The 61,562-nt window shown below is 38.0% G+C and overlaps 2 protein-coding genes across 2 annotated transcripts; one reads left to right on the top strand and one right to left on the bottom strand.

The window, feature by feature from the left end:
* Window positions 1-5,919: 5,919 nt before the first annotated feature.
* canx (calnexin) lies at window positions 5,920-37,413 on the bottom strand. Its single transcript, XM_039653733.2, has 15 exons — window positions 37,295-37,413; window positions 30,595-30,789; window positions 25,217-25,290; window positions 24,931-24,989; window positions 24,587-24,728; window positions 24,362-24,443; window positions 22,167-22,359; window positions 21,871-22,060; window positions 21,028-21,141; window positions 18,915-19,071; window positions 12,248-12,463; window positions 10,920-11,039; window positions 10,732-10,834; window positions 6,859-6,950; window positions 5,920-6,580 (listed from the first exon to the last, which is right to left on the bottom strand). Exons 2-15 carry the CDS (start codon window positions 30,784-30,786, stop codon window positions 6,521-6,523), a joined length of 1,794 nt encoding a protein of 597 aa, XP_039509667.2. The 5' UTR covers window positions 30,787-30,789; window positions 37,295-37,413; the 3' UTR covers window positions 5,920-6,520.
* Window positions 37,414-44,382: 6,969 nt separating this feature from the next.
* LOC120464343 (uncharacterized) lies at window positions 44,383-56,970 on the top strand. Its single transcript, XM_089135194.1, has 6 exons — window positions 44,383-44,479; window positions 55,443-55,763; window positions 55,853-56,164; window positions 56,362-56,394; window positions 56,532-56,612; window positions 56,776-56,970. The coding sequence occupies exons 1-6, from the start codon at window positions 44,404-44,406 to the stop codon at window positions 56,850-56,852; spliced, it is 900 nt and encodes a 299-aa protein (XP_088991320.1). The 5' UTR covers window positions 44,383-44,403; the 3' UTR covers window positions 56,853-56,970.
* Window positions 56,971-61,562: the final 4,592 nt, after the last annotated feature.

The following is a 61,562-nucleotide window of genomic DNA, read 5'->3' as shown; positions in this document are numbered from 1 at the left end:
GCAACAGTACTGTAGACTACTTCATTACAGACATTGACCCAGTGCATCTCAGGGCATTCACAGTCAGTCCTCAAACACCTCTGTCAGACCACAGTAAAATTACACTATATATAAGACAAACTCGTCCCAATGAATCACACCGACAGCCCTCCCACTTACTGAAGCTGCAACCACCCTACAAGTGGACAAAGAACAGCACAGAAAATTATCAAAATGCACTAGAAAGTAAAATGATCAACTTATTATTAGACAAATTCATAACAAACACATATTCACAAAATAAATTAGGCATAAATCTGGCACTTAGTGACATTTCCAAAATATTCCACCAATCAGCATCCAAATGCAATTTGAAAAATAAATCATCAAAAAGGAAAACAAAAAACAACAAAGAAATGTGGTTTGACAGCGAGTGCAAAAATATCCGATCAACTGTACGCAATCTTTCAAATCAAAAACACAGAGATCCTGACAATGAAGAACTCCGCCATCAGTATCACGAAACCCTTAGACTGTACAAACAAACTCTTAGAGTCAAAAAGGAACAGCACACAGAACAATTATTTCAAGTAATAGAAGAGTCAATACACACCAGTAACTTCTGGAACAACTGGAATTCGCTCTATAGACCACAACAGGAAGAATTGGCCATTCAAAATGGGGACATTTGGAGGACACACTTTGAAAATCTGTACAAAACAACTGAAACAAATCCTGCTCGAAATGAATTAAAAACCAAATTAGAAATCCTGAAAGAGAAAATTAAAGACAATCAGAACCCCCTAGATTTCCCAATCACAATAAAAGAGCTTACAGAGAGACTACATGCTTTAAAACCAAACAAGGCATGTGGCATAGATGGGATATTAAATGAAATGATCAAATACACCAACGAAAAACTCAGAACTGCAATTGTCAAATTATTCAACATTATTTTGAGAGTAGGATATTTCCCCGACACCTGGAACCAAGGCCTAATAACTCCAATATTTAAACAAGGAGACAAATATGAGCCAAACAACTACAGAGGCATATGCGTCAATAGCAACCTGGGGAAAATATTCTGTTCGATTATTAATATAAGACTGCAAACATTTCTCAAAACCCACAAAATTCTGGACAAAAGTCAAATTGGATTTCTGCCCAAACACAGAACATCTGACCACATTTACACACTTCACACGATCATTGATAAACATGTATACCAAAATAAATCCAAAATCTTCGCTTGCTTTATTGACTTTGAGAAGGCTTTCGATTCGATCTGGCACGAAGGACTCTTCCTAAAACTACTGGAAAATGGGATTGGAGGGAAAACATTTGATTTGATCAACACCATGTATAAAAACAACACATGTGCTGTAAAAATAGGGAATAAACGAACAGAATTTTTCTCCCAACAAAGAGGAGTCAGACAAGGTTGCCCATTGAGCCCCACTCTATTTAACATATATATAAACGAACTAGCCAAAGCATTAAATAATTCCACTGCCCCCGGCCCAACCCTGACCCAATCAGAAGTTAAATGTCTCCTCTTTGCAGATGATTTAGTCCTTCTGTCTAAAACACAAGAGGGACTACAGCAGCTCCTCAACGTCGTAGAGACATTCAGCCAAACGTGGGCTCTCAAAATTAACTTTGCAAAAACTAAAGTAATGATCTTTCAAAATAGATCCAGGTGTAGGGAAAATAAATACATATTCAGAGCAGGAAACCAAGTCCTCCAACACACCCATGACTACACATATCTGGGTCTGAAACTGAGTTCAACAGGGAACTTTAATCTGGCTGTGAATGAGCTGAAGGCAAAGGCAATGAGAGTCTTCTACATGATTAAAAATACAATTAGACATGAAATTCCAATTCGAACCTGGCTAAAAATCCTAAAAGCAATAATTGAACCCATTGCTCTGTATGGCAGCGAGATATGGGGACCTCTAAAAACCCAAGATTTCTCAAAATGGGAAAAAGAAGAAATTGAAACTCTGCATACCCAAATTTGCAAAAACATCCTAAAAGTGAACAGAGCGACACCAAACAACTCATGCAGAGCTGAATTAGGACAATACCCCCTGTTGATCAGCATCCAGAAAAGAGCTATAAAGTTCTACCAGCATCTAAAGCACAGCGACCCGAGCTCATACCAGGCCGAAGCCCTGCGGTGTCAGGAACAGAACCGGCCCCGAAGCGCACTCTCACAGCTGATGCTTAAACTACAGCCCGACCCGCACAGCACTGTCTGCTGGCCCAACCAAATTATACAATTACAAAAACTAAATTACATTAACTATTGGAAAGATGCTACTAAATCACAAAAGAAGATGGAACTCTATTTAAACCTCAAAAGAGATTATAAACCAGCAGAATACCTGAGCTGTGTGAAAGAGCATAAAGTGAGAAAGACCCTGACCAGATACAGGCTGAGTGACCACAGTCTGGCCGTAGAGAGAGGACGGCACCGGCAGAGATGGCAGCCGCGAGAGCTGAGACTGTGTTCACTGTGCTCTCAGAGAGAGGTGGAGACAGAAGAACACTTCCTCATTTACTGTGATCATTATCACAGCATTAGATCAGAGTATTTCTCTAGATTCCAACAACTAGATCCAAATTTTATGGCATTGCCAAATTCAGAAAAATTAATTCATATTTTGGGAGAAAACTCCAGCTCAATCACAACAGCAGCAGACTATGTAACAGCCTGCCACAAACTACGAGAGTCAGCCAGTGGACAAAACTAAAGTCTGAAAGTTGGTTAAAAAAAAAAAAAAAAAAAACTTTTTTTTTTGTTTGTTTATTTGTTTATTTATTTATTTTATTTATTTGTTTGTTTGTTTTCTGATATATATGCATGTATTTCATGCATTTGTTTACTGATTCATTTACTGATTATTTGTTCATTGCCTATGTAATGGCCAATGCTTTGGCAATACTGTATAAGTCATGCCAATAAAGCTCATTTGAATTTGAATTTGAAATTTGAGAGAGAGAGAGAGAGAGAGAGAGAGAGAGAGAGAGAGAGAGAGAGAGAGAGAGAGAGAGAGAGAGAGAGAGAGAGAGAGAGAGAGAGAGAGACAGACAGAGAGAGAGTGAGTGAGTGACCAACCCTGAACTCTTTTTTTTTTTTTTTTTGTAATTCAACTTTTTTTTATTGTTCAACAGTCAAAACATCAGAGTACATCACCACATTATTCCGTAATCACTTTAGCGATTACACACTCCGCCACTAGTCCCCATCAGTGGAATACAACCAAAACAAAAGCACATGAAAATTAAACAATTATTAAACAGTCCTATTTACACCATTTTTATATGCTGCCAAAAATGGTCCTCTTACGCTATATTTAATCTATATAAACCTCATTGTGTGACTGTGTGTGAGAGAAACTGAGTGTGTGAGTGAGAGTGAGTGAGACTGTGGCGTGCTATCAACACGCATAATCGCTTTTCAGCGTGTTTATGAACGCCGTTGACTTAACGTTATATAAATTTATGACTTACCTCAACCCCGTCCCTAAACCTACCCGTCACTGGGGTTAATGGCATTTATGACTGTTCTCCTACCATCCTAGGAAAAAAAAAGATCGCTTCCCAGATGTAGATCTACATTTTGCTTCGTTTCGCTCGGACATTTGACGGACAGAGACACGCGGAATCACTCGGACGTTGATGGCGTAGACATACACGCGGATAGCTCAAAATGTGTAGAGAGAACACGCCACTTGACTCGAAAGTGGCGTGTATGTTTACGCAAAAGTCATGATGTCATGTTGGTGAGTGAGACTGAGAGAGACTGAGACTGTGAGTGAGACTAAATTCATAAAAGGGGGAAATTCCTCTTAATATATTAATATAATATAATATTAAACTTTAGAAAGACTAGTTTACAGTGTCCTCCATGTAGTTCCTACAGTAATAATAACTATACATTATATAAAATGTATTAAATCCTACAGTAAGGACACACTTTTACGCAGTAAACGTAATTACACTAACAACATCAGTTACACTTGAGGTGTCACTGTTACAGTGTAATAATTATACATTAATCACCTGTGCTCGTACTATAGGGTTAGGCTGAGGGGTTATTCATTTACTGTTGTTACCACAGGAAGCACATGTACGGAGGCGTATTGCATTCACTTGAAGAAAAAAAAATCTACTCTGTTTTTCTGAATTAACGAGTTAATTTTTCATGAGAAAAACGTTTTTGCTCTGTTTTTCTAAATTAATGAGTTAATTTTTCATGGAATTTTTTTTTTGCTCCGTTTTTCTGAATTAACGAGTTAATTTAGAAAAAACAGAGCAAAAACTTTTTTTCTCACGAAAAATGAACTCATTAATTCAGAAAAAACAGAGCAATAACTTTTTTTCTCACGAAAAATGAACTCATTAATTCAGAAAAACAGAGAAAAACTTTTTTTCTCATGAAAAATTAACTCATTAATTCAGAAAAACAGAGCAAAAAAATTTTTTTCTCATGAAAAATTAACTCGTTAATTCAGAAAAACAGAGCAAAAAAATTTTTTTCTCATGAAAAATTAACTCGTTAATTCAGAAAAACAGAGCGAATAAAATTTTTTCTCATGAAAAATTAACTCATCAATTCAGAAAAAAAGAGAAAAAAAATTTCTCATGAAAAATTAACTCAATAATTCAGAAAAACAGAGCAAATAAAATTTTTTCTCATGAAAAATTAACTCATTAATTCAGAAAAACAGAGCAAAAAAAATTTCTCATGAAAAATTAACTCATTAATTCAGAAAAACAGAGAAAAAAAATTTCTCATGAAAAATTAACTCGTTAATTCAGAAAAACAGAAAAAAAAATTCTAATGAAAAATTAACTCGTTAATTCAGAAAAACAGAGCAAAAAAAATTTTTCTCATGAAAAATTAACTCGTTAATTCAGAAAAACAGAGCAAATAAAATTTTTTCTCATGAAAAATTAACTCATTAATTCAGAAAAACAGAAAAAAAAATTCTAATGAAAAATTAACTCATTAATTCAGAAAAACAGAGTAGTTTTTTTTTCTTCAAGTGAATGCAATACGCCTCTGTACACACGTGACGTGGACACTGACCATAAAATAAAGCGTTACCCAAGAGGACCTTAAATGAAACTGTAGCTGCAGAAGCATCGTCAGATGTAAACACACACACACACACACACACCTGTCGTTCATCAAATCAGTTTATTTTAGTTTGTGAGTAACATGATGGATTTTCCCAACCCGTCCAGAATCATCATCATCCAGACGCCAGATAATCACACACTCTGGGTTCTCCATCTTCTATCATTCACCTACACGTGAGACAAAGGTAACCCAAGAGACGAAGAAAACAAAAGAAAGAAAAGCAGCCCAGGTCACAGGTCACAGGCAGACGGGACGCGTGTCACGCCAGCGCAGCAGATATTAGCATGTGTGTGTGTGTGTGTGTGTTGTCCTTCAGTTACCTCAGAAAGTGCCACTCTTCATCAGTCTCGGGGTAGAGGTCACGTACGGCGCTGTCCATGCCACAGTCCGCCGTACTGAGTAACTTCAAGAACGCTAGGCTAGCGTCGCGCGCTAGTTCACTTCAGATCCCTCATAGTGCCTGGGTCAGGGTTTAGGGGCAGAGTCGAAGTGAACGGCTTTACGCCCGGGACATCGGTCACACTCTCTCTGAGTGACATTTACCAGCAACCAGAGCCAATCAGGAGCGAGTCTCAGCGCACGCCTCGCTACGGCCCAACAGAACCATCGCTCGCCGTCGGGCCGAAGCGTGCCGTTCGTGAGATTCACCCTCAAACTGCCATTAAACGGACACCTGGTCCTGTGTGATCGTGATTGGAAGCTGCTGCTGCTGGACAGGATATGACATCACAGTCCACTGACCTGGCTCTCTGGGCTGGACAGGTTAGAAGCAGAAAACACGTCTGTACAGCGATCCATGATTTAGTAAAAACTCCATTTGAATAGCAAAAACAATTGAAAAAAAACAAACGTATTAGACAAACACAACTCACAGTACATTCACAAAGAAATATTAGCAGATCTCGTGTCCTACAAGTAAGGCAGTACACTAGAAGCTACGGATCTAGCTGGCGGTCTCCCAGCATGCCTCACTCAGGACAGAAAACATCTGGTTTATATGGGAAATCTAGGTGTGTGTGTGTGTGTGTGTGTGATGGTCTCGTCCTCCTATGGCTTCTGGAGTAATTCTAGAACCGAGGCAAGAGTGCCTTAGTGTTTGGGTTCAGGAACACTGTCTGGAAGTGTGTGTGTGTGCGTGTGTGTGTGTGTGAGAGGGGGAATGGGAGCGTCAGATGATCAGTTCAGGAATGGTAACAAAGATTGCGTTTCCTTTTTAGTTACGGAGAAAGTTTCTATGCTATTGGACGGTCATGTGACCGTCAGCGTCCTCAAGAGCGCTTGAGGAGGCGTGTGATTGGCTGTGAGCGCCGGCTTCTCTCGCAGCGAGGGATGAAGAGGAGGATGAGGAGGGGAACTTTCACACTGGAGACGGATTCAGGAAGTCCATCAGTCCTTCCGTGCTTTCCTGTTTCTGGGAGACCTTCTCAGAACGTCGTCCTCAGATTTCTGCAACACACACACACACACACACACACGTTAGTGATGTTATTTCAGGATGTACTGAACAAAGCTACTTATATTTACTTGATCATCCAGACATGAGTGTAAAATATGATCAGATGTGTGTGTGAGATCGATCATTGGCTACACACACTCATAATGCACTAATGAGGTCGTAATGGGACTAGACTAACACATGTGAATGCAATACATCATTATTTCACATGTCAGGCTTTACAGGGTTAAACGAGCCGTTCACATGTTGAAGTGTGTGTGTGTTTTACCTCGTGAGATGTGCTGTTGTCTTTGTGCTCGCCCTCGGCCTCCTCCTCCGCTTCTCCTGGCGAGTCCTCCTCTTCTTCACTCTTCTTCTCTTCTGAGGAACACACACACACACACTCATTCAGTCCGAGAGACGAGGAAGAGTGTGATGCGGGTACTGTGAGCGCTCACACGAGCAGATGAAGAGATTAACGCTGCAGTGTGTGATGTTTAGCAGACAGACGTGACTGTGTTCAGTGTTTGTGTTATGTTAGTATGTAGATTAGTAGGGCTGTCAACACTAGTCGTTTAGTTGACTAATCGGGCGATGCCGTCTTGGTCGACTGACGTTCTTATTGGTCGACCAGTTGCGTTTTTTTTAACCAATAGAAAGAATTTTTTTAAAGAGCGCCTATCATGGATTTTTGAGAATGACCGTTCATATGGTGTGGATTATAGCTCTAATGCTACGTTCACACCTGACGCGTCTAGTTTGACGCTTGACCACTTTGTGTTAATTCGCGTGTCAAGAGCGAAACTGGCGAGCGTAAAAACAAAAGTTTGAAGCGAAATTTATGCGCGTGACGCGCGTCAGAATCGAAATCCGTTGACGGCCATTGTTTTTATGTCGACCGAGCATTCATCGAGAGAGTTACCGCTCTGTATTTACTCTGGAGAGCAGAACAGCAGATCATCGTCGCCGTATATTTGTGTCCACCGGACCCTTCGGAGCCGAACCGTTTGGCGAGTTTCACCATTTGCTCGCTCCAGGAGCTGCGCTGGATGACGGCCGCTGTCAGCGGTACTTCCGTCTGTCCCGCGCCCAGTTTGATGACCTGTTGTCCCGCATCACAGCGAGGATCACCCTCGCCCTCATCCATCTAATCTAGCTGTCATTTATTTTTGTTTTGATGATAAATAGAGCCAGCCTTCAAAAGTTATTAACCTGTCCTGTGATTTTTTTCTCTCTCTCACGTCCAGACACGACTTTATGCACATATGTTGATTGTCTTTACAACATAATACTATTTCTAGATATGGAATGAATAACATTCAATACAAAATGAACACGTCTCGTATATAGAAATAATGTTTTAAGTGATAAAACATTTGCTTTGTTGTGCATAATCCCAACATGCATTTAGTCATATTAACAAAATAATTTATTGAAGCATCCAGACACTTCACCACGTGAGCAAGCAGCTAGGCTCCTGATTGGTTAACGCGGCGCGAATTCACGCCAAAGTTCAGATTTTTCTGCCTCGGGTGGCAGACGCGAATTCGCATCAAACGCGTGAATGCACAAATGGCACTAACTGAATCATTCGCGCGTAACGCACTTAACGCGCCAGACGCTCAATTCGCGCCGCAGGAATTTTTCACGCGCGTAAAGCGTCTTTGCATTGACTTAACATTGAAATCATTCGCGCCTGACGCCCTATTCGCGTCCGGTGTGAACGTAGCATAAGGGAATGAACACATCCTGCAAAGATTTATATCTGAAAGTGCACCGTATTTAAAGTTATTGTCTTTCAAAAGTGAGAGTCGACTCTGAGTCTATGAAATGAATTGTTTTTGAAACGAGTCATTAGCTGGTTCGTAGTGACAGAGAGGTCATTGGCCGACGGAAGGGTAAACTTGAAGTCTACACACTCAAACACTTCATCATCGCATCATGTCGAGAAGATGCTGTTCTACAATGCAAAGATAGTTCAGCCACTTTGTTTCCATTGTCCAGGGACGAGCATGTGACGAATCAGTGGTTAGAGTTTATCATTTTAATTACAAATCATTCAAAAACATAAATGAGTTCAAATGTGGATTCGCAAGCGGTTGTTCCTGAAGGAGGGCTCAGTAACTCACTTACCCAGTGTATATGGATCAGCTTCCTCCTTCGAATCACAACCTGTAAGTATTATTAATAATTGTTGCTTTTATGGGTTTTGAACGGTTTTGTAACGTCGGGACGCGAGGCAGTGTGTGCGCAAGTTACGCTCAGCGCAGCTTCTAGGTCTCCAATGTCAATTTTTTTTAAATATATGTGAAATGTTTTTTGCGTCTTGTAGTACTGCAGTGCTTTATCGATATGTTTATGCGTTATGCTAACAAACAATAACTGACTGGGTCATCTGACCAATCACCGCCGATTAGCGTCACGCAAAGGAGTGGTTTGGAAAAATGAGTCGTTGTACGAATCATTTGGGAGTCGGTGAGCAAATCAGTTAAAAATAAATGCATATTATAAGACAAATAAAGTGTTTATCCTTGCATGCACGTTAAACAGTTTTTGGGAACTCCTAAAACAAAAATAGGAACATTTCAAACGCTATGATAGGGGCTCTTTAACGATTTACTCCTTGATATTTATTCCTTTATATGCATATATATATAACTGAGTTCTAAATATAATTAGCCTATGTTTTCGCACTAATAGTATTCTCACTATTACGGATGAAACTACTTTTAGATCTAAACTTAAAACCCACTTATTTAGAATGGCTTTTAATACGCAGTAGTGGTGGGACAATGTCTTTTTCTTGTTTATGTTGTTATATGTATCTATACTTGTATATTGGGCTGTTTTATCGTGTTTTATTACTTTTATGATGTGCAGCACTTTGGATTCCTGACGGTTGTGTAAAGCGCTATAGAAATAAACGTTGATTGATTGATGTTTTATCCCCAACTTTAAATGCTTTATTTTAGGCTATTTTTGTAACAGCGCCACAGTTTAGCGCACAAACACATAATACACTCGGGAACGCGCCTGTGGCCGGCTGCGCGCTCAGTAAGCGATATAGTTTACTTGTATTCATTCAGTTAGAAGGCTACTTGTTTTGGTTTTTATACATTATGTTTTTATCTCGATGCAGCGTGGACGCACTTGGGAAAAAAAAACAAAAAAAAAACAAAACGTGTCGCACCACGACCGCGTTGCTCTATTCTGAGTACACACCCCGCGCCTCTACATTTGAATCGACCTTGAGCGCACAAAAGACGTGAGCAGTTTCTTTAACGGCTTTATCATGCTGACTCAATAGATTGTGTTTTCTTGATACGTTTGTTTTTATTTGTACACGACACATTTGAAAATTGCAACAAACCGAAAATAAACCTATACACATTCCTACAATACAGACTATTATTATTCGGATTGTTTTTTAGGCTATTTGGGTTGTGTGTGTTTGTTTTAAAACGCCTAGATCAGCTGGACGAAAGTAAAGGAGAATATACAGCCTGTATAAACGAGAGCTTTTGTTATAAACATATAGCGGTTATATGTTTGTAGCGTGTGGTGTGGTCAGGTGCGCGATTGCGACCGTCAGGACAGAGCTCCTCAGTTTGCAGTTAAAAAAATCTGTTAATTTGCAAAGAATTGTATTATTATTATAGTTTTATGTATTTTAGATGTTTTTCGTTGTTGTTTTATAAATGCTCAATGACAATTGTTAAAAAAATGTTCAATCAAAACATCACGTCTTTTTCTCTCTTTTTTTTTTTTTAGTCGACTAATCGTTGCGCAGGAAAGACTGAGGATTTCTTTGGTCGACTACAGCCCTGTAGATTAGAATGAGGCGTTTCTCTCTACACACACTGTGTTTCTACGGTGGCCCTGAATGGACACACGCGTTTTGTCACTGTTGTTCTTCGTGATGAGAAGCTGCTAAAGTCAGCGAGTAAAACACTGACACATATTTTCAATAACATAATTTCACTGAATAATTAAGTAAACAACTTATTAATTTATCTTTATAAAGAATCCTCATTGTTTAACTGGCGAGATGACATCACTTCCTGTTAGCCGGCTGCAATTCACAACCTCACCACTAGATGCCACTAAACATCACACACTGCACCTTTAACAGTGAAGTGATGTGTGTGTGTGTGTGTCAGACCTGGCTCTTCCTCCTTGGCCTCCTCCTCCTCCTCTTCATCCTTCACGTCCGGCTGAGGCTCGTCGGTCTTCTTGTATTCAGCAGCGGCGGACGCCGGGCTCTTCTGCGAGACACAGGAACACAGTTACCTCACAGGTCAACACTCGGGTCACACACGCGCACACACACACACACACACACACACACACCTTCCCAGTGCAGCAGAAGACGATGATGAGCACCACAGGCAGAGCCACGGTGAGGACGTACACGATCCAGAGCCACGGTCTCTCTTCAGCAGCCGTGATCATCTGAGTCATCAGACCCGGCTGTCAACACACACACACACACACACAAACACACATGGACAATAATCAGTGTCTGGTTCAGGGTTTCTGACGCGGACACACACACCTCGCTGGTTCACCATGTGACATGCTTTATGTGCACGGATCGATTTGTACAAGCGACTAAAAGCCTAAACGAAACACTCCTGTGTGAATTCCTGGTGTCAAACGTGAGGATTATTAAAGAGAGTGTGTATTGTTGTGTGAGCCGCCTCGAAGTTTACACGCAAGGCATGCTGGGGGGCGGCTTTGGGGAGAAGGCATCTGCACCGGAGGAATTCTCATCAAATCCGGCTAATCCCAGCATACACTGTGCTCGCGGAGCCATGCCCATGTGACCCTCGCTCATGTGTGGATCAGTCATGTGACTCTACACCCCACGAAGAGCTTCACCATTCCCACAGAGGAAAACCAGGACAGAATCCTGGAATCACTCAATGGAGTTTACAGGGAATAACTCCAATAAAACAGGAATATGACTGTGCTTTTAAACAAATCATGACATGGACTAGCGTCTGCTAATACTAATACTACTATTGTACAGTGTTCAAAGTATTAATAATCATTTTTTAAAGGAAACGTCACTTTTTCTACCATATGCTGCAATTCAAACGCTAAATCTCTGCTGTGCCGAAGTGATGACATCACTCTGTAGGACGACCCGGAAGCTAGCGGCGCATGGGTTCCCTCGGTCCAAAAGCAATGCATTTTCCCCGCAAAAAATACGATCTGTGTTGTGACCCTTACACGTTTTGTCTATCAAGATAATCTTTACATATTAATCCAAAATTTATACATTTTGAAGCCTATATAAAGATTTAAAAAAAACACAATCAGACACAATAAAGTTTAATAAAACACAAGCAGGTTATAACTGTGTGTTCTGTGTCAGAGATCAAAACGTGAATCATATTTAGAGGTTTTGTTCACCACAGACCTTATTTCAGGCGATTTAGCAAAAATCCCAGACTTTAGAGCGAGGGAACCGTAGTGCTAAAATGCTAACTCACTTCCGCGTTTCGGCCTACAGAGTGACGTCATAACTTCAGCACTCTATTGGTCTGATGGAGATATTGATATTTAAACCCAAAAAGAAAAACTCTGTCTGTTATTACTCGCCCTCATGTTCAACGCCGCAAACACGCACACACATGAGAGAGAGAGAGAGAGAGAGAGAGAGAGGGGTTTACCTCGGCCGCCCCCTCGGCAGCCTTCTTCAGGCCCCAGCCGTCGTTGGCCCAGCGGTCCGCCACACTGCGGTCCGAGCTGATGAAGAAGTTGTCGAAGAAGATGTCGGAGGACATGGACCAGAGCTCCAGCCCCACGGCACTGAACGCACTCATGCGGAACGGGTGCAGGTCCTCGAAGAAGTCCGGGTTCGGGATCTTCCTGGGCTTCCACACACCCTGACACACACACACACACACACACACACACACACACACACTCAGGGTTAGAGCTGTGGTTTTATAAGGATTCATCATGCAACACTCTCTATTAATTATCAATGATTTGAACACTTTGGCCGACACGATAACTCTTCATGTTTAAAGCTGATAGCCGATATTTCGGCAGATAAACATGAATCCGATCCCATTTCTCAGAGCCTGACCACAAAAACAAGAGTCACCATTAAAACCCTGTCCCTAACACACTTTATAATGATGTTTCCTGTCCCAAACACACTTTATAACGATGTTTCCGGTCCCTAACAGACTTTATAACGATGTTTCCTGTCCCAAACACACTTTATAACGATGTTTCCTGTCCCAAACACGCTTTATAACGATGTTTCCTGTCCCAAACACGCTTTATAATGATGTTTCCTGTCCCAAACACGCTTTATAATGATGTTTCCTGTCCCAAACACACTTTATAACGATGTTTCCTGTCCCAAACACACTTTATAACGATGTTTCCTGTCCCAAACACACTTTATAACGATGTTTCCTGTCCCAAACACACTTTATAACGATGTTTCCTGTCCCAAACACACTTTATAACGATGCTTCCTGTCCCAAACACGCTTTATAATGATGTTTCCTGTCCCAAACACACTTTATAACGATGTTTCCTGTGCCAAACACACTTTATAACGATGTTTCCTGTCCCAAACACACTTTATAACGATGTTTCCTGTCCCAAACACGCTTTATAACGATGCTTCCTGTCCCAAACACGCTTTATAATGATGTTTCCTGTCCCAAACACACTTTATAACGATGTTTCCTGTAGGGGTGGTTAATCTGTCTGATTTCCCGATTCGATTCGATTACGATTATTGAAGTCTCAATTCGATTACAGTCGATTTTCGATTATTAACGATTCTCGATTACCGATTATTGATTTTCCATTTCACAACAGTAAACGAAAATACACTAGATCAACATGTGATTATATTAGCAGCAGCAACATTTTGGTATTAATTGCACTTTTTATTTGTTTGATATTCATTGAAAATATAATGATGGTTAGTGAGGACATGCAAACATGCTTGTTGTCTACTACTTAGGCAACTCATTATCTTTACATTTATTAACTTTAATTTTTTTTCCAAAAGCAATTTTGTTGCATTATAATGCAAATGCACCTGGTTCTATTAATTGACAGCATTAAAATGTATTTTGTGATTTCCTTCAATTGAAAATATTTGAAGCAAGTTTGGGGGACTTGAAGGGCACCCGATTCAGAGAATCACCTAGAAATTCAAAAGAACAGCATTTATCTGAAATGGAAAGCTTTTGTAACATTAAACAATACCGTTCAAATGTTTGGAGTCGGTAAGAATTTTTATTTAATTTTTTGGACAAAAGAAAAAAGAAATCTATACTTTTATTCATCAAGGATAAGTTAAGTTGATCAAAAGTTAAAGTACAAGACATTTATAATGTTACAAATCGATTATCTGAATCTTTTGTGTGTGACTATAAATAATTTGCTTTAAAAGTACAAATTAATGACCCATAAAGAATTAATGCACAATATATTTTATTAACATAACATTACAAAGAACGACCAGGAAAATAAATGTTTGCTTGAACTAGGAGCATACTTGTAGTAAATAAATAATATAACGACTGGTGCAGCCGAGTGTTTTTCCTCCTCTGGCTGGAAAGGTGTCATATGGCTTATCATATTTGTCGTGTTTCCGTCATTGGTTTTATTCCACAAAGCGTACAACTAGTGCGGCTCTTGTCCAGCTCCTTTCCCCCTTCAACTTCAGAAGCCAAAATATTTCCAGACGTCAGCTTTTAACCTAACAAGGAAAGTGTTGGATCTCGCGTGCCATCTCATCTCTGTTATGTGCATTGTGCACGCCAGTGACGCCACAGACGGTCCCGCCACTGCACTTCCGCGCTTCAGAGTTCCGTCTTTCGCGTTCCGTCAATATTACGTTATTATAAATACATATAATTTTTTTTTTTTGAAATCGATTTTTTGACATTTGTGAATCGATTCAGGATCGTCCACGTCCGCATCGCGATGCATCGCGAATCGATTTTTTTCCCCACCCCTAGTTTCCTGTCCCAAACACGCTTTATAACGATGTTTCCTGTGCCAAACACACTTTATAACGATGTTTCCTGTCCCAAACACGCTTTATAACGATGTTTCCTGTCCCAAACACGCTTTATAACGATGTTTCCTGTCCCAAACACGCTTTATAATGATGTTTCCTGTCCCAAACACGCTTTATAACGATGTTTCCTGTGCCAAACACACTTTATAACGATGTTTCCTGTCCCAAACACGCTTTATAACAATGTTTCCTGTCCCAAACACGCTTTAAAACGATGTTTCCTGTCCCAAAAGCACTTTATAATGATGTTTCCTGTCCCAAACACACTTTATAATGATGTTTCCTGTCCCAAAAGCACTTTATAATGATGTTTCCTGTCCCAAACACACTTTATAATGATGTTTCCTGTCCCAAACACACTTTATAATGATGTTTCCTGTGCCAAACACACTTTATAACGATGTTTCCTGTCCCAAACACACTTTATAACGATGCTTCCTGTCCCAAACACGCTTTATAATGATGTTTCCTGTCCCAAACACACTTTATAACGATGTTTCCTGTGCCAAACACACTTTATAACGATGTTTCCTGTCCCAAACACACTTTATAACGATGTTTCCTGTCCCAAACACGCTTTATAACGATGCTTCCTGTCCCAAACACGCTTTATAATGATGTTTCCTGTCCCAAACACACTTTATAACGATGTTTCCTGTAGGGGTGGTTAATCTGTCTGATTTCCCGATTCGATTCGATTACGATTATTGAAGTCTCAATTCGATTACAGTCGATTTTCGATTATTAACGATTCTCGATTACCGATTATTGATTTTCCATTTCACAACAGTAAACGAAAATACACTAGATCAACATGTGATTATATTAGCAGCAGCAACATTTTGGTATTAATTGCACTTTTTATTTGTTTGATATTCATTGAAAATATAATGATGGTTAGTGAGGACATGCAAACATGCTTGTTGTCTACTACTTAGGCAACTCATTATCTTTACATTTATTAACTTTAATTTTTTTTCCAAAAGCAATTTTGTTGCATTATAATGCAAATGCACCTGGTTCTATTAATTGACAGCATTAAAATGTATTTTGTGATTTCCTTCAATTGAAAATATTTGAAGCAAGTTTGGGGGACTTGAAGGGCACCCGATTCAGAGAATCACCTAGAAATTCAAAAGAACAGCATTTATCTGAAATGGAAAGCTTTTGTAACATTAAACAATACCGTTCAAATGTTTGGAGTCGGTAAGAATTTTTATTTAATTTTTTGGACAAAAGAAAAAAGAAATCTATACTTTTATTCATCAAGGATAAGTTAAGTTGATCAAAAGTTAAAGTACAAGACATTTATAATGTTACAAATCGATTATCTGAATCTTTTGTGTGTGACTATAAATAATTTGCTTTAAAAGTACAAATTAATGACCCATAAAGAATTAATGCACAATATATTTTATTAACATAACATTACAAAGAACGACCAGGAAAATAAATGTTTGCTTGAACTAGGAGCATACTTGTAGTAAATAAATAATATAACGACTGGTGCAGCCGAGTGTTTTTCCTCCTCTGGCTGGAAAGGTGTCATATGGCTTATCATATTTGTCGTGTTTCCGTCATTGGTTTTATTCCACAAAGCGTACAACTAGTGCGGCTCTTGTCCAGCTCCTTTCCCCCTTCAACTTCAGAAGCCAAAATATTTCCAGACGTCAGCTTTTAACCTAACAAGGAAAGTGTTGGATCTCGCGTGCCATCTCATCTCTGTTATGTGCATTGTGCACGCCAGTGACGCCACAGACGGTCCCGCCACTGCACTTCCGCGCTTCAGAGTTCCGTCTTTCGCGTTCCGTCAATATTACGTTATTATAAATACATATAATTTTTTTTTTTTGAAATCGATTTTTTGACATTTGTGAATCGATTCAGGATCGTCCACGTCCGCATCGCGATGCATCGCGAATCGATTTTTTTCCCCACCCCTAGTTTCCTGTCCCAAACACGCTTTATAACGATGTTTCCTGTGCCAAACACACTTTATAACGATGTTTCCTGTCCCAAACACGCTTTATAACGATGTTTCCTGTCCCAAACACGCTTTATAACGATGTTTCCTGTCCCAAACACGCTTTATAATGATGTTTCCTGTCCCAAACACGCTTTATAACGATGTTTCCTGTGCCAAACACACTTTATAACGATGTTTCCTGTCCCAAACACGCTTTATAACAATGTTTCCTGTCCCAAACACGCTTTAAAACGATGTTTCCTGTCCCAAAAGCACTTTATAATGATGTTTCCTGTCCCAAACACACTTTATAATGATGTTTCCTGTCCCAAACACACTTTATAATGATGTTTCCTGTCCCAAACACACTTTATAACTATGTTTCCTGTGCCAAACACACTTTATAATGATGTTTCCCGTCCCAAACACACTTTATAATGATGTTTCCCGTCCCAAACACACTTTATAATGATGTTTCCTGTCCCAAAAGCACTTTATAATGATGTTTCCTGTCCCAAACACACTTTATAATGATGTTTCCTGTCCCAAACACACTTTATAATGATGTTTCCTGTCCCAAACACACTTTATAATGATGTTTCCGGTCCCAAACACGCTTTATAACTATGTTTCCTGTGCCAAACACACTTTATAACGATGTTTCCTGTCCCAAACACGCTTTATAACGATGTTTCCTGTCCCAAACACACTTTATAATGATGTTTCCTGTCCCAAACACACTTTATAATGATGTTTCCTGTCCCAAACACACTTAATTACGATGTTTCCTGTCCCAAACACACTTAATAACGATGTTTCCTGTCCCAAACACACTTTATAACGATGTTTCCTGATGTAGCCGATATGTGTTCGTACAGTTCCAGGACTACTTTTATGGTTTAAGAACTACAAACATAAATCACACTACTTCACATCTTTAGTTTTTGAACTGAAATAACTGATAAGGAATCACAACTTACAACAAATTTAATATATATTAAATAAAAAGTTTATCATGACTATTGTTCACTACATAGTACTTTATATTATTATGATGGTGTACTTCTGGAAGCGGTGTGATGAGTGTGTATCAGTGTGAAAATATTGCATAAGTGTTTTTGTTTGTTTTTTTTGCAATAAAATGTAATTTTATAAATATTGTTTGTAGCCCTCAAACCGTATTCACTTTATAGCCCATAATCCTGTAGTTGTGGACAAATGTGGGCACAGATGACTTAGGTGTGATCCTAATTTTTATTTATTATAAACGTTACATCACTGTCTTCGATAAAGTTTTGTTTATCCATTTATGGTGTTTTTTTATTTTGGGATAATTTTGAATTTATTTACTTCAAAAAGTACCATATTTTCTATGTAAATTATGCTTATTTTTGTGTTTTATGCTTTTAACTACATTGAAATATCTTTCCAATAAGTCCTTAGAGCTAAAAGCTAAAGATGAAGTGACTTTGCCGTCACCTGGTGTCTTATTTTGGCTTATTTTAGAAAGCTCTAAATCACAGTTTTTCCCATTCATTTCTATGGGTGCCCATTTTTGACCCAAATACAAGATTACGTTTTTTTTTTCAAATTGTGTGTGTTCAGGAGGCAAACTTAGGAAAAGTAGCCAAGTCTTATACCGCTCAGAGTATTTTTTTCTTCAAAAAATCTAAACTATTTTGCTCACATTTGTCCAGAATACGGTTTAAGGGTTCAATACATTGTTTATCGGCTTCAATATATCAGCCACATTTTCTTATTGGGCCAATAACGCAAACATTAAAAATGAACATATATCGGCCGATATCGATATGGTGGAGATATATCGGGCATCCCTGACATTAATGTTCATCATTCAGTAGAGTTTCACAATATCGCAACACAAAAATTGCAGGTAAAAACCAAAACACAAAATTTGTTTGTGAGTAATTAAAAAAAAATAAAAAATACCAGTACTACATTAAACTACTGTATATAATGTATGATAACGCAGTGGGGCGATATGTGTGTGTGCTGATAATGCCAGATGTCTGATGTTCCCAGTAAAAGTGTCCGACATTATTATAAATATATCTAGTCAGAGACAGAGATCATCACATTCATCTACAATAATTCAGTGTTTTCATCTTCAGAATCATGAATATTGTTATTCTGGTGCCTCTGTTCGTCGGGTTTCAGCACCGACACTATTCATTCACACACACACTGCGATATCACATTCAGCATTTTCTGTTAATCTTTAATCATATGTCTGATGTTTGAGAAACATCGGCGCGTCGAGGCGTGTGCGATGCTGTATGATGACAGTCACCTGATAGTTGGGGTTGTCGATCATGGGCGGCTTCCACTTGCCCTTGTAGTTGGGGTTGTCGATCATGGGCCGCTCCCACGGGCCGCACCCGGGCGCCGTCTCACACACGGGGTTGGGGATCTGCGGCGCTTCCCACTCGCCGTCCATGTCCTCGTCCCTGAGGAACCACACGAGCTCGGGTCACATCTCCTGCTCAAGGCTATCATTATAAGATGCGCTTCTACAGATACTAGACACGCGACTTTCAAACGAGAGACTGGCCTATAGTTCTTTGAGCCTATATTAGGGGTTTCATACATGAGTCGCGATTCTCTCTTCTACCGAATTATATCAATTCACAAATTAAAAAAAAAAAATATTTTTTCTAAAGCGTTACACTTCTCGTCACAGGTTTCTTAGTTATTCATAGACGCCGTCTCACATATGATTCATTACTACACACACGGTTATGTCAAAGTTATGTGGAGTATTCACTGTAAACAGAGTGTGTGTGTGTGTGTGTGTGTCCTACTAATGAAGACAAATGGAGGAAATCAGTATATTAGATCTGTGCATTCATTCTTAAAGGGACAGCAGCCTCAAACTGTGGCCTTCACTTTCACCAAACACTCACTGCTTTTGACTCAATCACTTTCATATCTGTAATATGACTCAATGTATATTTAATTCATACAGGGAAGACTATAGTGTCTAATTCTACATTTGATTATTCAGTTTTGGTACGATTTCTTACCACATGTTAAATAAACCTACTCTACTGTACCTGAAAAACTGAGTTTAGTACATGTGTATATATATATATATAAGAAGAGTTCAGATGCAAAAGCCTCCAAGTGCCATTTGAAATTTTCTTCTAGAATGGTCATTTTTATCAAGCTTGTATATTTAAGTTCATTAATTTCACTTAAATGGCAATTCATAGGTAATCTTCATTGCCATTCAAGTCAAATTACTCAACTTAAATATATAAGCTGATAAAAATGATCATTCTAGAAGAAAATTTCAAGTGGCACTTGGAGGCTTTTGCATCTGAACTCTTCTTATATATATATATATATATATATATTATTTCTATTGTATTTGTCCTATTTTTTGTTCCTATTGTTGTATTGATTGCACATTATGATTGTAGTCAGCTTAAAGGACATCAGTTATATAATATTGGGTTGACTAAAATGGGAAGAAAAACTAAATAAATGTCAAGGTTCACACAGGATTGTTGTTCTTCTAGAGCTATTAAACGCTCTACCACAGTCACATAAGAAAAGCAACACAAAATACTAAACTACAAACAAATCTATGCACACCATATATAAATATATATATATATATTAGGGCTGTCAAACGATTAATCGCATCCAAAATAAAAGTTTGTGTTTACATAATATATGTGGGTGCACTGTGTATAATTATTTTATCTATATAAATGCACACACATCCTTGTATATATGTTTAAGAAATATTTTCAAGTATATACTGTACATAGATTTATATATAATTCATATGACATGTAAATATAAATATTTTATATACAAATAATATTTTTTTCTTAAATATACATGCATGTATGTGTATTTATATATATATAAAATAATTATACACAGTGCACCCACACATATTATGTAAACACAGACTTTTATTTTGGATGCGATTAATCGTTTGACAGCCCTAATATATATATATATATATCTGTATGTATGTGGATAAGTTGGACACATGTATATACATCTTCATATAAAGTTCTGGCCGATAATATTCACATTTTGCAACAAAATCAAAATGTTATAATAATTTGTCAAATAGTATTGCTTTACGAGAGTGCACTGGTACTACATATCCAACTTTTCAATAAAATGTATTAAATATTTTATTTTAATATATTCACAACACTAAAAAAGGCACTTTTTAATAATAATAATAATAATAATAATAATAAAAATAGCAATATTTAATTGTTTACATCAGTTTTCTCCAGAGCTGGGAAACGTAATATCTTGACAGAACAAACAAGTATTAAGTTTTGTCAGATTTTTAGCAATTGTGCATAAGACCAACGATCTTCATTAATATTACAGCGGTGTGTGTGTGTGTGTGTGTGGTGATGCTGCATTACCAGTCCTCCGGCTTCAGGGCCTCGGGGTCACTGATGTACTCCGGCTCCTCATCCAACCAGCCGTCGGGCTTCACCGCGTCCTCATCCGCGATCTTAGCAGGAGCCTCTTCATCCCTGACAAACACACACACACACACACACACACACATTGAGGAGGTGGATCCACAGCACAACACACTCACACTAGTGGAGCAACGGGTCACAGAATCACGGCTCGGATCATCTACGTTTTTTGAGCCACAGATTGAATCATATAAATATGTATCTTGTGTAACTTCGCTTTTCATTTATTACTAAAAGCTCACTTGAAGTGACACCACATCAATAACTGCTATCCTAACTAATAGTTCAAACATTATTAAAACAAGCGAACAGTCAGAAATAAGAACAAACACACAAATTACAAGCAGAGATGACACTAAAAGTCTAATATTAGTATTCAGGAACAGAGATTAATAATCAAGCCTGAATGTAAAATAACACTATTTTGTGGTATTTCACTGTAGAAATGAAATGTTTTGTTGTATTATGAACATTAATGACACACATCAATAGGAATATTAGGCTGACGTCACTCTCAAAGGAGAACTCCGGCGAACAATGAACCTTTGGTCTAATAAAACATCTGTACATAGTAGACCGTTCTCTGAGATTTGTTTTCATGATTATCAAATGTAAAGAGTTTTATTTCTAAAAACTGTTTAGCTTATAACGCCAGCATATGGGGCATAGAGTAATGAAAATAGAAATCAAAGTGGAAGTGGCATGTCTCTATATAAATAGTCTCTGGTACAGTCCATAGACACGGATCACCTGCACACACACACACACACACACACTCACCAGTCCTCAGGTTTGGCCGCGTCGGGGTCCTGGATCTTGGGTCTCTCGTCCCAGTCCTCCGGCTTCTGGTCGTCGGGGTCCTCGATCTCGGCGGGGGGGTTTACGGCGGGAGTGACATCACTCAGCAGACTCCCGCTGTTCACCACCGTCTGGTCGATCAGGATCTCGAAACTGTTGTCCGGGTTCAGCACTGCAGGAGAGAACACACACTTCAGACGGTTTGCTTCAGCACGAGCCGGTCTGGTTCAGTTACACACATGTACAGTAGCGGGTTCAGGTGTGTGTGTGTGTGTTACCCAGTGTGTAGAGGTGCGTCTTCTTGTCGGTGTAGTACGCGCGCAGGTCAGCGTCGGGCTTCTTGGCGTGCTTCTCCTCAAACTCGCCGGTTTTGGGGTTCTTGTGTCTGAAGATGAAGTGCAGCTTGTAATCCTCTCCACACTTATCAGGCCCGAACATGATGGTGTACGGCGTCTTGTCCACGAACTGCGCCTGCACACACACACACACAGCCTATGATCAGTATGGGGTCACCACTACACACCAGATCAGCTGCTCATGTGACCGCCGATGGTAAATCACTCTCATAAAACTGATTTTTTGACTATAATCTGCCACGGGTCGTCTTTAATATGAGGTCCGAGACCCCGCGCTGCACACGAGCATGACAGCTTTTAGACAGACGTTTTTGTCCTCTATGGATCTGTGTAACGGGCGCACAAGGGTCACGCCGCATCGCTAGTCCTGCTCTTCTGTCCTCACAGCATTTAAGACAGGGTATCTGCACATTTTTAACAGCAAATTTAATGACTTTTAAGACCTTTTTAAGTCCTCTAAAAGGCAAATTTAAGACAAAAAAAAAGGAAAATGTTCAGCACGACACGACAGTGTTAATTTTGGCAGCCATTTTTGTTTTAGTCTTCAGATGAAAAAGCTTATTGGTCTTAGTCACATTTTGGTAATACTGTCTTTCATAGTTTTAGTCTAGTTTTAGTTGACGAAAAGTCATTGCATTTTTTGTCAACTTTTAGTCAAACTTCAGTTACCGACATTAATTTTGGTAGCTATTTTATATGTAGTCTTTAGACAAAAAAAATGACATTATAATTTTTCGCTTTAGGCCAATTCAATTAAGCTCATGGAGACATTTGAATCAAGATAACAAGCTGACTCTTTAGCAGTAGCATTTGTGCAATTCTACATATCCCTGTTCCTCAGTTCAGTGGTTATCCAATTTTTTATAATACCGTAACCCCTCTCGCACTCAGACTGCCGTCACAACTTCTCCATTTAGGGACAATATCTGCCCCTTTTAATCGATTTTTTTCCAGTTAATTTTTTTCACCTGTATAAACACTTTAATAAAATAAATAACGCTTTAAATAAAACAATGTTCAATAAATATCCAATGATGTTAAAAACCAAGTGATACTTTTAAATGTTAAATTAAAATCGCCAGTAGGTGGCGGTAAGTCACTGTCTTTATGAGCGAGTCATTCGTTCATCAGTAACAAACATGGGAACAAAGCAAGTGTCTGTATTTATGAACGGGTCATTGAATTCGAATCACCGCTGTGTGCTGCAGTGGCTTTCGTTGCAAAACAGCAATAATATGATCAACATTAAAAACACTGCTGGATATCAGCCTGTATTGATCGCAGATTTAGTCGCACAAACAGCTCGTGACAGAATAAAGACCAACTGAGTGACACTTTAATTAATTTAAGTAGATAATCTCAAATGAAGATCACTGAACTCCAGATACTTGTCTGTTTTCAGATCACCAGCGCTTCTTCAGCAGTGGAGAGCATGGTTGCCAGATACTATTGACAAAACCGGGTAGAAAACATGTTCTTTTAACAGAAAAGCTGTGACTGGGGATTTAATTGTTTCAATCTGGCAACCAAGCATGAACGCTCGTAAACGCAGTCTGTAAATAAAACAAAGAAACGGATGACGAGTCGGACAAGAAATTTAAGGTCCGTCCGTGAAATTTAAGACTTCCTTATCGGAAATTTCAGATTTTAAGACATTTTCAGGCCTTAAAAAGCGAAAATTTTATTTAAGACGTTTTAAGACTTTTTAAGGACCCGCGGGGACCCTGTTAAGAGCTACGCCGAAACCGCCGTGAGGACCGGAGTCGAGATCTGTGTGAACGCAAACGCGTCCCGCGACCGGTGCCAGGATGGGGAGCTAGTCACACCGGGATGGATGCCGCCGCGCGACTGTCGCTCTTAGAAGAAGGTTTACGTTGGCCATCGCCAGGGACATCAGAGAGGCGGAGCTCTGTCATCCGCTAGCCCGCGGGGTGGAGCCGGATGCATGCGCTAGCGAACATGTTTCAATCCTGACGTCACGTGTCTTTACGGGGGGTGTGTGTGTGTGTGAGAACATCCCGTAAAGAGCCGTTGCAATATGAATATTGCGATGTATAGATTTGGGATATTTGGATATATAGTGCAGCCCTAATCATCACACACACACATGACCTCACCAGGTCCAGGTCCGGCGTCTGGGACAGCAGCTTCACATACGCCCCGCCACAGTCGATGCCCGTCTGGAAGTTCACCTCGTACCTGAGCACACACACACACACACACTGCATTAACTGTCTTCATAAGCACATGCCATGCTCAGGAGATATCCATGTACTGTAACGTTGAACACAAAAGCAGGACTCTGATTGGTGGATTTCTCCACCCGCGGCGCCAGTACTCACTGCAGGATCAGGGGCTTGGTGTCGAAGGTGAAAGGTCGCAGGAGGAGACCGGAGATGGCGTGATGCTTGGCTTTGGACTTCAACACCAGGCCTTTGTCTCCGGGCAGTTTAGTGTTCTGCATCTCCTCAACCTCCCATTTCCCTACACACACACACACACACACACACACACACACACACACACAGCAAAAGTGTGTTTGTTAAGGGCAGCTAACCATCTACACACGTTCAGTCTGACACACTGTTCTGGGATGTGCTTTTGTTACTCACAGGTTGAGTGTTTAGTTATTGTATTAGTTTCATCATCGAGACACATTAATGTGTTCAATTAAACCTGATCTTACCATCATACTTGGCTATCTCCTCGTCGATGCCGTCCTTCTTGGCCTGAGACAGAACCCACCTAGACGGACCACAGAATTAATACTCATATAAATGCTGTTCTTCTGAACTCTCTATTCTTTAAAGAATCCTGAATGAAATGCATCACGGTTCCAGTTTTCAACATTAATAATCACATGTTTCTTGATCACACTGGGATAATATGCAACAATATTATTGTTTGAACAGCTGTAATATATATTAATAACAAATATACTCTTTATGTTGTGAGGATGACGGACATCTTACCCCTGAAGTGTTCCTTTATCAAACGATTCCGCAAAGTAGTGTTCTCCCATCGGCTCCGGGGCTTTATACGTCACCTTCGGGACACACGAGGGAGATGTTAACAGTTACTCTCGGTCATATATATATATTGAAGAGTTCAGATGCAAAAGCCTCTAAATGCCATTTTAAATTTTCTTCTAGAATGATCATTTTTATCAAGCTAGTATATTTAAGTTCAGTAATTTCACTTAAATGGCAATGAAGATTACCTATTAATTGTTATTTAAGTGAAATTACTGAACTTAAATATACAAGTTTGATAAAAATCATCATTAAAGAAGAAAATTTCAAATGGCATTTAGAGGCTTTTGCATCTGAACTCTTCATATATATATATCGTATCACATATAGCATATACATACATACTACCGGTCAACAAAAGTTTTAGATCAGTAAGATTTTTGATGTTTTTAAATTTAGTCTCTTCTGCTCACCAAGGCTGCTTTATTTGATGAAAAAAGACACAGTAATATTGTGAAATATTATTACAATTTAAAATGACTTTTCTATTTTAATATATTTTAAAATGTAATTTGAAAGCTGAATTTTCAACATCATTAGTGTTGCTGATTACACATCACATGATCCTTCAGAAATCACTCTAATATGCTGATTTTATGCGCAAAAAACAGAAATTATTTTCAATGTTGAAAACAGTCGTGTACAATTTTTTCCCCCCAAAATTCTATGATGAATAGAACGTTCAAAAGAACAGCATTTATTTAAAATATAATCTTTTCTAACATTATAAATGTCTTTACTGTAACTTTTGATCAATTTAACTCATCCTTGATGAATAAAAGTATTTTCTAATTTCTTTCCCCCCAAAAATAAAAAATAAAATCTTACTGACCCCAAACTTTTGAATGGTAGTGATTAATGTTACAAAAGCTCAATTCTGTTCTTTTGAACTTTCTATTCATCAAAGAATCCTGAAACAAAAATGTAAAAAACAGTTTTCAACATGGATAATAATCATAAATGTTTCTTGAGCATCATATTATAATCATTTCTGTAGGATCATGTGACACTGAAGACTGGAGTAATGATGCTGTAAATTCAGCTTTGATCACAGGAATAAATTACACTTCACTATATATTCACATAGAAAACCGCTGTTTTAAATTGTAATAATATTTCACAATATTACTGTTTTTTGTGTATTTTTTAACAAATATTTACAGCCTTGGTGAGCTGAAGAGACTTCTTTTAAAAACATAAAAAATCTTACCGGTCTAAAACTTATATAAAACCTATATATATATATATATATATATATATGTGTGTGTGTGTGTTTATATTATAAAACCAGTGTTTCCTCTAGGATTTTTCCAAGCTGTGGGGGCAGGCCCATTTCCCCGGTGGGGGGGCCTTGTCTCCCCAAAGTATTATAATCGATCATGCGCATCCCGTGTGCAGAATGATAAACTTGAAGCAACACCAAGTCACAGCAAGCAATGCTTCACATTGAAAAGAACATAGCAAAGGGATTATATCCACGGCCGCATTAACCATAGGGCTAGGCGGGGCTTAAGCCCCGGGGCCCAAGCAAGGAGGGGGCCCGTGATTGGCTGTGGAGCAGATACTGCAAGCCATCTGATTACCAAAGCCTTACCACGCAACGTCCCCCACAAATTATCCCTGTTATTTAGTTGCACTTTGCCTTATATTCCATGCATTATCATGGAATCATTATCATTAATAGAGACGTTCGCAAAGACCCGCCTTTTTTAGGTACTATGTGACGGACGGGCCACGAGCCAGGCGGCTCTCGCGAGTCACGCACATCATGTTCTCATGCACTCACGCAGTGAAAAATACTTCGCGGGGCAAAGACTAACGTTACACCGAGTGATTACGAGAGAGAGTTCAGAGCAGCTTACTGTTGATATGAAACAAAGTCTCAACTTTCAAATATTGTCATTTAAGTAATTTAAACATTACCGTTTTCAAGTTCATGTCCACCGACTGACAGCTTTGTTGTCGGACAAAGTTGCGTATTCGGCGTTATGATTGGCCAGGCCACCTGTCAATCAAACCCCCTAGGCATGCAGGGCCAACGGCTCTGAGCAGGGCATGGTAAATTGAAACGTCAGGTTTTAATTTGATATGACAAATATATTTATTCTATATTTAACTTGTGAACACCGACCTGCTGCTGCACGTAGGCCTATAGATGATTGCTGCCTGCGCCTTATTAGAATAGGTTATATATCAACCAATAAATCGCCTTTACTCTTCTCTTCATTCTAGTCTATTCTTAAAACACAGCGTCATCATCGACCCCACAAACTTTCGGTAAGTTTGAATATTAACTTGATGGATGTATAATTTTGCTTTTTGTGTTTAATTAAACTCTATATTCGCCTAAAGGACTGGCGATAATATATCCGGTAGAAATATTTAAATTTTGCTGCGCCATCATGATGTAAGTTTATCATTTAAACGCGTTTTTAAACGTTGTGGTTTGGATACAAAATATTTCAAACTGCTCAGGCACAGTGAGCAGCGGGAGAATTTATTTTGTAAATGCTGGTTTTGAGACCAAGGTGAACCATAGACTGTGGTGAACTTGAGACGGTTTTGCACAGCGCACTTGAATCCGACTCTGAGGTCTCAAAGTGACAGACGCTGCTAATAAAGCTGCTGTCGCCATGTGTGTCAATAATGTTAATCAAACATCAGAAAGAAAGTAATTTACTGCATTTGACTGAATTACTTTTGCAAAATTAACAAGAATGAATGTTGAATTTGTAGTGAAAACCATGTATTGTATATGTGATTACTTTATATAATATTATTCAGTGCTTTAAGTTTTTCATAGGTCGATTTATTGTGCCTTTGTTCTATTTTAATTTGTGACTCTTGTCATCAGTAAGCTTGAGATTATTTTCTTAAGCTACTATTATTTTTTGGTGATATTGAAATTGGTCACAATAATTATGAAATTTTAGTCAATACATTTTGATATGATAAAAAAATCATGTTAAAAGTAACATAACTTAACTGTGAAGTATATCATGGATAAAATGACTCGTAGGCTATAATAATATAACATTTAGCTCATGTAGTTGGTGACCTAAAGTGGTGGGGGGGGGGCCCTGCAGTAACTCATAGCCCCGGGGCCCAGTGAGCTCTTAATACGGCCCTGATTATATCTATAATATGCTTAGTAGGGCTGGACGATTTGGGGAAAATGTCATATTGCCATTGCAATTACTGAGGTCAATATTGCAATTGTGATTTGCGATTCCGATATAATAAAATGGTTTCATGAGTCCAACTTGCTTGGTTCTAAAGTAAAATGCACACACAGATTAGTGATCATTCTGTGTATTAATGTTTATTTCTCAACTCAAACTACAGATAACAACTAAATGATTGATAACACCTATAATGATCAATAAACCATCAACCAAACCATCATTACAGTGAAAGCTATCAACTTTTTTTTTAAATTATTAGGCTAAAAAAAAAAAAAACTTTTAAATTAAGTGAACTTCAAAGAATCCCCACATAAACCCATAATAAAAACCATATTTACCTGTGCCCTTCCTGTTTTAACAGGTAGGATACAGAAATTGAATAAAGTTATCAAATAGTCTGTGCTGCATGAATTATAAATTATATATAGAATAATCCTTATTAAAGCTACAAAAGTTCTTTAGTCAAGATCAGTGAGTAATTTTCTAATTTCCCTTCTTTGATTAACTTTACTGACAGAACGCTTTATTCGCTGCTGGCCCTTTAAGAGCACCCGTTGCCGAGACGCGGATCTCACATGCGCCTCATAGCACAACTCTTTTTGTCCATAAGACTTTTCTTACGTTATGAAGGTACTCGACAAAACGACATTTTGGCATAATTGTGTGTGTTATTGTTCGTTCAAGCTCGAAAGAGAACTGTATTCTGGCACGCGTCAGTGCATGCGCATTATGGCGCGCGTCTTTCTGCGAGTCTCATTTAGGGCATTCACAGGCAGCTTTTCAGTTCTTGTCGTGCAAAATGCGAAAAGGCATTTGCACGAATAAGAGCAGGATCGTGTAACACTAGTCAAAGGATGACAAAAAAGAAGAGATGCTGCGTTAATAGCCCTAATTTGTTTATTTCGTATAAAATCGCGGCATTTTGCGTTATATAATTGCATAGGTTTGAGATCGCTATTACGATTGCGATATGATTAATCGTGCAGCACTAATGCTTAGTGTATTCTATATGCAACAGTTTTTTGAGCCTTTTCTTTTAACAGTTTTAAATTTCAGTGCGCATGAAGAACAATAGCACTCTCTCGACTCCATGCTGTAATCTTACATAAAGGGAATGTGAAAGGTATGGGCAATAAACTCCACTCCAGCAAGATAAAGTCATTTTATGAAAACCATATACCTTTATGCTTTATCTACAAATGAAGTATAATAATGGGAATATTGACCTTGAAGAGAGTGTCGTCGTGTCGCAAACGAACGCGACGCGCTGTGTGAATTCTGAATGGAGAATGACTGAGGCGAGATGACTTCCCGTTAACTTTAACTTAGCGACTAAAAAAAATTACACATTATGCAACGACTTTAGAAGTCTTGGAATATAGGGTGAAAACTTGATTGTGCTTTACAAAGTTTTTTATGCCTTTAGTGGGGCTTAACAAAATAACATAATACTATGCAGAATATCGGACGTCACTGAGAAGCTGTAGCCGTGGCGGGAGGATTTTAAGTGTGGCGGCCCGCCACGGGAGAATGAATGTAGAGGAAACACTGAAAACACAACATTTGAGAAAACCGTGTTGAAGGAAGGAAATAAATCTGGATTGAAGTAAATTTTTATATGAACTGGCCCTTTAAGTGACTTGATGAATGATTGGCAGATCAAACACCTCAACCAATCACGGACCGTCTCTGCTTCACTCAACAGAACAAAAGGAGGAGTTCACTATTAGGATTAATTTACTGACGATTTACTCGCCCACACGTTATCTAAGATGTTCACGTCTTTCTTCAGGGGAACAGAAATGAAGATTTTTGATAGGGGTGTGCAAAAAAAAAAAAAAATCGATTCACATTTGAATCGCGATTCAATCTTTACCGATTCAGAATCGATTCATTGAATTCCAAAAATCGATTCATATATATAGGCTATATTTTTTAATGGCGTGCAGGGGCGGAGTGGCAATCGGGTGAGTCGGGACTTTTACCGGTGGTCCGGTAGTGTTTCTATGGTTTCGAGGGCCGGTCTGATAAATAGTTATTGTTATAGTTACTGGAGAAAGACGATGTGGTGTGGGCGAGTAGGTGAACTCCTTCATGAGGGCGGCTGCAGGACTCATGGGCTAACGCTGTTACCGTGGGGACCGGTGGTGCGGTCGGGGCCGTCGGCTCCTCTTCCTCCAGCTCTTCCTCATGCATGTCGTCGATGGCATCTTCCACGTCCATGTCCATGTCGTCGGCCTCGTCCTGAGCGCTCACGTGACCCGCGAGGAGCGCACACACACTCAGAGACACCAGCGCCACACACAACCGCATCTTCAGCTCCATAGTCTGCACACAAGATCACACAGGCCTCTTATAACCAGTATAACCACAGCTTTATTTCCACAGCGCTTCATACAGAACAGAGCCATACGAACACGGATAACAGGAAAACTACACAAACATTAGTCGTAGCGAGTCTACTATCCAATAAACACAAACTTGGTTTCATGTTAAAAAAGCACAAAGCCTACCTGATTCACTTTCAAATGAATCAAGACTCAGAGAATCAAATGATCTCTAATGAATCACTGAACACATCAGGACTCCTCATTAGCAGGACATATGAAGTGAACTTCACCGTTTCAGATGTTAAGCTTTGGCACTAAGTGTTCCTCGAGGCTCACTCATGAACCGAATCTTCAGAGCAAGTCTGCAAAACTACAAGCGCTTTACACTCTGCCTGCTATTGTAAAAAAAACTTTTTTGCAAAAATAATTTGTTCACATCCGTGTGTAGTTTGGGGTGTGTGGATAATCATGTGATGTTTGTAGGGCTGTGAAACGATTAATCGCATCCAAAATAAAAGTTTGTTTACAACATGTGTGTGTAGAGTGTATAATTAATATATATATATATATACATACATACACACACACACACATGCATGTATATATTTGAGAAAAATGTGTTCTTAATATATCAAATATATATATATATATTAATGTATAATTTATATTTTGTATAAATATATATCAAGTATATACATGAAATATTTAATAAAATATATACATGCATGTGCGTTTATATATATATTATATATATATATATATATATATATATATTAGGGCTGGGTAATAAATATCGATTTCTCGATATTAATCGATTCTCATTTTTTTGAACCGATATCGATTCTTAAGTCTCAAGAATCGATTAGTCATCCTGTTTCATTTGAATGAATGGGACATTGTAATCGCGGCTGCGCGCATCCAAAAAATCACAATAATCTTTGTCCTTTGTTACTATTGATATGAAACAAAGTCTCAATTTTCAAATTACGTCCATTTTCTTTAGAAGTTCAAAAACATAAATAACGTTTTGTCGCTGTGGCGTGAGATCGCTCTGGAGAAGCAGCAGCGCTGATCTCTCTTCCGGCTTAATAATACCAGTCACAGCGCCAAATAAACATGAACGAGCATCTGAAAGTGTGTTAAAGATAGAGTAAAACTTATCGAAATCCGTATCATGTCACATTGATTCGCTCAATCAGTGTTTCAACCGTGGAAAGACATCAGTTAAACAGCTTGTAATCAATGTATCGTCATATTTACCTCAGAAAACCCACATAAACTCGTTAGTCAGCGAGAAAAAATAACTCTAGAGAGGAGCATTTTGCTAAATATATACACTATATTACATATGCATTATAATCTGAATGTTCTTCAATATTTAATGCATATTTGAATAAATCTGGCAAGTTTTTATGACAGCCACCATTTAAATGTCTATATTTCATATAATCTTCTTACTATAAAAATAAATAAAAGTGTAATTTAAGTGATTCATTCATTATTACCTTCATATTAGGCTAATGAAGCCTATAGGCTACAACTAGACTCTCATAGTTTACAGCATTAGTTAAGAGATTTGATTCCCTTGAGAAAAATGGCCATTTATTGTAACTGATATCCAAAATAATCGATATTGAATCGAAATCGAATCGAATTGTGAAATTTGTCTCAATACCCAGCCCTAATATATATATATATATAAAAATAATTACACACACACATGTTGTAAACAAAAATTTGTATTTTGGATGCGATTAATCGTTTCACAGCCCTAGATGTTTGCATGTAGAGTTACACTGCACAAAAATAGCATTTTTAGAAGTTGTTACTATAGTTTTGAATGAAGCATTTGGTTATGAAAGAGATGTGTGACGTTTTGCATGTAGTGTGTGTGTGTGTGTGTGTATGTAAAGTTTGGAGAAAAGAGAGCAACAGTTTCCAGTAATCCCTCATGGAGAACTGACGGCAGCAGAAGTCCACACACACACACACACACACACACACTATATGGTCTTAGAGACGCATGCCGCACACGACAGCGACACAGGCCTGCGGTTGCCATCCCATAGTGCCTGTGACTCTAGTCGCCACGGCGACAGCAGGGAGGCGGAACCCTGCAGCATCAGCCCCTTTTCTTTAATAAGGTTTACCACAATCAGATTACACAAACAACCAGTGCGCACACACACACACACACACTCCTCTGCACTTCACCAGAGCATGTGTTCCTGCTGGACAGAGCAGTCGTTTCTCCTTACAGCATCATTACAACTGACGAACAGGAGCCGGTCTAAGTACTCTAACGACCAATACGAGCTCAATCTCAGTGCAGTCTCCAGTGTGTGTGTGTGTGTGTGTGTGTGTGCGCTCAGGGGCATCTGAAGCCCTCATCAGGGTGCTGTTGTTAAACACACACACACCACTTTGCTAATGAGCTCAACACACTCAGGATTACTCACACACTGAACCTGTGCAGCGACATCACCATGGCACACAAAACACAACACACACACACACACTCATCCAGCCTTGTTGTTGATGAGGGATGAGTGAAGCTACAATAAAATGATTATTTAAAAGCATTAATTGAGGATCACAAATAACAAATATTTAGTTAATTTAGAGATTTTTAGAGTGAATGATTCAACGACTCGCTCAAAGTCTTCACTAGTTTCATAATGGACGAATCAACGTTTTTCCCCGTCTACTGGTGTAACGAGGCAATCGCAGGGCTGGGAGAGATAAACCATCACTTTTGATAGATAAACGTCAGATTTCCTTTGAGTTTAAAGGCAGATTTTTGCTCATAAGTGAAAACAGATCGTTAATTGTGACTCGTTATCGGCAGAACAGGACACACTTCACGGTTTTGAATTCTTTACACTTTTCCAGTCATTTATAGCGGTTTCATTTTGCATTTGGTGTATAAATATTATACTAAACATTTAATCAAACTCATCATCGATTTATCGAGGAAAATTAAATCATTATCGTTTCATCTGAACTATAAACTTGTATACCCCAGCGCTTCTGTGATAATATGAACTATTATAAGACTGTGATGTTGGAAAGACTGTCAGTGAAGCGGTTTCATATCTACACATGACGACGGCTCTGGATCAGGACACACATCTGAACTCTCCTGTGATTAAAGCTTTAATAGACGTAAGAGACGAACCGCTGTCATTTAGGAATAAGATCGAGTGTGTGTCTGAATCTAGATTGCAGCTCTGGGCCGTTGGTTATTTTGCATGGAAGTGTGGATCATAAACGCTGGCGGGGAAAGAGTTAAACCTCACTGAACTGACCCGAGAAACTCGCTCGAAGCTGATGTTTCAGAACAGGACACTTGAGTTGAGGATCTCTGGGGTAGCACAGCGAGTGTGTGTGTGTGGGGTCGGGGGTCACAGGACCCAGTCCTGACCCATCTGTTGCTCATCTGTGGGGGAAGAGCGATTACACCACACCAGCCCTCCACCATTAGCATTGAGAAGCTAATCTGCAGAGGACATTAGCATGAGCTAATTGTGATTAATTTGTGAATATTTTAAATGTTTAATAAAGGGACAAAAAGTCATAAATATCTGAAAACTTGTCAATATATATATATATATATTAGGGTGTGTGCTGTATATAATTATTTTGTATATATATAAATACCTATGCATGCATGCATTTAAGAATTATTTGCGCTTAAATTCTGTATATATACATAAATAGATAATCTATATTATATAAATATTTTATATATGAATAACACATTTTCTTAAATATATACATGCATGTGTGTGTATTTATATATACAAAATAATTATACACAGCACACACAAATATATCATATACACAGACTTTTATTTTGGATGCGATTAATCGCAATGAATTTTTGCACAGCCCTAATATATACAGTATATATATATATATATATATATTATTAAACATTTAAAATATTCACAAATTAATATGGAGAAAAAAAGTAGATTTTACTAGTTTTCTAATATATAATATTAATAATAATATTTAATTTTTTTTTTTTTTGCGCAGCATTTGGTGTAGGCCTACATACAGGTCAAACTAAAATGTTGGTATTCAACTTTGCATTTTAAAACTACAACAACTTCATTTTTCAATTACAGGTTAAATAATAGTTTCAGTGCAAACTGTTCAGAGGGCTTTAAACGACTCCAGACGATGAATAAGGGTCTTATCAAGCCAAACGATCACTCATTTAATAAATATATAATAATTTTACGTTTTATAAGCTCAAATGTTCGCCTTGCTCTGTTCTGTCATGACTCTCCTGTTCATCAAAATAAACAAATCTTTCATTTGGTTCCATTCAAACAAATCAAACAAACGAGTCATTTGGTTCATTCAACAAATGAAATGACTCGAAAAAAGATTTGTTCATTTTGATGAACGAGTTCGAACAGGAGAGTCGAGCAAGGCGAGCATTTGAGCTTATATTTATTTATTAAATGAGCGATCGTTTCGCTTGATAAGACCCTTATTCATCGTCTGGAGTCGTTTAAAGCCCTTTGAACAGTTTGCACTGAAACTGTCTTTTGGACCTTGAACCGTTTGGACCCCATTGAAGTCCATTATATGGAGAAAATCCTGGAATGTTTTCATCAAAAACCTTAATTTCTTTTCGACTGAAGAAAGAAAGACATGGACATTTTGGATGACATGGGGCTGAGGAAATGATCAGCAAAAGTTTTTTAAAAGTGAACTACTCCTTTAAGCTCAAAAAAACGACACTAAAGAGAACTTAGTTAATGTGTCTTTAGTGTCCGCGCTCAGGAAAGCTCAAACCAGAAAAGCATTAGAGTACACTGGCACATCTTTAACCGGGGCATATCACGTAAATCTGACTTTCCCCGTGTGTAAGTGCTGTAATCGGGTCCCTGCGCTTCTAACAACACAGACACATGAAGAGAGGAACCCAGTGAGCCTTTCTCTGCGGGCGAGTCCAAATTAAGCCGATCAGATTTCCCTCAGGAAGAGGATCTTATTATAATATTCCCGGCTGTTAATCTGCACGTTCACACACACGGCACGACATTCGGTTCTGTGAGCGCCAAACGAGGAAAGTTCTAACGCAACAGCTCATTTGCATTTAAAGAGACACACACACACACACACAACCAGTGTGTTTTTGCTCACACCCAAAAACGGGCAAATTTGACAAGCTATAATAAACGATCTGATATTCTGAGCTGAAGCTTCAGACACATTCTGGGGGAAAGCACAGATTTATATTAGGCTACATTTGGTGAAAAGGGGCGTATCATCACCTTTAAAACGCATGCTTCCAGACTTGATCTCCATATTGACACTGATTCTGGACAATTGTACATTATATTGGTTGATTAACACACAGCGCTTGTTGGGGTGCGTTCACCCAACAGTGAACACACACAGGGTTAAGCCTCTTTACACTCGACTGCACACACAGATCTATGCTCGAGTCGATGGGGGAAGGTACCACAGGCCTTCACACACACACACAACCTTCCCAGGGTGCACCAGTGAGGCGTGACTCGATGCCTTGAGCAGGACACAGGCCGTAAAAGTGAATAGATAAAGCCCTGTAGATAATTGGCATGACCCCGTTCATAGAGGAACAGTGTCGCACTTCTAGAAAGAGTATGTCATCCTCGGGTTAAAGATATAGGTCAAAGTTGAGCCAGAATCTGAAAACACAGTTACATGTTAACAAGGGGTCATGGCAAACACTTCCTTGCTGGTGTGAATTGCATGATTTCCCTCACACACACACACACGGAAATAAGACGACTTGAGTTTTAATCAGACCAAACCTCATTAAGTCTGTCTCGCGTGACCTTCTCCCCAACAGGCCGGAAGTGACGGGTTAACTGACATGTGCTGCTCTAGTTTAGCCGGTTTGGCTGTTCCGTGTTGTATCCCACAGTCGTGCTTTCCAGAAACATCCATGCATTCCCTCAAACTGAAAGCAAAAGACTGTGGAGTGATATTTGATCACTGTGTGCGGGACTAATCGATATGAACTGGCTCTATTACACCTGCATCCAACTTCAGACACAAATACAGGTTTCTGTGCAGACGCGAGTGTTCAGGGGAGATGAACTAGCCCAAGCCTCACATATAATGATTAACAGCGCATATAACGTTATCACATCAGTCGGCGCTTGCTCGACTAACTTCTAAATCTCTGTCAGCAGCAACATTATACATTATACACGAGCACAGCTTTCATCTTACTCCTCTCACGATCAAATCACACTCTTAATGACACGAAACAGGTTTCAATGGTGAGTTCTGGTTTCTTGACATGACACCTAACGTACAACTGTTAGCTTAGCGGCTAGCTGACCAACTAGCCTTTAGGTAACGCACTTACTCCTTTTTACCCTGCATATAACCCCGCTCTCTTGCAAAAAAACATCGTTAAAACGCTCTGCAGGTGAGCAGAAAGGCACACAGGTGTGTAAAGCTAGTGTTTGAGGTGTGGTGTTACTCACCCGTGCTCACTGATACAGCTCTCCGCCTGCGACTACAGCGCGTCACGTGTGGCTGTGGACGATGAATCCCCACACACAGGCCCCGCCTCCCGTACGATCCGATTGGCCGCTGAGTTCAGCGTGGGCACGCCTCTTAGAGCGTGCGCGATGATGATTGGGCAGATTTGACGTCTGTCACAGACTATGGGCTCCGCCTCCGACCTGCACCTCGTGGACGCCGCTGATTGGCCGAGGCGTACACGGAAATACACGCTCATTGGACACATCACAGCTGAAGCGAAAGAGATGACGGATTTAATGTTGAGCTTTCAAAAATGTTATATTCAGTATTTATTTCTCACTAATGACATGCCTTATCATAAGGAATATTATTTAATCTATCTGATAGTACTAATATCTACATTTAGTGCATAGGCTACATGTAAAAATGTGGGTAATGAGCATTTTTAGTAAGTATTTTATATTTACATTTAGACGCTTTAATCCAAAGCGATTTAAAAATTAGGACTAAATTAAAGCGAGTCATCGTGAAGAGGCAAAACCAACGCAAGAAATACAGTGCAGGCATTTATCAGTCAGATAAGCTAGACGAGGGAGCGTTAAGGGTTAAAATTGAATATATAACTTTTTATTGAACTTTAATTCTATCTTTTGATTTTATTTTATATTTTGTTCGCTTATTTTGTTTATAAACATACCTTTTTGGTTGTATTTGTAAGTCTTTAAAACAAAAGCATAAAAAAAGAAAGAAAAATATGAGTAGGCTAATTTTCATAAAACAATCAAACACCCGCAGCTCCCCTACATGCCGGAGTGTTAACATTACACTTTATAGCATTGACAATTTGCGACGAAATGTGTTTGTCATAAAGGCTTCTGCCTGTTTGAATTTAATAAAATTATGTTTAGACAAATGTTATGCTTTCTTTTCTCTTTTGAGGATGATTGTGTCTAATACACAGAGAGCTACTTAATTCTCGAGTAATTGTGAATTGACAGTATGTAATATAATCATTAACATCACCAGCAATAGTAACCTGACTTCCATTGTATAGATATAATAATAATATTAAAACCATTAAATCTTCATCCCTTAAAGGGACAGTTCACCTTCATCATTTGAGTTGTTTCAAACCTGAATTTTCTGAACACAAAAGAAGATATTTTGAAAAACAGTTGATGGACCTTCCATAGTATTAGAAAGATAGTAGAATAAGAAACTCATTCAGTGTTCATCTGTGTGGAAACACTGGTATATTGAGATGTAAGTTCCACAGTTGTGTGTGTGTGTGTGTGAGTGTGGTGTTCAGGACACACCTGTGTTTCAGGTGAGCATCAGCATCATCATCATCATCATCAGTGGTGAGACCGGTATGGCGAGGCGTTTACTGTAAACACATGTAATGAGAGAAACTGCTGGAGGGTCAAAGGCATTCAGATACAAGCGACTCGATTCTCATTAATATATATTAGGATATGCTTGCTCACACACTAGGGGTGAGCGAGTAAAAACCTAAACATATTTATCAGTAGCTTTAATTAGAAATCTTTAAGTTAAATTTACTTGGAATATGGAATTAAGTAAACTTTACAAAAAATAAGTAATTTTAACTTTTAGCTAGTAAAAGGTTGATTAATATCAATTTCCTTTGCCTTTGTATTACATTTCACTAAAACAATAATCTTGAATTTTATTAGTCATTTATATGTGCTTTACTTAGATCATCTAAGTAATTTATATATACATCATGTCAGACATTAAGCCTCATGTGAATGCAAACACCTCAAGGTAGACAATACACAATGGCATGATGGGTCGTTTTTGTGTTTGAATGTGTAAATTTGAACAAAAAAATTTACTCGAAATGTCTCAAAATCGCAATTTACTAATACTACTGACAACAAAAATCAATGATAAAACAGTGTAAATACAGCTGGAAACCAGTGAAAAATGAGCCTCATTAATTATTCAAGGTCCAGTGCATGATGGGAACCCCAGTATCAGAAAAAGTTGAGTAATTTTTACTTAATTTTATTGAGTTGATATTTACACTTTCATTTCTACTGGCTTGAATTAAGTACTGATATGTAATTTACTTCGTTTTTTAAATTCTTGTCTGAGCTAACTTTTTCAAGTAAATTACATTGGGTTTTTTCACTAGTATTTACTTCACCAAAAAATATTTTTTTTTACACACATGCATGACGAAACTTAAACTACTTGCTGCCATATCAACACTAGAGGGAAAAACTACAGATATCACTGCACATTTTTTTATCCATAGCACTAGTAAATTTCTTACCCATGTTAAATTTCTTTTGTGTGTGTGTGTGTGTGTGTTTATTTAAAATTAGACAAATCTGGTATTATTTTAATCTAATATATGTAATTTAACAGGTGAGATAGTTGTTTAATGCGGATCTAACAGCAGAAACACTCGCAGGTTTAAACCGGCCGGGGCATGTTGTCACACTGCGTTACCATGAGCCCCTGTTAGAACTATATTATATTCTATACTTTTATTATTGAGAAACCATGAGAAAAATGTGAATATAGACTGAGAGTCAATGTTCAGAAATTATATTCTCATGTTTTGAACTGTATAGCTGTGTTCCACAGTGTTTGTTGTCAAACTCAAAAATGTGTTTATTTTAAATGATTAAAAATCATTTATTTTATATATTATTATTTAATATTTTATTTTATAATTATTTTATTTGAAAAGTTAATTGTATTTTATTGAGATCAAATTTGAGTTCGTCTTGTATATTATTTTATTAGATGAGATATAATATTTGAATCTGTCATGTGGTCACTCACCTATGGGGCATGTTGTCACATTCACTTCCATTCTTTAAATCAAGAAAAATGTATAGTACACTCTAAACATAAATACACTGAACTAGACATGTTAAATGACTAAGTAGATTTGCACAAACTGTAAAGACTTTCTCTCCTCAAGTCAAGTTTGGACTTTGAATTTATTCAAATTACATGTTAATCTGAGTTCATGGATGGACAAACGAAGCCGTCGCGACTTACGTGACTAATGACGTCGCAGCGATGCTGAGAGTCACGTGACGTTCTCTTAATCTTTATTTCTCTCTTTCTTTAGTTTCTTCTGCTCCAGATCTCCTCTAACACTCAGTGCTGTGATACCGAAGTGTTGGGATAAATTACAGGGGTGAAACATACGGGTTTTTTTTTTCAGCAGCATCATTATTTTATTATTAAATTTGTAGATCTAGTGAAATCTGTTTCAGTGGCCGCTCAAAAATGGCAAAAGCACTTACAATTCATCTTCATACTTATTTCATACCTCAGAATGAAAATTTCCTGAATTTACTCTCCCCAATGCCATCCAAGATGTTCACCTCGTTCTTTCTTCAGTGGATTTTTTTTTTGTTTTTTTTGAGGAAAACATTTCAGGATTTTTCTCCACACAATGGACTTCAATTGCAACCAACATGTTGAAGTCCGAATCAATGCAGTTTCAAAGGGCTTTGGAGAGCTGCACACGCTGCTCGACCCCAGCCAGCTGAGGAACTTATGACGCCTTATTCACGGCAGCGCCATCTTTGATTTTTAATGAGAACGAAAGCGAGGCTGTGAGGGATAGACTTGCATCTCTTCAATGGGCTGTACTGTTATTTAATGTGTTTTCGGATTGTTCTGCTCATGAAACACTGGAAAAATATCTTTCCAAGAAATGTCAGTTGACAAAAAACTCCCGACAATGTAAGCTGTGGAAAATTGTAAGTAATCTAGCCGCTTTATTCAGCTTTTTACAGCGGTTGCCATTGGTAACACGGTAAGTCTATCCCTCACAGACTCAGTTTCATACCTGTCATGGCGCTGCTCTGAATAAGGTCCAGGGTCATATCTATAGCGAAACCATCGGTCATTTAAAAAAAGAATCATATACTTTTTAACCACAATTGTTCGTCTTGTGGTGGTCGGCAACGCACCAGGCATTATCACGTTGGAAACGTAATTAATTAAACATAAATAAACGTAATAAACGTAATTTTTTCACGTTGTTTTTTATAACAATAATAATAATAATAATAATAATAATAAATTAAAACAAAGATGTCAGACGATTTTGAAGTAAATCTCCCTTCCCTGGCTTTTTGAACCGGAGTAGGCTACACATAGGGAGTACACAGACAAATAACAGACTAGAAGGTAAAGTGGGACACTTTTTGGTAAATTGAATTTTAAACAACCCAGTTAGAATGTATTCAAATTGTATGTGTTTTGTTTAAATAGATTGTAATTAAGGTCATTATGGTGAATTTGCCCCAATTTATGTATTTATTAACAAACTGTTCATCTTTAAACAACATCTGACACCCTCTTCAGCAAACTGGAAGCACTCAGGTTGAGTGGGACACTTTGTTAGGGAAAGTGGGACACTATTTTATGGTTAAAATGAACATGAAAAATACAACCCCCAATTCCAATGAAGTTGCGATGTTGTATAAAACCGTAAAACGTAAATAAAACCAGAATACATGCATTGAAAATGTATGCGCATTATGAAGCGCAAAATACAACAATGGAGACGATCAATTCAATCAATTAATACTTGGAAGCATTTTTTTAAAATTAATTTCTGGAACTAATGCAAATATTTTAACATTGTAAACTTCCCTCAGAAATGTAACTTTCATTAAGCCTACATCCTTTTACCTGAGCTGGCAGTAGCCACTCACTAACCCTTTCTCTCACCTTTGCAGTGTTGATTATGGGATGTTCCAGGCCCTGGTGTCCTTCAGTCACCTCCTGCTCATATTCTTCAATAGCCCGTGCCGTTCTCTCTTCACTCCACTGATTTAGTTGTTTTTTTTCTTTCCTACTTTGCTGTCTTTTCCTTTTCTGTAGCCTATTGCCCTGTTCTGTCCTGTATTGCTTTCTCTCTCTCTCTCTGTCCCTCTCCTCTCTGTATGGGTACCATCTTGTGTATATTGAAGTTACCAACCTAAAATTGTATATTCAGACAAATTATTATTACTTATAACTTTAAAATGTTATATTTTGTTCCCTCGATCAGAAGACCTGAACACAATCCTCTCTGAGTGCCAAAAACAGACATTTCCCAAAGTTTATGTCAAAGATGTGTTAAATATATCATAATGGCTTCTTAGATTTTTGTTCTTATGAAACTTTTCTTTTGGGATCTTCATTTTTAAAGTTCAATCTCATAGATATTGTGATGCCAATGCGGTAACATGGAGAGTTCTTTTGGTAGATACATTTCTAGTTTAAACATCATTTGTTCTTCAGATATTTAAAAGAGAGGAATAATCAGCTGTGTGCAAAGTGACCCACATTTGGATTTTGACCCTGAAAATGTGTTCAATGGACTGATTTACTGATGGAGCCGCATGGAGATCTCCATTTCTGAGCCATCCAGTGCCTTTACAATGAAGAAACCAAAAGAAAAGTTTGTTAAGAACCAGAACCTAAAGGGAAACTAAGATATCTTTGTAATGTTTTGTCTGAAGTTCCTTGATTTCACCACTAGATGGCATTATTTCTTCCCAGATTATGTTCTCTTGGATTGATTGTCATACTCTCACCTGTGTTAAGTCTTCACTGCATATTTGTTCTTGTTCAGTCCTGATGTCAACCAAAATGTTGCCTTTCCTAAGAACTTTTGGATTTGAGATGGTGCCTTCTGTTTTGCTCTGGTAAAGTATGTTTTTGTAACCTTTTTTGGGATTTCTGGTTTTGCCTCTCTGGACTACTGGACTAATGTTTAAGAAGATTTTCTATCTGGATTAACCTTTTTTTGTATTGCCTCTCAAGGAGAGTTGATTGAGTTTTCCTGTAGCACATTCACTTAAAGTGCTAACTACGACTTCTTGTTGTTTTTGTTTTTTTGCCTTTGGAAGTAAAGAGCCAAATAAACTCAGACTTTTAACACGACTTTATTAGAACATTTAACCTTTTCCAGAAACCAGATTCCTTATCTGATCATATAATCCTAAAATTCACCTATAATAAATACAATATACAATATGCACATATAACATTTATATTTCAAGGGGGTTAGGTCATAGATTTATATATACAGTAATGTAAAGTTAAGTCAGCGGCGTTCATATACACGCTGAAAAGCGATATGCGTGTTAATAGCACGCCAAAAATGGAAATAGGAATTGGGATGTCATACATACGCCATTTCATGAGATCAGAATAGAATTACAATTTTCCAAAACATATGAAGACAGAGCTCTTCTTCAAACAGCTAATGTAAATTATGACCATGTATATGGCTCTTTCTGATATATTACTATAATATCTGGCTCTTTGTCTGCACTGTTTTGCACTTCAGTCTCTGTACTGGCGCACTGGCTGCGATCATTAACCGCTGGCTGGTGTTTTCTGTGGTACGGTGGTCTGGGTTTCTGATGTCATAAGTCCTGAAATACCGTGATGTGTTGCAGTGAATCAGCCCATGTTAAAGCAACTTCCTCAGCTTCTAAAATTAGTTCTTTTAAAATAAAGCAATGTTCTGATGAACTACATCATGAAACTAAACATAACTCTAGAACTGAGCGAGAGAAAACTCAGATGACTCTTGTTCAGTCTTTCTTATGGAACATTTAAGATACTTTGTTTAAAAGCATTATAATGTTGGCTTGACAAAGACAAAAGTTCAAGACTGTGAACTTAACGCTTTTGCAAAAGCGTAAATATCCAACGCACATGGCACCCTTTAACATCTAATGAGACGCTTCGGTTAATGGTTAAGTTTAGGTATGGTGTAGGGTAAGGGTTAGACCACTAGGAGGCGCCTTCTGCCCAAATATATCTGCGTCTCATTTCACGTTAAAGGGTGCCATGTGCGTTGGATATTTACGCTTTTGCAAAAGCGTCCTATATGGCGCTTTGGGATGTGAACGGGCTCATCCACCCGTCTGTCTGAGTTTTGAAACATTATGAACATGATTTTTCATCTAAACGTAATGCAGGTCAGCACTTCATGTCATTGAGTAGCAGCTGTAGATTCAGGACTAAACACTTTAGGCTGATGACATGAAGAGATGACCACAGGAACTGATGCGGTTTAAAAGAAGAACTGAGATAATAATGAACCATGGAAGACGGACAGAGACAGAAAATGGCTGATCAGAGTTTGCTGGGGCTGATTTTTCTCTGCTCATTTCTCAAAGGTAAATGAATCTGCATGTGTCATACATGATAATTCATATGTGGTTATGATCATTGCTTGTACTTTAGTCTGTCAGATTTGATCTTCACTCAAAAAAAAAAAAGATTTTTGCTGCTTGTCGAAATTGCTTAATTAAAACGAGCTTAAGCAACACAAATGCTATACATTTTGTCCAAACTTAATTGGATTGTGTTCAATCTGCTTAAATATGTAAAATTTAAGTTTACTTAATCTGTTTGTGTTGGATTACATGAATGATTTGTGTTGCGATAACTGAAACCGCTGTGCTCGTTCGCAGCTTGCTTTGCATATGGCTGAATTAAGAGAGAATAAATGTCTAAATTAAGTGTTATTTAATGTGTTTTTCAGAAAATGAGTTTCTAGTGCGTAATTGTGTTTAATGTTCAATTACATTGCAATTATTAGTACCATTTAAATTACAGAGGGTTACCATTGTGGAGAAGAGTGGAGCATTTGGTCAGCCCGAAGCAGCAAACCTTTGGTTGATGAAGCATGTAAATCTTATGATTTAAGATGCTAACAAATGCTATTGCTAGTTCATATTTATCCTAGAAATATATTGTGACATTAAAATAAATTTTATTGAATTGGATGAATGAATATTATAAATTTGAATGCCTGAATCATATCTGGGAGTCTTTTTAAATTCACTGACGATATTAAATTAAGCTGTGCCGACCCATAGTAAATAAGTTGAATCAACTTAGTACATTAAGATGACTCAATGCAATAATAATTTTATTATTATTATTATTAATTGGAATAACAGAATTGCATAATGCTGAAATAAAGCAAGTTAATTATGTAGAAAACTTTTCCATGATTTTTTTATGTTCATTCAAAGAGTTATTTTTCTGAGTGTTTGCAGACATTCATGTTGTCATTTTCATGTCCTGATTGTCTCTCTCACAATCAAACATCTGATGGAAAAGTATTTTATGTAAAGAAGATAATTTAATTTGGATTGGTGAATAAGATCACTTTTCTTTGATATTTATGTGGTCCGCACTAGGTTAGATGTAGGTTTTTGTCATCTTTGTAACTATGTAATTGTAAGCTGTGTTTAAGAGTATCTGATGCCAGACTGATCTCATGAAGTAGTGTGTGTATGACACGCCAATTTGTATTTCCATTTTTTGCGTGCTATCAAGACGTATAATCGCTTTTCAGCGTGTATATGAACGCCGTTGACTTAACGTTATTACTGTATATATAAATATTTATACCATGGTCTGGGTGAATACTCGATTCTGATTGGCTGCAGGGTGTCCGTTTAAAAGTGATAGAGGACACCTAGTAAAGTATTTCTGGTGAAACTGCCTGTTTACCATTCGAAATTAATAAATAAATGCACTGCCTACAACGGCTGTGAGTAACCATAGCAACAGGCAGTCACATGCTCTATCATCTAACGTTAGATATCCTAATACAACAATGAGCGACTTCGTGCTATTTCTTTTAACATTTATGGAGACTATGGCAACTTTGACGACTGGTATGCTGCTGAAGAAAGAAAAAATGTAAATAAAACGCAGAAAATTACACCGCTGCTGCTCTGCTCCATTGAAATCTATTGGTAACGACGTAACTTGCGACCATAGTTGGATAACGATGCTTTCGGGAAACGCACCCCTGAATGAGACCCTGCGGGAGTTTTACGCAGCTGTCCAGACAACCAAGGCAGGAGAAGGCTGAACGTTACAGCGTTTCAAGCCTAAGGAGCCTGAGGCAAATGACCCTCTCTTTGATCTGATTAATTTATTACCCTCTATAACGTTAAGCGCAAATCGCTGGAGATCAGAGCTAATTGTTTTTAGGGCCCAAGCCCTGAAAGGGCGAAGGCCCTATTGTTTTCCTAAGGATTATTATTAGGGCCCAAGCCCTGAAAGGGCGAAGGCCCTATTGTTTTCCTTAGGATTATTAGGATTATTATTATTAGGGCCCAAGCCCTGAAAGGGCGAAGGCCCTATTGTTTTCCTTAGGATTATTCTTTTCTATTATTAGGGCCCAAGCCCTGAAAGGGCGAAGGCCCTATTGTTTTCCTTGGGATTATTAGGGCCCAAGCCCTGAAAGGGCGAAGGCCCTATTGTTTTCCTTAGGATTATTATTATTATTAGGGCCCAAGCCCTGAAAGGGCGAAGGCCCTATTGTTTTCCTTGGGATTATTTTTCTTTACTATTATTATTATTATTATAATAATTATTATTTTACTACCTTTTGGGCACTTTTGGGGCCCTTAACGTGCTCGAAAACTCTTGAAACTTTGCACACGGGTCAGAACCCGCGGCCATCAGAGCCGGGCTGAAGATGGTACCCGGGCGTGGCAGGGCAGCTCGTCAGCGCCCCCTGGAACGGGGTCCGAACACTTGGTCCATAACTCAAACACGCTTGTATGTAATAATATGAAACTCGGTACACACGTTGATCTCATCGTTTCATCTATACCTCGCGCTCTTACTTTTTACCCCAGCCCAACAGGAATTTGGCTATTGAGGTTTGTTTGTAAAACGCTCGCAATGGAATGTCAAATACTCCTCCTAGAGCTTTGATCTACATTCGACGAAACTCGGTCAGCATGAAGTCAAGACATTGAGGATGAAAGTTTGCGAGGGGATTTTTGATATCTCGAACGGTTTGTCCGTGGCGAGGAAACGAAATCATGGCGAGAAACGTGAAACAGGAAGTGTGTTATAACTTCAGCATACATTAACTGATCTTGATGAAACTTCAGCAGTGTGTTCGCTGTAAGAGGACGATCACATGGATGTGACTATTGTGAGTCAAAGTTATAGCGCCACCAACTGGCAGCAGGAAGTGTGTCACTTTCAAAATGCTTAGATATCACCCTTTTATTTTTACCCGATTTGCTTCAAACTTCATATGTATAATGTAAACATACGGCAGATGTAGACCTGTGAATGGATTCTTGATATCTTTGAAACTGTTGCCGTGGCGACGCATCAAACTTTACCCTTCTTTTAGGATGCTTTTAGGATGCTTTTGAGACTCTTAGCATGCTTCAAATTGCATGAAACTCGACAGACACATCACATTTATTAGCCAGTAGACATGTGCAAAGTTGCAGAAACGGGCGTGGTGAGGGCTCAGTAGCGCCACCTTTTGACAAAAGTGGGGTGGTTAGTTTTAACTAGAGTTACAAAAATTGGTATGTATATTGTACTCCTCGAGCCGGACAACTTTCTAATTGACACTTATTAGCTAGGACCCACAGAAACTCAGATATTTTTGTTTGAATATGGCCACTCTGAGCCTTTGGCTGGCTGGCTGGCTGTCTGTGTGTGTGTGTGTGTGTGCAGGGGGAGGGGGCTTAACCATTTCACTGCTGTGTGTATGACCTGCATAAAGAAAATACATTTCTCAAGCCTGGTATTTTTTAAATAAGTTTTTATTTTTATTTTTTATAAGTAAAGGCATATAACTAGTTTAATTGTAGTGAATTGACAATAGTTTTATATAATTAGTTTATTAATCAGATTAACTTGGTCAATAAACTTGGTCTGAAAATTTGGTCCATAAATCAAACACACTTGCATGTAATAATATGAAACTTGGTACACATATAGATCTCATCGTTTCATATATACTTCACACTCTTACTTTTTACCCCAGCCCAACAGGAAGTTGGCTATTTAGGGTTGTGTTTAAAACACATGCAATGGAATTTAAATTATTGCTCCTAGAGCACTGAACCAAATTCGACGAAACTCGATCAGCGTGAAGTCAAGACATTAAGGATGAAAAAGTGCCACGGGATTTTTGATATCTCGAACGGTTTGGCCGTGGCGAGGAAACGAAATTATGGCGAGAAACATGGAACAGGAAGTGTGTTATAACTTCAGCATACATTAACTGATCTTGATGAAACTTCAGCAGTGTTTTCGCTGTAAGAGACCGATCACATGGATGTGACTATTGTGAGTCAAAGTTATAGCGCCACCAACTGGCAGCAGGAAGTGTGTCACTTTCAAAATGCCGTGGCAACGAAACAAACTTTAACATTATTTTTTGATGCTTTTGGGACTCTTAGCTTGCTTGAAATTGCTTGAAACTCAACAGATACATCACATTTATTAGCCAATAGACATGTGCAACTATGGCAAAAGATTAAAGTAATGTCAAAAAAGTAAACACTAAAAGCCTCATATCTTCTAAAAATGTAATTATACATCATTTGTTTCTAAATTAAATTATACAAATATTATAACTTCCCCAATTTTTCCTTTTTTTTCATTTAAGAATTGTGTTTACGTTCAAAAACAGCCAGAATTGTTGTAAAATTCATAAAAAAATAATAATCTGAGTCATACGTAGTGCTATACTGCCCTCTTGTGTTCAATATCAGGTAGGCCTATTGTGTATATTCCCACCGGTTAATCAACGTGTGACTCCGCTGGGACTTGGGAGCTTTTAAATCGCTTACTTAAAACCGAAAGTCAAAATACGGATGTCCGCACAAGACATTAATGGTGTGGAGTAGAGCGAGCATTTTAAATAAATTCCTATTAAGTAGGATTGAACTAAACAGAAAGAATGTTCACTCTGTTCTGCTGGTTCCTCGCTGGTGGATCATATGATTACTTTGTCATAATCTATGACAAAAATGCTATTATAAACCATATTAATAATAGATAATACACATTGCTCTTATTTTTGAAAAATACATTCATGAAAAACAAGATAACAAAAATCATTAAAAAAAAATATAGCCATGGCTGCTATAAAGCAACATATAATTGAAAGGCAATTAATAATCTGTCATTACGTCACTGCATTATGATATTACGGCTCTAATACGGTGCAGCACAAAGCACTTATGTGCATCCCGAGCGGAGAATGATGTGCTTGAAGCCACATGAAGTTACAGCGCATTGAGTCCGTATTGAAAAGTTCAAAGCACAAAGGAAATACATATTTATGAACAGTGTATTATACATTATCTATCTATGCAATAGTTTATTGAGCCTTTTCTTTTAAAGGTTTTAAATTTCAGTTACTGTGTGCGTGAAGAACAATTATAGTGCTCTGACTCTAGTGTTGTGATCTAACCGACAGCGTCCGACACCCGGTAGAAAGTAACACGATTAAGTTACAGCAATAAAGTCCAGCAAGAAAAAGTTTCTTTATTCGAAAATATAGACCTTTAGACCTTTATCTTAAAGACCCAGTATAATAGGATTAACATTGAATCATCTTGAAGATCGTTTCATCATTGACTGTAACCGAATGCAACGTGCTGTTTAAATGCTGAATGGAGAATGACTGACAGGCGCAGAGAGGGAAAAGTTTACGTGTTCTTGAATTTAATGACTTAAATATTAATTTCTATATCACATAATAGCTTCAGAACACTTATAATACAGTACACAAAAACTTTATGGTACTTTAGAAAGTTTTTGTGCCTTTGTGCCTTACATAGAATAGTATATGCACAATATAGAATTTGAATCAGCCTCGTCAAAGATGGCAGTGTCAGAGCCGATACCGATCCTGAGTATCTAATCGGCGCACTTCTTTTCAACAGTCAAATTGAAATTGAAATTGCTTGAAACTCAACAGATACATCACATTTATTAGCCAGTAGACGTGCAAAGTTTCAGAAACGGGCATGGTGCAAGGACTAAATAGCGCCACCTTTTGACAAAAGTGGGGTTGTTAGTTTTATCTACAGTTACAAAAATCGGTATATACATTTTACTCCTCAAGCCGGACAACTTTCTATTACATAGTCATTAGCTCGGACCAAGAGGAAGTCCGATATTTTGGTTTGAATATGGTGAGCCTCTCTCTGAGCCTACGTCCCTGTATGGCAAGCCCTTTTAACATTTAAAAGCTAAGTTTGCCTGTCCGGAATTAACATTGTAGATATCAACAACGTCTTTCTGTCTAGTCGTAATTACATTTTGGATAGTTTGTATTATCATTTAAGATATCTGTAACATAATTTTGACTAGTCGAAATGACAGAGTATGGCAAGCCGTTTTAACATTTAATCATGAAAGGGCCAAAGCCTTCGGCACCGCCACCCGGGTGCCTTTAGGTAACTAAAGGAACCGGGGTTGCGGTGCCACCGGCTTGGGCCCGCCATCGCTGCTCGCAGCTATATTTATTATTATTATTATTATTTATACGACTATTCGGGCACTTTTGGGGCCCTTAACATGCTCAAAAACTCTTGAAACTTTGCACACGGGTCAGAACCCGCGGCCATCAGGGCCGGGCTGAAGATGGTACCCGGGCGTGGCAGGGGGGCTAGACAGCGCCCCCTGGAACGGGGTCCGAAAACTTGGTCCATAACTCAAACACGCTTGTATGTAATAATATGAAACTCGGTACACATGTTGATCTCATCGTTCATATATACCTCATACTATTACTTTTTACCCCAGCCCAACAGGAAGTCGGTTATTTAGGGTTGTTCATAAAACACTCGCAATGGAATTTGCAATACTCCTCCTAGAGAATTCGAACACACGGCACGAAACTCGGTCAGCATGAAGTCAAGGCATTGAGGATGAAAGTTTGCGAGGGGATTTTTGATATCTCGAATGGTTTGGCCGTGGCGAGGAAACGAAATCATGGCGAGAAACATGAAACAGGAAGTGTGTTATAACTTCAGCATACATTAACTGATCTTGATGAAACTTCAGCAGTGTGTTCGCTGTAAGAGGACGATCACATGGATGTGACTATTGTGAGTCAAAGTTATAGCGCCACCAACTGGCAGCAGGAAGTGTGTCACTTTCAAAATGCTTTGATATCACCCTTTTATTTTTACCCGATTTGCTTCAAACTTCATCTGTATAATGTAAACATACGGCAGATGTAGACCTGTGAATGGATTCTTGATATCTTTGAAACTGTGTCCGTGGCGACGCATCAAACTTTACTCTTCTTTTAGGATGCTTTTAGGATGCTTTTGAGACCCTTAGCATGCTTCAAAATGCATGAAACTCGACAGACACATCACATTTATTAGCCAGTAGACATGTGCAAAGTTTCAGAAACGGGCGTGGTGAGGGCTCAGTAGCGCCACCTTTTGACAAAAGTGGGGTTGTTAGTTTTAACTAGAGTTACAAAAATTGGTATGTATATTGTACTCCTCGAGCCGGACAACTTTCTAATTTACACTTATTAGCTAGGACCCACAGAAACTCAGATATTTTTGTTTGAATATGGTCACTCTGAGCCTACATGTCTCTTTGTCTTTGGCTGTCTGTGTGTGTGTGTGAGTGTGCAGGGGGAGGGGGCTTAACCATTTCACTGCTGTGTGTATGACCTGCATAAAGAAAATACATTTCTCAAGCCTGGTATTTTTTAAATAAGTTTTTATTTTTATTTTTTATAAGTAAAGGCATATAACTAGTTTAATTGTAGTGCATTGACAATAGTTTTATATAATTAGTTTATTAATCAGATTAACTTGGTCAATAAACTTGGTCTGAAAATTTGGTCCATAAATCAAACACACTTGCATGTAATAATATGAAACTTGGTACACATATAGATCTCATCGTTTCATATATAGCCTACTTCACACTCTTACTTTTTACCCCAGCCCAACAGGAAGACGGCTATTTAGGGTTGTGTTTAAAACACATGCAATGGAATTTCAAGTATTGCTCCTAGAGCACTGAACCAAATTCGACAAAACTCGATCAGCGTGAAGTCAAGACATTAAGGATGAAAAAGTGCCACGGGATTTTTGATATCTCGAACGGTTTGGCCGTGGCGAGGAAACGAAATTATGGCGAGAAACATGAAACAGGATGTGTGTTATAACTTCAGCATACATTAACTGATCTTGATGAAACTTCAGCAGTGTTTTCGCTGTAAGAGACCGATCACATGGATGTGACTATTGTGAGTCAAAGTTATAGCGCCACCAACTGGCAGCAGGAAGTGTGTCACTTTCAAAATGCTTTGAAACCACTCTCTTATTTTTAACCGATTTGCTTCAAACTTCATCTGTATAATGTAAATACACGGCAGATGTAGACCTGTGAAAGAATTTTTGATATCTTTGATACTGTTGCCGTGGCAACGAATCAAACTTTAACATTCTTTTTTGATGCTTTTGGGACTCTTAGCATGCTTGAAATTGCTTGAAACTCAACAGATACATCACATTTATTAGCCAGTAGACATGTGCAATTATGGCAAAAGATTAAAGTAATGTCAAAAAAGTAAACACTAAAAGCCTCATATCTTCTAAAAATGTAATTATACATCATTTGTTTCTAAATTAAATTATACAAATATTATAACTTCCCCAATTTTTCCTTTTTTTCATTTAAGAATTATGTTTACGTTCAAAAACAGCCAGAATTGTTGTAAAATTCATAAAAAAATAATAATCTGAGTCATACGTAGTGCTATACTGCCCTCTTGTGTTCAGTATCAGGTAATGTTAGGCCTATTGTGTATATTCCCACCGGTTAATCAACGTGTGACTCCGCTGGGACTTGGGAGCTTTTAAATCGCTTACTTAAAACCGAAAGTCAAAATACAGATGTCCGCACAAGACATTAATGGTGTGGAGTAGAGCGAGCATTTTAAATAAATTCCTATTAAGTAGGATTGAACTAAACAGAAAGAATGTTCACTCTGTTCTGCTGGTTCCTCGCTGGTGGATCATATGATTACTTTGTCATAATCTATGACAAAAATGCTATTATAAACCATATTAATAATAGATAATACACATTGGTCTTATTTTTGAAAAATACATTCATGAAAAACAAGATAACAAAAATCATAAAAACATATAGCCATGGCTGCTATAAATGTTTGAAATGCATAGGACAGATGTTTAATGACGCAGCAACATATAATTGAAAGGCAATTAATAATCTGTCATTACGTCACTGCATTATGATATTACGGCTCCAATACGGTGCAGCACAAAGCACTTATGTGCATCCCGAGCGGAGAATGATGTGCTTGAAGCCACATGAAGTTACAGCGCAGTGAGTCCATATTGAAAAGTTCAAAGCACAAAGGAAATACATATTTATGAACAGTGTATTATACATTATCTATCTATGCAATAGTTTATTGAGCCTTTTCTTTTAAAGGTTTTAAATTTCAGTTACTGTGTGCGTGAAGAACAATTATAGTGCTCTGACTCTAGTGTTGTGATCTAACCGACAGCGTCCGACACCCGGTAGAAAGTAACACGATTAAGTTACAGCAATAAAGTCCAGCAAGAAAAAGTTTCTTCATTCGAAAATATAGACCTTTAGACCTTTATCTTAAAGATCCAGTATAATAGGATTAACATTCAATCATCTTGAAGATCGTTTCATCATTGACTGTAACCGAATGTGACGTGCTGTTTGAATGCTGAATGGAGAATGACTGACAGGCGCAGAGAGGGAAAAGTTTGTGTTCTTGAATTTAATGACTTAAATATTAATTTCTATATCACATAATAGCTTCAGAACACTAATAATACAGTACACAAAAACTTTATGGTACTTTAGAAAGTTTTTGTGCCTTTGTGCCTAACATAGAATAGTATATATGCACAATATAGAATTTGAATCAGCCTCGTCAAAGATGGCAGTGTCAGAGCCGATACCGATCTTGAGAATCTAATCGGCGCACTTCTTTTCAACAGTCAAATTGAAATTGAAATTGAAATTGCTTGAAACTCAACAGATACATCACATTTATTAGCCAGTAGACATGTGCAAAGTTTCAGAAACGGGCATAGTGCAAGGACTAAATAGCGCCACCTTTTGACAAAAGTGGGGTTGTTAGTTTTATCTACAGTTACAAAAATCGCTATATACATTGTACTCCTCAAGCCGGACAACTTTCTAATACATAGTCATTAGCTCGGACCAAGAGGAAGTCAGATATTTTGGTTTGAATATGGTGAGCCTCTCTCTGAGCCTACGTCCCTGTATGGCAAGCCCTTTTAACATTTAAAAGCTAAGTTTGCCTGTCCGGAATTAACATTGTAGATATCATCAACGTCTTTCTGTCTATTCGTAATTACATTTTGGATAGTTTGTATTATCATTTAAGATATCTGTAACATAACTGTGACTAGTCGAAATGACAGAGTATGGCAAGCCGTTTTAACATTTAATCATGAAAGGGCCAAAGCCTTCGGCACCGCCACCTGGGTGCCTTTAGGTAACTAAAGGAACCGGGGTTGCGGTGCCACCGGCTTGGGCCCGCCATCGCTGCTCGCAGCTATATTTTTTTATTGTTGTTTGATTAATTGTTTTATGAGTAATAAAAAAAAAACTATGCCTACCTTACGTGTTTCATGAAAAAAAAAATGCATTTGTGAACCTGAAGGGATACGAACTAAGCGGACTATATATCTCCGGTTGCTAAATAAACAGTCAGGCAGGCAAGGCAAGTTATTATTTGTAAAAACTAGATTTAGCCTAATTAAAATATAAAGTAATGTTTTATTTGGCAAGTGACCATGGTATAAGCGGGTTAATGCCCTCCGAGGTGTCCATTGTCAGGTTTAATGGACTTCGGCGGAGGCAACCGTCCTCCGCTGCGCGTCGGCCGGTTTACGCCTCGCCGTCGTCCATTAAAACCTGACAATGGACACCTCGTCGGGCATTAACCCTTACATGACTTACCTCAACCCCGTCCCTAAACCTACCCGTCACTGGGGTTAATGGCATTTATGAGTCTTCCCCTACTATCCTAGGAAAGAAAGAGATCGCTCCCCAGATGTAGATCTACATTTTGCTTCGTTTCGCTCGTACATTTGACGGCGTGTACCGCGGGTCCGTTAATGGCGTAGACATACACGTGGATACACACGGATAGCTCAAAATGCGTAGAGATAACACGTCACTTGACTCGAAAGTGGCGTGTATGTTTACGCAAAAGTCATGATGTCATGTTGCTGATGCACAATCTGAACACACACATCTACTCTGTCTCAGGCACCAGTGGAAAGATCACATATCTCAATGTGTTCATCAGTGATGGTGAGAGCGTCAGTCTGTCCTGTGTCAATGCTTCAACCGACTGCACATCAACTACATGGATGTATACCAGAGAAAGGAGTTCAGGGACAGTTATATTATTTATAGAAGGGATGAAGAATAATGATACAGAGAGACATGAGAGACTGAGTCTGGGGTCTGACTGCTCTCTGAACATCTATAAAGCCACAACTGAAGATCATGGACTTTACACCTGCAGGAAACATCTGAATACACCGAGAGAAAGTGATGACGTTGTTAATCTGCATGTTCTTCATGGTCAGTGTTTCTGTTCATTATATGATAAAATACCATCTTTAAACTCATGTTTACTGGAATAAATGTGTGTTGTGTGATTTCTGTTTCAGTCTCTCCATCATCCACACAGACTGAGATTAGACCTGGACGCTCGTTCTCTCTCTCCTGTCAGTTGTATGTACTTGATGGGTCTAGTTGTGTTAATGTCTTATATTATGAGGGAATTAATCTGGTGTGGAAGAATGAGTCTGATGTGGATCTGCAGTCCGACTCCAGATATCAGATCTCATTCTCTCCTGAACACTGTAACAGTTCTCTGACTACAACACTCCTCGATGAAGACGACAACACACAGTGGAGATGTGAGATTACTAAAGGAGATAAAGTCCAGACCTCAGTCAGATATACTGTCACGTACTCGGGTAAGAAAACTAAATGTCAGTATTCAGCTCAACGCTGGACACATGAATATTCCTCTGTAAGTCTGTAAATATTAATAATGCTGTTCTGAAGAGATCAGTTCGTCACTTACTTTGACTATACTCATATTATTGTGATACTATATTATTACATCTCTGTGTCTGATGCAACTCTTCTCTCCTCTTAATCCATTCATCAGACAACAAGACTTTGTCTGGATTCTCCCTCAGAGGTATGAGACGTCTTTAACACATGGCAGTGCATTATACTGAGAACGACACCATTTGTTAGTCAGTGTTGGTTCATTTATCATCATTAGAGTTCGTTTATTGTCTTCTCGATCTGAATGTGTCTGTCTCTTTGCTGTAGTGATTCTACTTATCATTGAGATGGCAGTATTTACTCCTCCTACTGTTATTCTCCTATGGATCGTCTGTGAAAGGAGAGCTGGTGAGGTTTGAGACTCTTCAACATCTGCTGATTCACAATAATTGATGACTATGATCAGAAAGTCACATATACACCATCTGAAATATATTCAAGAGTTAATCAGTCTTCTTATCACATGATACTATATGAGAGGTTTGATATCATGGTGTGCTTTAATTCACAGATAATAGAAGAAGAGGTCAGGACATCCAGAGGAATAATATTGAATTAACCACGCTCTCGACAACTGGAAAAAAATGAATTTTATAAATAGGAATTTTACAGGCTAAATTGCTAAATTTACTTCACTATATTACTATTAAATCCTAATCTAGTCATGACAAACTATATATTGTTGGAAAAGTCTAAGACTCCTAAATAGATATTTTAGTGCTGTTTTTTAAAGCTGTTAAAGTTTCAATTATTAAAAGTGTGTGCGTCGACTTTTTGTGACAAAAGTCAGAAACTCCTGTAATGTCGTCGATTTTTTTTTTGTCATAAATTCATATATTACTGTTCATTCATAATTTGTAAGAAAAAACAGCACTAAAACAGTTTTTATTCCTAAAAGTTCATAAAAAAACATAATTAGTATTTGTCAATAAAAAGATAAAATTATATTTTAAAAAGTAAGGTAAGAAGTCCTCTAAAAAGTATAATTTATTATGTATATAAATATATTTTTTATTATTATATCACATATTTTAGTAGTTATCATGAATTAGGTATCATTTGAAAGCTTACGAACTCAGAATTCATCCTGTGAAAACCGTTTTAAAATTGGACATTGCGTTACCATAGAAACGGTAGTTTTTTATTAGGCCCCTCCCCTTTTGGGTATCATCTTTCATAATTTATTATAACCATCTTGACAAAAACACATATTGTCAGAAAGGTCTGAGTCTCAAGGTTCCATATTTAGTAACAGAAGTGATATTTGAATAGAAATGTATTAATTTGTTAAGGCAGAATGCATACAATTGAATTCAATGGAATTCAATGGCACCCGGTGGCTATCTTTGGTACTACGCCTAAACAAAATCTCATCTTTTTGTGATATCAACTTTAAATTTGAAACACAACTTTGTTAGATATATAGCTTTCATTTTATAGTAATTTTATAAAAAAAAATATTTTGTAAGATATTTATTTTATATTAAAAAATATTAATAAAGTATATTTGATTTACTGTAAATTATAACTTCCATAACTTTTTCATACTTTAATTTTTTGAAGTGCTTTCACTTCAGTAATAATCTGCTGATTGTTTTCTTTAAAACAAGACCACCAAAGACTTAGGTCTATATTCCAAAGCATTCTTCAATTACAACCATTTAAGTTTGTATAGTGCATTTTAATGTCATTTATCAAAAAGGGGGTGACAGGTAAAGGGTTCAAATGAATACATTCAAAGTTATATAAAATGATTTATAAAGAGAGAGAGAGAGAGAGAGAGAGAGAGAGAGAGAAAGAAATACTGTAACTACGTGTAACATGTATAAACTGTAACACTGTAATATTCTGCTACCCTGAATTCATAATCTATTGCGCATGACATACTTCAATTAAAGCTATAGGCCTGTTTGTAGTTCATAGACAAGAATGTAAATAAATATTTTTTATATTTGTGTCTGTCTTTTAATGACTTTTTGATTTTGTCTGTTATTATTCAACTAATTGTCAAAAATTTATCTCCAACTTTTAAAATAAATAAATATCAGATTTATTTATTCTAAAATCCAAGACTGTTTGGATAAGTAACATCTATTCCTCATTAACATGAAGTTATGGTTAAAGAGATGTTCACACAAAAAGGAAAATTCTGTTATTAATTACTCGGCCTTATGTCGTTCCAAACTCGTAAGTTCTTTCGTTCATCTTTGGAACACAAATGAAGATATTTTTGATGAAATCTGAGAGATTTCTGTCCCTCCACACATCTATGCAACTGATACTTTGATGCTTCTAAAAGTTCATAAAGAGATCGTAAAACTAATCCATATGAATTGAGCAGTTTACTCAAAAGTTTTTTGAAGAGACGCAATCGCTTTATACGATGAACAGATTTAATTTAGTCATGTATTACATATATTGAACAAGTTCTACAGAGCCAGGACAGGGTTTGTGTGCTGCTAGTTGCCCCATTATGGCCGGCCCGAGTACGGTTCTCGGACCTGATGTCTCTCTAGGATGACCTCATGTCAAGTCAGCCTTATTTATATACAGCGCTTTACACAATACAGGTTTCAAAGCAGCTTTATAGTGATATCAGGAAAATAATGCATTTCGGCTGTTGTTCAGCTGAAGTCGGTTCAGTGTTGATTCAGATCCGTTGTAAAGACCTTCAATTATTAAATTAGCTAATTGAATCTATAAAGCAGTTATATTGTTCTTTTCAGCAAGTTCTGCAAAACAATTATGTTATTGTCCAGCTCAGTTCAATTCTGATACAACAGCACTAGGACAATCATCAATAATGTTGTTGAATATTAAGTGTTCCCAAGTAAGCAAGCCAGAGGCAACATTACAAAATTCAGATCAGGATTGGTTTGGATTTTTTTTTTTTTTTTTGAATTAGGAAGTTATTGGTCATCCAATTTTTATATCAGCTATGCATTCTGTTAATTTTATGAATTGGTACACTGTAAAAAAATATTTATGGTTTAACTTAAAAAAGTAAGTAGCCTGGTTGCCTTAAAATTTTAAGTTCATTGAACTGGAAAAGTGAGTTGATACAATGAAGGAGATTAATTTAACCATCAGAAACTCAAAATTATATGTTATCTGAACTAAATAAATTATTTAAGTTGATTTGACAAAAGAAAAAATGTTGTGATTACTACATTAAAAAAGTAAGCCTTAAAATTGATTTGCCTTAAAAGAAAATATGTTGTGATAACAAATCTTGAAAATATTTTTTACAGTGTAAGTTTTGTCAGGGCGTAAAGAAATATACGGCTGGGTATCATCAGCATAACAGTGAAAGCTAATTCCATGTTTCCTGATGATATCTCCTAATGGCAGCATGTACAGAGTAAACAGCAGCGGTCCTAGTACTGAGCCTTGTGGTACGCCATACTGAACTTGTGATCGATAAGACATCTCTTCATTTACTGCTACAAACTGATAACAGATCAGTATGACTTAAATCAAGCTAGTGCAATTCCACTAATGCCAACATAATTTTCGAGTCAATTTAAAAGAATGTTGTGGTCAATGGTCTCAAATGCAGCACTAAGATCGAGTAACACTAATAAAACCACGATCGGATGATAAGAGCAAATAATTTGTAACTAATGAGAGTAGTCTCAGTACTATGATACAGTCATGAGCAGATCTAACAGTTTTTTAGGTCTTTCTGTATGCAACAACACCATTATTTAAGCGCTAGAAAAGAGTCAATGGTTTAATTTGCAACATCAAGTTCTTCTAAGATTAGCTGGGAAGGCGAGGAGTAGAAATTAATAAGGAAGATTATTTATAAAGCAATCTTTAGTGGTAAAAGTGATAGTTCTACCATATTTGTAAAGGTTTGTTTTACAGCCTTGGCTAAATGAAGTAAACAAGAGACTAGAAAATGATCTGAGATGTCATCACTCTGCTGCAGAATTTCAATGCAATCATCATCGATTCCATCAATTTTGCGTAAACGTACACGCCACTTTCAAGTCAAGTGGCGTGTTATCTATACGCATTTTCATCTATCCGCGTGTACCTGCGTGTATGTCTACGCCATTAACGTCCGAGTGATACCGCGTGATTCCACGTGTATGTACACGCCTTTAAATGTCCGAGCGAAACGAAGCAAAATGTACATCTACGTCTGGGGAACAACGTAAAGGAAGGAGACGCCATTGGACGCTAAAAGCTACAGTTCTTTGTTCATGGCTCATACAACTGGTGATTCGAAGAGAAGACTGTGGATGGTACAAAGACCTGAAATCGAATATCACGGATCACATTTGAGTTTGTTCAGCAACTTAAGCCTACTAACTGGAGAAAGCCCCTTAAACCACGCTGTAGATTGGCTATTGTTTTGTGGTGGTATGCTACCCCTGGTGAGTACCGTACAATCAGTTGTCTTTTTGTACACTGGTTCGCAATGGTTCTTCTTTGGTCACTGCTACATTTAAGAGAAAGCTTTTGAAACATTTCATCTCCTTGCCCAAAGGAGAAGATCTTCAAATGACTTTAACTGGGTTCGCTAAATGGGTTATCCTTTGTGTGCTGGTTAGGGTTGGGTATCGTTTGAATTTGAACGATTCTGATTCCGATTCCGATTCCTTGTTTCGATTCCGGTTCCTAACGATTCTCGATTCCGATTCTTTTAAGAGGCAGGGTCAAAAAAGTTTAGCTAACCTTGCTAACCAACGGCCTTTCTGAAGGAAATACTCCTTCTGTAAAAATACTCCTTTTGTCACAAATTTTGCATTTTGCCGAGATTTCGTTATTTTAAAAAAAGTGAAGCCACACTTTGGACCGCCGACGTAAGCTACTCATGTTCGACTCGCGCGGTTATGCCAACACTTCCGGTAGACGCTTCTTCGTTGGTGTTGTTCAGCGGTTTCTTCTTCCGCTCGGCGGACTGTGAATATCGAAACTAGGAATCGAAATTTTTACTTTTGAACGATTCCGGGAAAAACTAAAAGTTAGTCTCGGTTCCAATCGATACTCGATTCTCGATACCCAACCCTAATGCTGGTGCCATAGACGGTAGCTAAATCCCTATCATTGCTCCACAAGAAGATGCTGCAACGATGCCAACACTGAATCTTATGTCTGATGTTGTTGCTGTTTGTTGTGTTTTGCACAATATTTGTGAGATGAACGAAGAAGTTTATTTGCCTGACTGGAACATCACAGATGTGTTTCGCAAGAGTCTAATCAAGACATGTTGGGGCATATAAAAATGTGTGGGTGGCAGAGCTGGCATGTGGCGTAGCATTTCACCCAAAAAACGGTTTTGGGTCT

Source organism: Pimephales promelas, chromosome 9, assembly GCF_988280905.1.
Source record: "Pimephales promelas chromosome 9, fPimPro1.hap1.1, whole genome shotgun sequence".
Taxonomy (NCBI): domain Eukaryota; kingdom Metazoa; phylum Chordata; class Actinopteri; order Cypriniformes; family Leuciscidae; genus Pimephales; species Pimephales promelas.
The sequence above is the reverse complement of the archived record's forward strand: the minus strand, read 5'-3'. Positions and strand labels throughout refer to the sequence as shown.

Coding starts and splice junctions, on each gene's coding strand:
- canx (XM_039653733.2), bottom strand. CDS start 30,786: ATGGAGCTGAAGATGCGGTTGTGTGTGGCGCTGGTGTCTCTGAGTGTG. Junction 24,444..24,586: donor ACCAAGCCCCTGATCCTGCA/GTGAGTACTGGC, acceptor GTGTGTGCTCAG/GTACGAGGTGAACTTCCAGA. Junction 21,142..21,870: donor GCGGCCAAACCTGAGGACTG/GTGAGTGTGTGT, acceptor TGTGTTTGTCAG/GGATGAAGAGGCTCCTGCTA.
- LOC120464343 (XM_089135194.1), top strand. CDS start 44,404: ATGGAAGACGGACAGAGACAGAAAATGGCTGATCAGAGTTTGCTGGGG. Junction 44,480..55,442: donor TCTCTGCTCATTTCTCAAAG/GTAAATGAATCT, acceptor ACTCTGTCTCAG/GCACCAGTGGAAAGATCACA. Junction 56,395..56,531: donor GTCTGGATTCTCCCTCAGAG/GTATGAGACGTC, acceptor TCTTTGCTGTAG/TGATTCTACTTATCATTGAG.